Here is a 55,883-nt window from a genome sequence, read left to right as displayed (position 1 = left end):
AATTGCCTGATGGACACAACAAGCTTTCATTCCCCCTGTCCATAAGGAGATTGATGGCTGATTTAAGAAGAAATCACCAACCCTGCACTTAATCGCCACTTACTACAGCCATTGTTTTATTTAACCTCTTGAGATGGGAACATGTTTTTTATGAAGTTGAACATGTGCTCTTTATGACATAATGTTAAAATTAGGGGAAATCAATTTTATTTTTTTACCAATTTTGCACTTCGCAAAAGGGACCAAATTGGTGGAACGACCCATTATATCCCTGCCTCTTGGCAGTGTTCTGCCACATCAACTTCAAACCCAGGTGTGAAAGTCGATTTTATTACTTGGCAGTACAGACCTCCTATGTACATTTTTTTTGTTGTTGATGGGCCTAATTAGTAAAATACGTCTTTACACTTTTAACGCTCTACTGCACGCATTAAAATAGGACCATGCAACAAAATCTGTTGGATTTGTTTTTCTCACTTAAAATGGCCCCAAATAGACAAAAGTAAAAAATATATTTTTAAATGTGTATATGTTGCCATATGGCAACACTGTGCAGCAACCGTAACAATATGGAACTACTAAAAACATTGAACAATGTGATTTTCTAAAATCAATCCTTTTATTTCTAACTGTTGATTGTGCTATTTGAAACAAATAAATGTATTTGTAAAAATATGTAGTTTTCTAATAGAAATGAGGAGAATTGCCTACAGAGTGGCGCTGTGGTCTTAAGGCATGACATCGTAGTGCTTGAGGTGTCACTACAGACCCGGGTTCAATCCCAGGCTGCGTCACAACTGGCCGTGACCAGGAGTCCATAGGGCGGCACACAATTGTCCCAGCATCATAATTTCTGTCTGTAATATACTCTTTTGTGGGGAAAAACAAATTATTATTGGCTGGGCCTGGCCCACCCACTGGGGAGCTTATGCCCATCCATGACTGCCCTGCCCAGTCGTGTGAAATCCATAGATTAGGGCCTAATGAATTTATTTCAATTGACTGATTTCCTTATATGAACTGTAACTCAGTAAAATTGTTTCCTGTTGCGTTTATATTTTTGTTCAGTGTATATATGTCAGCGACAGAACAATTTAAAACATACTATTAAAAATGTGATCTTCTCCCTCCCCCGCTGACAGTTTCTAAAATAAGAAAGCTCAATGGTTAATTTGAGCACATTTCTGTAGCGTTGTGGGCAGAATGTTTCAATCTTTTGCAGTGACTTTTTCAAACTGAAAATTCTGCAAGATTGGTTGTCTATTGAACAATTGAAAAGTAGCCTAAATGCTGCCTGCAGCCAACACTTGTCTGCAAAAGACAAATTGCTGTTCAATATTTAGTTTATCGATACATGATTGTGTTTCCATCGCCTGCCTTGGTATAGGCTCTGAGATTAAATAGACTAGGATGTCGCGCTCCTATCGCTCAGCAATACTGTAGCCTACCCATATAGGTCTACTGTCAAATAGTCTACCGACCCATTTACTTTGGAGCATGGCTAATGAATGCTCAATGGATAAATGGTAGCATGGTTGGCTAATGAATGCTCAATGGATAAATGGTAGCATGGTTGGCTAATGAATGCTCAATGGATAAATGTTAGCATGGTTGGCTAATGAATGATCACTGGATAAATGGTAGCATGGTTGGCTATTGTCACGTAGGGTAGGCCAGAAGGCTAAACTGAAAAACCTAACCTCTATCAAATAAAAAAAATGGCAGAGCCGCAAAAGTACTTCTGTGCAAGGGTGTTTATTTACATAGTGAATCCAGAAGAAAAACAACAGTACTGCCATCAAAAGTATATGTAACAGTGTAGGTTCCGTCCCTCTTCGCCCCAACCCGGGCTCGAGTGACGTCACTTATTGAAATGCTATTAGCGCGCACCACTGCTAACTAACTAGCCATTTCACATCGGTTACATATACATTATGGGGACAGCTTAAAACCAATGCTGCCCCATCAACAGCTCAATCCAAAATGGTCCCTCCTTTGAACTTTTTACATTTTTTAAAGTTTGCACAAATCTTTATTTAACTTGTTGTAAATAACAGTAACATGCAAAACGTAAACATAACATAACAGCCAGAGGGAATCCAAAGAAATTAGAGAAAAAAAGAAAAAAAAAGCTATATCAAATCAAATACAGACATATCGAATAAATTTTTTTGACATTGTTTTGTATACGTTTTAAAGATTCTACGTACTGTTCCAAATCAGATAAAACAATTAAGAAAAGGGGCTTTTTCTTCATAAATTTTGATTTGTGGATGAAAGATTTTCCTAATAAAATAGATTTATGACATACTCACGTTCAATTGTGGAATCAGTGTAGTAAAATATGTCAAACTTAGTAATATCAATGGTTGTATGCAATTTGCGGCTAAGATATAGTTTTACATCAGTCCAAAACACTTCACTATATAAACAATTACAGAATAAGTGTTCAATAGATTCAGTTTCTAGTTCATAAAAACTGCATTCACTGGTAACGTCAAATATATATTTAGAAATTAAGCTATTACACGGATAGCATCTATGGATTATCTTAAAGGAGATCTCCTTTACTTTATTGGTCACCATAAATCTGTGTGGAGTGAGCCATGCACGGCGCCAGTTTACATCAAACGATGAAGCCCAACAAAATATCGCAGAGGGAATAGACTTCCTGTAGAAAATATCCCTTATTAAACGATTGTTGAATTTCGTATCTAGTAGACCAATGCCATTCAACTGAATATCGCTTACAATCGGAGAAATTCCAAAATAGGCATTATTGAAGTAAAGTTTTTATCCCACTAGGTATAGCTTTAATAACAGTGACATATTCCTTGCTTGAAACCTCAGTTGTATATTTCCATAAATTCTCTCCGTGTAAATAGATTCCCACTGTTATTAACCAATTGGCTGACAAGAACAATGTTTTTCGAGAACCATTTATAGTTAAATAACATCTTATTTCTATGTAATATTGACACATTGTTCCAAATAAAACATTTGAGGTGAAAAGTTGTGTTTATACAACAAAGCCCAGCACATTAAAGCCTGCTTGTGAAAAACCGCCAGTTTCACAGGAATTTTACCCACAATATATGGACATTGTAGTAAAAAATTAAGCCCGCCGAACTTCTGAAAAACAAAATGAGGTATAATATTCCAGAAGCTATGAGGATTTTTTATGTACCTTTTAATCCAGTTGACCTTTGATATCTGATTGAAGAGAGTGAAATCTAAGACATTTAGACCGCCATCACAAACCCTGTTGGTGATAACAGCTCTTTATATCTTATGTGGCTTGTTTTTCCATATGAAGTTGTACAAAAGCCTAAGGTACAGCAAGTGGATTTGGGAATGTCAATAGATGAAAAAAGATAGGATGCACGAGATAGCCCCTCAGCTTTGGATAAAAGCACCCTTCCTTGAAGACTTAAATCCCTCCCTAACCATGAGAATTTTTTTTTGACAGATTCATTTACAGGGTTCAAATTAAGATCATTCATAGCCTTAAGATTTTTGGTGATCTTTACACCGAGTTAGGTTACAGTATCTTTTTCAGAGATGTTACAATCTGCTGGGTTGACAGCTCCTTTCACAACAAACAACTCACATTTGGAAAGATTTAAAGTCAAGCCTGAGATTTTGGAGAACTGCTTCACGATATCCAATGCTAATCTAGCTTGAGATACATTTTTCAAAAAAAGTGAGGTGTCATCCGCCAGTTGGGATATCTTGATCTCTCTGGACTGGAATGTAATGCCTTCAAATGGACTTTTATGAACTAATGAGCATGACATTTGAGAAACTAACAAAAATAAAAAAGGTGAAATTGGACAAATTTGTCATTCCTTTGTAAATGTTAAATCTTGAGGATGTTCCATGACAGAGTTTGATACAGCTATTGCCACCATTATACAGAGTTCTAATAGCATCAACAAAGAAACGACCAAATTTCAAATGCTTAAGACAATCAAAGATAAAATTGTGACTTACTGTATCAAATGCTTTCTGAAAATCCAGAAATAGGATAACAGGGAAGTCATCTAATAGATCACGATACTCAACCAAGTCTAATATCAGCCTCAGATTATTAGATATGGCGCCCTTTCATAAACCCTGATTGACATTCATCAATCAGATCATTTAAGCAAGACTTTAACCTTTTTGCAAAGATTAAGGCTATAATTTTGTAGTCGCTATTTAGGAGTGTGATTGGACGCCGATTATCAATACTTAGGAGATCCTTGTGTGGTTTAGGTATAAGAGTAATAACCCCTTGCTTCAGAGAGGCAGGTAGTTCTCCCTTCTTTATAGCCTCCTTAAAGGTTTCAAGTAAAAAAGGTGCTATTTCTTCAAAGAAGGTTTTGTAAAATTCAGAGGTTAATCCATCACAACCTGGAGATTTGTTCTTTTTTTAACGTAGCAACCCCGTACTGGATGTCCATAATGGATAAATCTTGGCAACAAGACTGATTGAGTTCTTCACTAATCGAATTAACATTCTCTATAGAATCAAGGAGATCCTTAGAGTCACTCAAATTGTTATCTAAGGAGTAAAGATTCTCATAAAATTTAGTGGTAAATTCTGATAACAACTCTCTATCCTCAGTGGTAACCCCATTAATTTTAAGTTTCCGAAGTGTGTTGAGTTCCCCTCTCCTCTTCTCCAAATTAAAAAAGTATCTACTGTTCTTTTCACCTTTTTCAAGCCATTGTTTTCTAGATCTTATGAAAGCTCCTCTAGCCTTTTCCTCATACAATGTATCTAGTTGATTCTGTAAATCATTCAATTTAGCTTTCTCATTAAGATCAAGATGCTCAATCTCTGTGATATCAGCAATTGTCTTAGAGAGTTCAGCTACCTCACATCTCCTTCTTAAAGCAAGCCGTTTTCCATAAGTAATACAGGCTGAGCGGATTTTAAATTTCAGCAGTTCCCAATATTTCCCATATTCTGCATTAGATGTAGCTAAACTCCAGTAAACAGAAATTAGATTCTTAATCACATTTTTTAAATCATGCAATAACAATGAGTTATTTAGTTTCCAGTAACCACCAGAGTATTTCTTACCATCATTACTGCATATTCTTAGTCAACCATATGACTTTATGATCCGTCAGGACTGCAGGCAGTATTTTTACCTCTACAGTGTTGGGCACAAGACTAGAGGTTATCACCCACAAATCAATTCTTGATTGTAAGGAACGATCTCTATTACTCCATGTGTATTGTATCTCTCCAGGGTTTTTTACTCTCCATATGTCAATTAAGTCCAGGCTTTGGCAGAAATTCACCAACTTGTTCACACCAATGTTAGGCCTATGAGGCAATCTATCAGTCTCATTAGAATAAACCATATTAAAATCTCCACCAACTATTATCTGACTGGATGGATATTTTCTCAGAAGATTTAAGAATTTCTTCAATTTCCTCTAGAAGTAAGTTATTTGGAGGACTAGAACAGTATCCATATACATTACACAACACAAATAATCTGTCCATGTGGTTGATGACCGCTACTAGCCAATGTCCATTGGAGTCCATTTGAGTAAACAAAAATGTCCCTTTGAAATTGTGTGCTAAAATTGCAACCCCAGCTGAATAATTTGTCCCGTGGGCCAAAAAAATGTCACTGCCCCACTGATTTTTCCAATAATTATAGTCCTCTTTGCATGAATGTGTTTCTTGAATGAATACAAGATCTGCGTTGCAGTCCTTACAAAACAAAAAAAATGCTTTTCTCTTCAACAGGTTACGTATCCCCCTGGCATTGATTGACATAAACTTCAAGTCCATATCTATAGAATAGAAAGAAAAATCCTATGCAATCTCAACTTTACCCTCTCTATAAAAAGTTGCTTCATATATGTATTAACAGAATTCTTAACTTGTAAAATAGTAACACCATGTTTCAAAAGTAGAACGTTCAGTTTGCAGTGGGGAAGGAACTACCTTGTAAACCTACCGACAGAACAAATCAAATCACCCCGGTCGTATTTCTTTACCGTTGGCGAAAAAAGCTCTGATTCCCCTGTAGTATCCACCGTTTCCTTGATTTCGGGCCTGTTGTACGAGAGGCCATAATTTTGCCTTGACTGCAGCAGACAAGGCAGCAAAGTCCTCACCGAATCTAAGTTCTCTTTCTTTCAGAAAGGCGCTTTCCTTTGCTTTCTTCCAAACTGCATCTCTCGCTGTGCGAAAAGCAAACTGGATGATGATCGAGCGGCTGACGATGGCATCTTGTTTCTTCCCAATACGATGAGCGACATCCACAGCCATATCCATATAGCCATCGGGAAAGTCCGGTGCCACACGGTTACAGATGTCTCTTACTAAGCGCTTCACATTCTCATCCTGGTCCACGGGGACACCGTAAAGCCGTAGCCCCCACCTTCTCCGGTATCGCTCTGCTTCCGATAAGCGCTCTTGCATGTCTGCGATGGTCTTCTCCTGAGCAGTGCATTTCTCAGACGTAGCAGTGTTTGCAAGTTTAAGCTCTTCGATACTCTTGTATGCATGATTCAGAGAGGTCTCGAGGTCAACTATTTTTTATGTGTTTTCGCGTATCATTTTCTCCAGACCGTCGGCTCTTTCGTTTACAGCATCGATTATGTTGATCTGTAGTTCGCGCAAAGACAATTCTTTATGTGTCTTTCTGGGTGCAGGACTATTGACTGCATTTTCAGAATCAACCGAATGTCCAGAATCCTCCATTTCTTCTCCTGAGGAGTCAGGTGGCGGTTTTTCTCCAACGTATGAGTGCTCAGCTAGCCTTCTCCTCCCTTTGCTCTTTCGCACATTTTTTCCTTCCATTTCTCAAAGTTATGAATCAAATTATCGGTCAACTAAGTGTTGTTCTCTATTGTGTTTACTATAAGCCAAGTTCCGTTACATTTAAGTAAGTTTGAGAGGGATAAAAGTTAAGGTTACTCGGAGCAAGCTGAAATCACGTCTACACTCGCCGCCATCTTCCAGCGCCTTCCCCCTCCTTTGAACTGAGGCTCTTTTTGTAGGGGAAGCCCCTCCCATCAGAACATACCAAACACGAATTAATTAAGCAATTACCATCATCAAAGCCTACGTTTTCCACTCAACTAAACATAATAAATGATATACACTGCAACACATTTCTCATGATACAATATACCAATATAACACATTTATAAAATCCCATCCCTACTGACATGGAGTCTTCCAATATGCCCATTCACGTGAACCAGCCATTCGGGACAGGCACTACAAAACCAGCCCGATTACCGTAGTTCTGGTCCTTATCCCAGCATACCCGGAAGCTACAGAGGCGGAGAGAGAAACAGAACCAAACAACATGCCCATCCATAACATTGATAAGTATAATAAACGTTGCTTAAATTAAACATGAACGCTTGTCTGTATATTCTTTATACCATAAACGTACTGACGGGAGGTAAGAATAAAGTGTTTACTGTATGTATTAAGATAGGGAAGTTCACTTGTGTGTTAACGGAGCAGGGAGGAGCGATGAGTGCCTGTGTTAGTGTACCAAACGCTGCCCACGGCCAGTGACAGACTTCTTCGTCACAGCAATTGAATGAGCGATGGATAAATGATAGTATGGTTGGCTATTGATTGAGGGATGGATAAATGGTGGTAACATGGTTGGCTATTGAATGAGCGATGGATAAATGGTAGCCTAATATTAGTTAGTGTAGCGGGAATAAACCAGTCATGTCAGAAAAGGAGAGAGAGTCATGGCCTGCAATATGATTATGATAGTCCTATATAATACAAATCTAATGAATAGGAGACATGCTGCTATCTGTATTTATTAAGGATCCCCATTAGCCATGCTATCGGTATTTATTAAGGATCCCCATTAGCCATGCTATCGGTATTTATTAAGGATCCCCATTAGCCATGCTATCGGTATTTATTAAGGATCCCCATTAGCCATGCTATCGGTATTTATTAAGGATCCCCATTAGCCATGCTATCGGTATTTATTAAGGATCCCCATTAACCATGCTATCGGTATTTATTAAAGATCCCCCATTAGCCATACTATTTGTATTTATTAAGGGTACCCATTAGCCAAGGCAGCAGGTACTCTTCCTGGGGGTCCAAAGAAATGAAGGCAAATATAAAATACAACAGTACATTAAACATGATTTAACTAGGCAAGTCAGAACAAATTCTTATTTTCAATGACGGCCTAGGAACAGTGGGTTAACTGCCTTGTTCAGGGGCAGAACGACAGATTTGTACCTTGTCAGCTCGGGGATTCAATCTTGCAACCTTTTGGATACTAGTCCAGCACTCTAACCACTAGGCTACCTGCCACCCCATAATATAGATACCACACCCTCCTTCTACCACACCCTCTCCCTTGGGGGAGGGTGTGGTAGAAGTTTGAGATTTATTTGGTTTAGATTTAATTTTTTCATGGTAGTACAAAATTGGGCAGTCATGAGTGATGTACATTCCAGCACAGTAGGTGGCAGCATGCACTTCAACGATTGTTTGCGGACCGCCATGATACCATAGAAGAAGTTGCTTTCTTAAAATGGATGGGCCAGGAGGTTGAGGAAGATGGCGGAAGCAGAAGTGTCGTTTGAAGTTGAAAGCACATTGAGTACAGTTAGTGAGTGGACAACAGTGGAGTCAAAGAATGGAGGAAAAAAAGCTGAAATTGTTGTGGAAAATGAGTCTGATGAATCGTTTCTTGTTGGAGTACGTTTTTTGGATAATGATGATAATATTTGGGAAACTCTTGAAGTCATGAGGATGGTGAAGAAGGCTTTGGGAAAAGTGGATGCAGTCAAAGTAACCAGGAGTGGTATGGTGTTGATATCATGTAGTCATAGTAACCAGGAGCGGTATGGAGTTGATATCGTGTAGTCATAGTAACCAGGAGTGGTATGGTGTTGATATCATGTAGTCATAGTAACCAGGAGCGGTATGGTGTTGATATCGTGTAGTCATAGTAACCAGGAGTGGTATGGTGTTGACATTGTGTAGTCATAGTAACCAGAAGTGGTATGGTGTTGATATCGTGTAGTCATAGTAACCAGGAGATGTTGCTATCGTGTAGTCATAGTAACCAGGAGTGGTATGGTGTTGATATCGTGTAGTCATAGTAACCAGGAGTGGTATGGTGTTGACATTGTGTAGTCATAGTAACCAGAAGTGGTATGGTGTTGATATCGTGTAGTCATAGTAACCAGGAGACGTTGCTATCGTGTAGTCATAGTAACCAGGAGTGGTATGGTGTTGATATCGTGTGTATCTAAAGAGCTAAAGGAGTGTACGTTGTGGCTCGCGGATTTTATCGACGCATGAAGTGAACAGCTTTGATTTTCAGAGCAGGTCTCTGGTAAAATATGTTATCTCTGGCATCCCGTTGGACATTGATAATCAATATCTTAGCCAACAAATTCCATGAGTAGATCGTATTTGATCTGAAAATCATTATTACTTACAAACCAATGGGTAAAATATAATATCCTATTCATAAAGAGACTTAATTAAGTTGCGCAATGTACGCATCTAGCGCAGCCATGGCGGTCTTGAGAACTCCCAATACCTATTCTCGCGGCGACAGCGCATATCGCGTTCTCATATAGGGTGTTCTCTAGCTAGCTAGCTACATCAAAAACAAGAGCTGTCAACTTTCAAAATCAAGTGTCAAGGTAAGATCAAGCTTTCTAACATATTCTATAATGTTTCCAAATACACAAGTTAATTTAGTTGTCGGATTATTTGTCCACGTCCACCGGATCAACGTTGTCTCAACAATTAGCTTATTGATCTAGCTAGCTACGCCGTTAGCTTCTAATGGCTAGTTAGCAAGCTAACTAGCTATCATAGCAAATTGGTTGATTTTCAAGACGCTGTGTTGTGAATCACCATATTATTTGTTATCATACATTCTCAAATATATGAAGTGTGAATCGTTCATCTTTAAGATGACAAATCCATTGGCAACCCTGATCAGCTAGTAAGTTAGCATGGCTAGCTAGGCAGACGAGGTGGCTAACTTCATTTCAGAAACCATTGTTAATTTTTTGGCGATTACAAACTAAATGTCGGTTTTAGTTCTCCTTTGCTTTAAAGGGGGCTATCAGCAGTTGCTACATCCATTCTTGGACTTATAAATTAATGATATATATATATATACACACACACACACACACACATTGGTTCTTGAAGAATATAACTTGAAATGTCTGTTGCATCCCATCAGAACCCAAAATACAAGCTTGTTATACGCCAACGTTTGAAAAAAATGCTGTATAGCCTCAACATGGTTAAAACTATAATTTTGATATAATGGATGGTCAGTCCTTCCATCCATAGTTCGGGCTATGAATTTGAAAGTGGTTACATTTCTCCAGCCCCACCCCTCAGCTTTTCACTGTACCAGGGGCGTGGTACAGTGAAAATTGTTTTTACTGATTGCCACTTTAAACTATATTGCTCGTAATGTAGCTAGGAGTGGAGCGCAAGTGCTCTGTCTTCATAGAAAGCCTAATACTAGCCATACCTCACCAGACCTTCACAAACGTTTCTGAACTTTTATTAGGGTAATATCTCAAGTCAAGTCATTGGGCTCCCGAGTGGCGCAGTGGCCTAAGGCACTGCATCTCAGTGTTAGAGGCGTCACTACAGACCCTGGTTTTACATGGCAATATGAATGTCCAATACGCACAATAGACTGATTGGGGAGGTGAATTCCCACAATTAGTCCCTCAATTAGAGCTACGATATTAATATTTGTGTAATTTCTTCAGAACTGTAATCTGTGGGTGTCACCCCATTTCATGGACCCAAGATCCATAGGTAAGGCTGTACATTGCAACAAAAGTAGGCTATGCCCCCAATGCAATGTTGAAGTTCATATGTTCACAGTGTGATTTCAACTGATTTTCTGGGGGTCAAATGAACAAATTATTGTCTTGTTGAATTTATGTAACGATATTCCAAACTTGTTTAGCATTATTTTGTCCAATGGCATGATTCCACTATTTGCATGTTTGCATCAGTTCCTTTGGGGGAGTTTTAATTTGAAAGTGAAACACTGATTCCACTATTGTTGCTCACTCTGTTGTTCATGACACACAAGTAGCTATAAAGCTATCATTGCCTTCGCCATGGCAACGTTAGATTGCTAGATACATTTTAAAGCAGAGATTCCTAGTACATGGAATATTTTGCATGGTTTATCCCTTTATTATGGATTTTGTGAAACTCACCTTTCACGTGTTGTGCTTCCTCTTTTGGATCCATCTCTAGCCTTCCATGTCCGAACCCAAGTCCACAGAGTTCCCGGGTTCAGGCTGTGGTGTTCCAGCCCAGAGAAGCTCACAGCGGGGTCCAGAGATGGTGTCATTGAAGCTGGAAGACTGCAGTCAAACACTGGAACTCAATGTGATTGTCAAAGAGGAGGAGGAGAGAGAAGTGAAAGAGGTTGATCAGAGAGCTGTCAAAGAGGAAGTGGAGATGGCAGTCAAAGAAGAGCATGAGGAGAGAACAGTCAAAGAAGAAGAAAAAGAAGAGGAGAATATAAGCATCAAAGAAGAGGTGGAGGAAAGAGCAGTGAAAGAAGAAGAGAACAAGGAAGGAGCTGCTCAACGTCTAGGAACTAAAGAAGTAGATAGTATCACTGACCCAGGCAAGTTCAGGTGTGGAGTACGGAGAGAGGGTGGTGCCTTGGTGGCCCCAGGGATTCCAAAACTATTATTGTGCTTTTGCTTGCATCAAGTCTTTTAAAGCCCCCTGTTAGCAGTTGATGTTACTCTTCAATAACACAAACCCCAAAGCAAATCAGGGGGAGGGCAATAGGTTTATTCTTATTCGAAGAGGATGAACCGTGCGGGAAGGTAGATGTTCATTCTCCCCTGTCCTCAGTGATTCTCTCCACAGAACAAAGGGACAGGATGTACTTTATAACCCAGCCCTAGCCTGTGGTTGACCAATTTAGCCAATGGGCAAATAACAAGTATCCTATTTCAGGTTGGACCAATGAGAATGTGTCACCTATGAGTTCAGGAATGACATTCCTAACAGATGTTGAACTGAAAACCAACTATTTCCATTGATAAGTCCCTATTGATCGTTAATGCTCTATTGACTTTGTCCTCTTAACCTTTAGTACTGTATTGACCTCTCATCCTCTGTCTCTGCGTTGTGTATTTATCTTCAAAATATTGTTATACCTTTTTAATGCTCTGTTCCTGATTCTAACCCCATATCTGTTCATATTCCCACAGGAGAGAGCTCCAACCCAGGTTCAGACAGTGAGCCCAGTTCCACAGCATCAGGAAACCATAAACAACACAGACAGAGGAACTCAAGACAGAAACATCACCACTGCATGGACTGCTTCACTAGTTTCTATGAGCCAGAGGAGTTGAGAAGACACACTTGTAGGCCCCACCCCTGTTCAGATTGCAGAGACAGTTTTATTTGTCCAATTCACCTCAAATCACACCAACAAAGTCTCAAAATAAAGAAGATGTTCCCGTGTGGTCAATGTGGGAAGAGATTTCAGACACCAAGCAACTTGAAGATGCACCAGCTTACTCACACAGGAAAGAAGTCGTACCACTGCTTTCAGTGTAGGAAGACTTTCGGTTGGTCATTCAATTTGAAGAGACACCAGAAAATACACACAGGGGAGAAATCTTTCCACTGCTCCCAGTGTGGAAAGAGCTTCAGTCAGACAGGAGACCTAAAGAAACATCAGAGAATACACACAGGAGAGAAGCCGTACCACTGCTCTGAGTGTGGGAAGAGCTTCAGTATAGAAGCAAATCTAAAGGAGCACCAGAAAATACATACAGGAGAGAAGCCTTTCCACTGCTCCCAATGTGGAAAAAGCTTCAGTCGGTTAAGAGAACAAAAGAAACATCAGAGAATACACACAGGGGAAAAGCCATACAGCTGTGATCAGTGTGGGAAGAGTTTCAGTCAAACAGGAGTCCTAAAGAGACACCAGCTAACTCACACAGGAGAAAAGCCTTTCAACTGCTCCCAGTGTGGGAAGGATTTCAGTCAGTCATCACTTTTGAAGAGACACCAGTTAACTCACACAGGAAAGAAGCCTCACCACTGCTCTCATTGTGGAAAAAGTTTTAAATTGGAAGGAAGCCTTCAGAGTCATCAGAGAATACACAATGGAGAGAAGCCCCACCACTGCTCCCAATGTGGGAAGGCTTTCAGTCAGGCAGTAGACCTAAAGAAACATCAGAGAATACACACAGGGGAGAAGTCTTTTCACTGCTCTCAGTGTGGGAAGACTTTTGGTCGGTCATTATTTTTAAAGCGACACCAGAGAAGACACACAGGGGAGAAACCTTTCCACTGCTCACAATGTGGGAAGACCTTCAGTGAGAAAGGAAATCTAAAGCAACACCAGAGAAGACACTCAGGAGAGAAACCATACAGCTGTGATCAGTGTGGGATTTGTTTTAAATGGAAACAAAGCCTGAAGGAACATCAGGAGGCAAAGCACAGTGCAGTGCCCAGCACTGACCTTATAATGGAGTTGCCAAGCTGGGCATCGACATATCTAACTAATATTGATTGACTATTTTTGTAATTATTCTGTTAAACCTTTTTTACATGTATGTTTTACCTTTTAACACTTTTATTTAGACAGCCAAAAACACAGGTGGCGACAGGAAATTGGTAGGGTGGACACAGGAATTGAAAACCGGTCTCCAGTGGGGAGGAGAGTACATGCAACTGGCTGGGAGTGTTAACACTATACAACAGGTTATTATTCTGTGACACTTGAAGTTCATTTTTAATATTCTCATATGGAAATGTACTAAAGAGTTATGGCATGTGGATCATATCCTCCAGAAATCCATTTCGTTTCTATCTGCATAAGTCAATTCTTTCTGATCTAAACTTCCATTATCTCAATTCCACCAGCAAGACACACACCTCTCGGAAACATTGTATGTGCACATTGATGTCATTTCACCAGACTGCACATGTATCTGCTTAATGTAACAGTTTCTCTGGGTGATTTGTGATGTTTTACTTGTGCTTCCCGTGACTGTGTTTTTATATTTGAATGTGTATATTTATATTGTATTATACAGGGCACATTTGGAAAAGAGACCTAGGTCTCCCCAGGTAAAATAAAGGTAAATACATCACTAATAATAATGACCTGATTAAAAAGTAGAGGACAGACATAAGTGAAGGCTGTTGTCTGTATTAACCAGTGATCTACTATAATGCAGGGTATAATGTAAAGTAAAAATAATGACAAGATAAGCACGTTTATTTTGGTTTTATTCACCATGCAGACAATGGGTTCCATCAGCTTGTTGCTATGCACATCCATCCATGTCAATTATATGGCATGCACAGATTCATAAGGTCATCCACCATCAATTGACTGTTGGCACGGGATGACCCCCACCCCCACCCACCCCCCACCTACGCTGTAGAGTACCATTACAAACAAACCATTTTAGATCTCCTTAACCCATCAGAGTCTAAGGCCTGTGTAAGGGAGGGGAGGGGGTGTTCTACTCAGGATTATTTAGCTATTTGACTTAGAATTCTAAGAACCCTTGATGTATCAAACAATAGACCGCAGTGAGATGCAGTACCTTAGACCGCAGTGAGATGCAGTACCTTAGACAGCAGTGAGATGCAGTACCTTAGACCGCAGTGAGATGCAGTACCTTAGACCGCAGTGAGATGCAGTACCTTAGACCGCAGTGAGATGCAGTACCTTAGACCGCAGTGAGATGCAGTACCTTAGACCGCAGTGAGATGCAGTACCTTAGACCGCAGTGAGATGCAGTACCTTAGACCGCAGTGAGATGCAGTACCTTAGACCGCAGTGAGATGCAGTACCTTAGACAGCAGTGAGATGCAGTACCTTAGACCGCAGTGAGATGCAGTACCTTAGACCGCAGTGCCACTGGTCCTCCCGGATCTGACCTTAGTATTTTTCAAGGGGGTTTGGGGAAAATATGGCCCTGTAAAAAGTGAAAATGTTCTCTTCAAAACATATTTAAATCCTGTTCTGTAAAGAGTTGAAAGTAGTTTAAAACCATTCATACTTCTGGCAACAGTGCTGGTATTGTGGGAAAAAAATCGACAGTAAATCAATATTTGAATTGATTTGAATTATATATTGTGAGTTTTCAATGTATGTTTAAGTCACTTTAAACTATAATCCTTGTGATTTTAAAAATCAGAGAAAAGTCCTGTAATAGTAATGTAAGATTTTTTTAGGAGGACTTTTATTTTTAAATGTAGCCCGTATGATCGCGTGATGTTAATGTCGCTAGGTTCACATTGCCGTAAAAGGGTGTTCTCTAGCTAGCTAAGCGACACCAACAAGAGCTGTCAACTTTCAAAATCAAGTGTCAAGGTAAAATCTAACATATTATAGAATGTTTCCAAATACAGAAAGCCTCACTTAGTCGGATTATTTGTCCACCCAATTAACATTGTCAACAATTAGCTTGCTAACTAGCCATTAGACGCCAACTAGCTAACATAGCAAGCACGTTTGCTTATCTTCAAGACGCTGTGTGTGTTGTGAATTACCCTATTAGTTATCAAGACAATAATGTCAAATTAATTGTTCATCTTTAAGATGACAAATCCATTGGCAACCCGGATCACTGGCTAGTAATTTAGCATGGCTAGCTAGGTCGCTAGCGAGTTAGGTAGCTAAGGAGGCTAGCTAGCTAACTTCATTTCAGTAATAATCAATTCATTAGTAATTTACTGATTACAAAGAAAATGTCCGTTTTAGATCTCGTTTACTGTAAACTATATTCCTCGTAATTTAGCTATCTAGCTAGATATCGTCCCATGCTTGTGGGAAAGGTGACAGTAAAATGCGTCAGTAAGCTAAAGCTATAACTCTTCTGTGTAATGGACTGGAACTGAGAGTCATGACCAAGGGCTGGTCAGTAAGCTAAAGCTAACCCAATAATAGCTCCACATGACTATAGTTGTATGGCGTCAAATCCGTTTCAAAAGTCGATCAGGCGTTGAAAGATTAAACACAATTTCATGAGTCAACAGAGAATAACGGTGTAAGCGGATGGGGTCTTGCAAGCACAAATTCAATTTGAGATCTTGCCAGTGTGACTTCGAGCGAGCAGCACTTTGTTTCTGCAGGCAGTAAATTCATTCCAGAGCAGAGATGTGTTCATCTGAAGAAATACGTACCAAATGAAGACTCAGAAATTACTGCACTCTCACAAATAACCCACCTCCCCACATGGACGTCCTTTCTCCCTCACACCAAACGTTTTATTTAAATTTCACTGTTGTCCAGTTTGTTCTTCCAATAGCAGTTTACTGGAACACAATTGGTCATGGTTTTTGGACGAATGACGGCTTGACTGCTCTCCAACCAGATGTTTTACAATAGAGATGAAATGGGAAGGTGAAAGTGACGATAATGAGGTAAGTACGATTGTTTTTCAGTAGAGAAACCAGCTAGCTAATCAACAATGATTTCAATGTTGAAATTGAAGTAATTATTTATTTGGTCTTCTCTTACTAAACAGGCTAATGATGAGGCAAGCTAGTTTGTCAGCATGCTAGGAAGCTAATTAACAATGTAGTTTAACAAAAGCCAAAGTGATTTCATTTTCTGTACAGTCTCTGGTTTAACTAAGAGCATTGTACCTAAGTTAAGGAGGGGGTTTAGTAGAGGAGGAGGAGGACTTGGAAGACCAGCATGACTGGGTGGCAGAAGAGGGGGCGAAGCAAGGGGAGAACAGACAGGCAGACCCTCACTGGGGAAGAGGTCAGTGATTGAGGAGGGGGAGCCAAGAGATGTCAGGCTCTGAATCAAATAATAGACAATATTGTAAAGTGCTAAATAATACTTTGAGATACAATCTGATTGAAACTTTTACTCTGTCAGTTTTTGTGCAGTTACAATAAATGAGGATGACATTAAACCATTTCTCTCTCCATCCCTCTTTCCATGCAGGTCCACTGTCACTAATATGTGATGGTGAAGTTGTTCTCTGCTCAGCTGACAGAGACAGGAGATACAGAAGTCCATTCTGTTCCAAGTAGGTTACCTTGGCTCCCCTGTATGCCCATCACTCTGGAGCCTTCCTGCCGGTAACCATGACATTCACCAATCACCCCCTTAACTTAATCATTGGTGGTACTGAGAGTTCCTCTAATTTCTTTGATGCTGTACGGAGGCATTGTGCATAGGACATTTGTCACGTCGAGAGGATGATGACCAGCTGCTGTCTATTTGTTAGAAAGATGGTTCTATACTGAATGTATGTGATAGTCATTGGTAAACAATATGAGTAGTGTTGGTAAGGGATGAAGTGAAAGCCAATAGGAGGATGGCTCTCCACGAGGTGGGTTGGACATGAAAGGACAGCAGGCTGCAGAGGACACCAAGTTTGGACCAGTGAGTCAACAACTCCTCTTATGCCTTACACAACTCAGCACATGTGTATCGCTCCACTTTCCTCAAACTCCAGTGCCATACTTTTGACCTTTTTACTAATGTCTATGGATTGTACAATGATTTTAAGTTGGGACTTGGACTTCATACTAAATCTAATTCCATCTCCTGTATTCTAACCTCTAGAGATGATGCTGATGCCCCACTGTAAGAACCTGGAAATCATCACTGGATCTGAGGGAGGTGACGTGGACACAAGCAGTGCCTGGGACACCTTGTAATCACTCAAATTCATAGACAGAGCTATGGATGCAAGGACTGACCATCGCGCCTCCTTCTAAAACCCCATTGGAGGAGACGACCCAAGGTTCCTCGCCACAGACCTCCTCCAATGGGTTTAGAGAAGGATGTGAGGAGTTGAGCAGAGATTAATTGGGACAGAGCTCATGTCATTGTTTTAGGTGGAAACTGATGTTGAATGATACATTTATTCTGTTTGCACTGATATCTTTGTTCTACTTGTGCTCTTTCCACAGATGGCTCTGGCTTGATAACATCTGATCTGATGAGACTCCTCCCAATGCGATTTGACTCCTGTATTACTAACTGTATTCAATAAAGCTTCCAATGTCAAATTGAAATAATGTGAGCTTCTGTCATTGATAAATATGTCCTTCGCACTCTCTGCACATCTCTTACATGCATCATTTTTTATGTATCTTAGTGTGCATAGTAGAAATTCTGCATCTATATATATATTTTTTTGCCTGTATAATCTGTTTATCGTCTGTCTGTATATTCTGTTTTGGCAGCACCATTTCACTGTCAAATTCATGTACATGCAAATGTATTTAAAAAAAAAATGCTGATTCTGACATGTTTTAACCTGAGTAGCTGGTTTATCATATGTCCATCTGCATGATATTATTTGGGACTGGTTATGTACTGGATGAACTGAAGCAGATTCTGTCCTTTGTGTCTTCATATAATGTGCTGTGTGAGTTCCTGGGCTTAATACCCTAAATATTGGCTCCTGCCTGCAATTAGTGCACTCGTTTTATGGTGTTTGCTAGAGCTGTCTGCTTTTCATTTTTACAGTCAAACGTTGCTGGCTAACAAGTAATTACCTAGCTAGTTTTAGCAAGTAGATTCCACTCAACTCAAGGTGTAGTATAGCTATTAGAATGTATTTCCAAATTCAGTTGGTTATCAAGCTGCTGGGTTTCCCCAAGTCGTTCGGGGTTTGGTGTTTAAGACGGACAGCTAGCTAAACAGACGGCTCTGCAGTGCATCGCAAACAGAAGGCTCGTAATAGCCAATCACAACACTGGACTGGCCAATGGCAGGAATTTGTTATTTTGTCCATCACTCCAATGAAAGTGGCCATTCTAAGACACGCAACCGCCTTTATGCCCACCCCACATCAACCGGAAATCCAAACCCAAAGGTGCCAAGACTTGAGAGCAGGGGTGTAACTTTCAATGGAGATGGGTGGGACATTGTGAAATTGTATTTTTGTCCCCCCCCCCAGTTTTATCATTGGAATGTGATACAAGGCAAACCCACCGTCGCTGGACCAGACAGGACTGGCAAAAACTGGCTACTCTTCATTGACTGATTGTGTGCTTTAGGACCATGTGGACGCTTCCGATCGGTCGGGTAGGCTGTTTGGAGTGTTTATCCGACTGGATTTATGACCACGCGTACAGGCTGTGTGAAGGCAAAGCTTCTGGAAGGCTGGCTGGACCAGCACGGGAGAGTTGAGCATAGTTCAGTGTACGCGTTGTACTCTTTGACCAAGTTGTAAAAAGGAACAGAAACTGGCTACTCTTCATTGACTGATATAACTGCTGTTTAACTTAACAGAAAAATAACTAAACTAGTGCTTATTCACAGTGCTTAGCTAGTATTATAACTGACGTGATGTTAGTGAATGTTTCATCCCCTCTCGACTGAGGTGAATGAATAAGCTACGCTAGTGAGTAGCTACCATAGCCAGGTCAGCTCTAGCCTCTAGTCATCTGTCAGATAGCGATATGAGGTGGCTATTATTACTATCTAACAGCAGTTGTTTGTGTGGACATGTTTTGTAGCCTTTGTTTTGTCACGTTTCAGAAGTGAATGAACTTGGCAAACTTTTACCAGTTGATGTACCCTTAAAGAGAGAGAGAGCGCTGGCCAAACGTTGGCTAACATTAGCCTCAATCAAACTAGACCTGAATCAAATGATGAAACCATCAATCGTTTGGCAAAATATTGATATTCTGATGTTTTTTTCAGTGCAATGTGAGTGTATTAGTCAGTATGTCAATGTAACATTATTGATCTGTCAGTTTCCCAAGCTAATTCCCTACTTTTCACACTGACACAGTAATAAACAGCTCTAATGTTACAGGCATCAATGTCATGGTGCACAGTAGAGGTCTGCGCGGGACCGATTTCTTCATCCCACTCCCGCCTGCACCTGCGGGCTTTGTCAGTCCCGCAATGTTATTTTAGGCATATGTGACGCAGCTCACTTGCCAGCCATGGTCCCAGCAATTTGGCGCCCTATAGGCAATATACATTTACATTTAAGTCATTTAGCAGACGCTCTTATCCAGAGCGACTTACAAATATCAAATGTCAAAAATAACTTAAGAAATTAACTCAGCAAAAAAAGAAACGTCCTCTCACTGTCAACTGCGTTTATTTTCAGAAGACTTACATTTACATTACATTTAAGTCATTTAGCAGACGCTCTTATCCAGAGCGACTTACAAATTGGTGCATTCACCTATAATATCCAGTAGAACAAACACTTTACAATAGTGCATCTAAATCTTTTAAAGGGGGGGGGGGTTAGAAGGATTACTTTATCCTATCCCAGGTATTCCTTAAAGAGGTGGGGTTTCAGGTGTCTCCGGAAGGTGGTGATTGACTCCGCTGTCCTGGCATCGTGAGGGAGATTGTTCCACCATTGGGGTGCCAGAGCGGCGAACAGTTTTGACTGGGCTGAGCGGGAACTGTGCTTCCTCAGAGGTAGGGAGGCGAGCAGGCCAGAGGTGGATGAACGCAGTGCCCTTGTTTGGGTGTAGGGCCTGATCAGAGCCTGAAGGTACGGAGGTGCCGTTCCCCTCACAGCTCCGTAGGCAAGCACCATGGTCTTGTAGCGGATGCGAGCTTCAACTGGAAGCCAGTGGAGAGAGCGGAGGAGCGGGGTGACGTGAGAGAACTTGGGAAGGTTGAACACCAGACGGGCTGCGGCGTTCTGGATGAGTTGTAGGGTTTTGATGGCACAGGCAGGGAGCCCAGCCAACACACTTAACATGTGTAAATGTTTGTATGAACATAAGATTCAACAACTGAGACGACAACCTGAACAAGTTCCACAGACATGTGACTAACAGAAATTTAATAATGTGTCCCTGAACAAAGGGGGGGGGGGGTCAAAATCAAACGTAACAGTCAGTATCTGGTGTGGCCACCAGCTGCATTAAGTACTGCTCTGCATCTCCTCCTCATGGACTGCACCAGATTTGCCAGTTCTTGCTGTGAGATGTTACCCCACTCTTCCACTAAGGCACCTGCAAGTTCCCTGACATTTCTGGGGGGAATGGCCCTAGCCCCCATCCTCCGATCCAACAGGTCCCAGACATGCTCAATGGGATTGAGATCCGGGCTCTTCGCTGGCCATGGCAGAACACTGACATTCCTGTCTTGCAGGAAATCACGCTCAGAATGAGCAGTATGGCTAGTGGCATTGTCATGCTGGAGGGTCATGTCAGGATGAGCCTGCAGGAAGGGTACCACATGAGGGAGGAGGATGTCTTCCCTGTAACGCACAGTGTTGAGATTGCCTGCAATGACAACAAACTCAGTCCGATGATGCTGTGACACACCGCCCCAGACCATGATGGACCACCTCCAAATCGATCACGCTCCAGAGTACAGGCCTCGGTGTAACGCTCATTCCTTCGACGATAAACGTGTATCCGACCATCACCCCTGGTGAGACAAAACTGCGACTCGTCGGTGAAGAGCACTTTTTGCCAGTCCTGTCTGGTCCAGCGACGGTGGGTTTGTGCCCATAGGCAACGTTGTTGCCAGTGATGTCTGGTGAGGACCTGCCTTACAACAGGCCTACAAGCCCTCAGTCCAGCCATCTCAGCCTATTGCGGACAGTCTGAGCACTGATGGAGGGATTGTGCGTTCCTGGTGTAACTCGGCAATTGTTGTTGCCATTCTGTACCTGTCCCGTAGGTGTGATGTTCAGATGTACCAATCCTGTGCAGGTGTTGTTACACATGGTCTGCCACTGCGAGGACGATCAGCTGTCCGTCCTGTCTCTCTGTAGCGCTGTCTTAGGCGTCTCACAGTACGGACATTGCAATTTATTGCCCTGGCCACATCTGCAATCCTCATGCCTCTTTGCAGCATGCCTAAGGCACGTTAACGCAGATGAGCAGGGACCCTGGGCATCTTTCTTTTGGTGTTTTTCAGAGTCAGTAGAAAGGCCTCTTTAGTGTCCTAAATTTTCGTAACTGTGACCTTAATTGCCTACCGTCTGTAAGCTGTTAGTGTCTTAACGACATTCATTGTTTATGGTTCATTGAACAAGCATGGGAAACAGTGTTTAAACCCTTTACATTGAAGATCTGTGAAGTTATTTGGATTTTTACGAATTATCTTTGAAAGACAGGGTCCTGAAAAAGGGACGTTTCATTTTTTGCTGAGTTTAGTTTAAAATGACCGAAGATTCTCACATGGCCCTTACATTGTATTACTGGGCTATATCAGCCAATATGCTAGATGTAGTTTAAAGAGAGCAGTGTTGGAGAGACTTGCACTTTCTCTTGAGCTATTTTTATAGCCTACCTTTTAGGAGTGGGAAGATTTTCATACAGAGAAATATGGGTGATCAATATTTAGGCGGTATTTGTAGGCAATGTAGTAAACTATAGCCTAATCATACGTCTATTTAGGAAGTAAATTTCCTTGGGACCACACGCACATCTGATCTCACAAGAATGATGACAGCAACACTTGCTATGTTTTGCATAGTCCTATTGGATATAGCCTACCTTTTAGAAGGACGATTTGCAGACAGAGACAAATAAATGGGTAATACATACTTATTGAAAAGGAAAAGGCTCAACACTCGCTCACTATAGGTTAGGTTACTAACAGGTTGTGCCTTTTCCTTTTCACTCATGATTCCATTTTGTGATTGCACTTCGACTCATGTTAGTTGAGCGCCCTCCTTTTCATTATCAATATTTATTTACAGACACTGTGGTAAACTACAGTCTAATCATATTTAAGTTCATTTCATATTATAGTTAACTGCCACGTTTATGTAGGCAGCCTACTCTATTTCAATTCTGCGTGTGCGAATAATGTGTTTTTAATACAATAGGTAGGCTAACGCATTGAAAGCAGCAAGAGGAAAGTTTCCAAATAATCTGTGGGACAACAAAAATATTTTCATCCCAAAGTCGTCTGTCTGTTTTGCAGCATCAAAAATGCAGACCACGCCCCAATGATCTCTGTTGGAACCCGTAGGTCCCGCAGGCATCCAGCAGGGAATGCAGCCCTCTAGTGCAGTCAGTACAGAACACTATGCTCATCATGTCTTAGTAGGATGAGATGGTGACAGGGGTTCTAGCAGGGTCAGACAGCCAGAGAAGACCAGTCTACAGAGCTCAGGTGAATGTTGCAGTATATTCAGTGAATGATACAAAGTTCCATCTTGAATTGATGGGTAGACCTACAGTAGCTACAGTACAGCAGGTTAAACTCAATCTGGGATCTGGGAATCATGGTCATCTCAACTATTGAACCATTGATTCTATTCTTGGATAATATAATATATACATGCACACAAAGTTAATTATTTGTCGTGCCTCATTTTAGGAGGATCAGATGGTGACAGGGGTCTCAGCAGGGTCAGGCAGCCGGGGAAGACCAGTCTGTGACAGAGGTGAAGTGAATTTTTGCAGATACAACACTTTATTCTCTCTGTCCAGCAAAACACTGGACAAGCCATATGCTATTTTAAGGCAGTCTGACAAACCCCCAAAAGTTGATTTCCAAACTGTATCAAGGCTTGATAGAGGATTTTCCTGATGGCACAAAACATGTAAAACAAAAATGTGAGGAAGACCTGGGAGACGCTATTGATGATGATGAAGGGATAACGATATGTTAGAATGCCCAGTCATGTTCATATCATCTCAGACATAAATCACTGCTGTTGAAGACCATCCATAGAACATATATATGCCAGTGAAACTGAATATGATGCACTCAGATTTTTATTTTGCTGGGGTGTAAAGCACAAAAGGGGACATATTTGCATATGGTGTGGTCTTGTGAAGGCTGTTTGAATTCTGGCAAAAGAGTATGTTCTTTTATCTCAGCATGTCTACAGATTCTCCCTTCTCCCTGTTTTTGTTTGCTTGGAAATGTTGATACTGGAGACTTATCCGAAGAAACTGTGTAACCTAGCATTTATAGTGGCTAATAAATGCATTGCCATTAATTGGAAGGATGGTTATCCTCCCACAATGTATGGAAGAAAACAGTGGCGATATTAGCATGTAAATCTTGGTGGGGCAAACCCCCCAAAAAACAGAAAAATACGGGTATACTGTGCAACTTTCATAAAGTCTGAATGCCTTTTATGGAATAGTGTATGACAAAAGGAGTCTGTATTGAAAACACACGCACACCAGGGGAGATTTGGGCAATCCCTAGCTACTGGGCTGCTTAGACCTGGCTTTGGAGGTCTGCTGTACTGTTTTCACACTGACCTTGGCCTAACACACCTGAAACCAATATTGAATGTTTCACTAAGATCCTAAAGCTGAGGGGGGTGTGTTTGGTTGGTGGGCTGCATGGCCGTGGCCCCTAGGTGCAGGACGGGGTGACCCTGCTATATTGTGTGCAAGTAAAAAAATCTCTACAGTACTATTAGGCTTATGATATGAATTATATGGAGGTTGTACTGTTTTTGTGTGTTAATATGTAGGTGTATGTGTGTTTTCATTCAACTTTTGTTTTCCAAACCTTTCCCTTGATACATAAAACAAAAACATGGAGTTGTGTTGGGGAGAGAGTTTAGTTATTGACTAGACTGGTGGGGGTCGGGCGTGTAGGCGGCTCGGGTTGGTATAGAGCAGGTATTCCCAAACTGGGGTACACCTAGGGCGGCAGGTAGCCTAGTGGTTAGAGACAGGTAGCCTAGTGGTTAGAGACAGGTAGCCTAGTGGTTAGAGACAGGTAGCCTAGTGGTTAGAGACAGGTAGCCTAGTGGTTAGAGGCAGGTAGCCTAGTGGTTAGAGACAGGTAGCCTAGTGATTAGAGACAGGTAGCCTAGTGGTTAGAGCGATGGGTTAGTAACCGAAAGGTTGCTAGATCGAATCCCCAAGCTGACAAGGTAAAAATCTGTCGTTCTGCCCCTGAACAAGGCAGTTAACCCACTGTTCCTAGGCCATCATTGTGAATAAGAATTTGTTCTTAACTGACTTGCCTCGTTAAATAAAGGTTAAAAAAAATAACTAAATGTAATATTAATATTATATTATATATTTTCCAACAGGGCTATACATTTGGGTGAGGTTTTTTTCTCGCCTGAGTAGCCTTGTTACACTGCCAAAAATGAAATTAAACCATCTAGTGTTCTGCGAAGTAACAACACAATGTCAAATACATGTAGCCTAGTCAAATAATGAATTAAGTTCCAATCACATTAACCGTTACTCTCTAGCGGGAATTCCACTAACGGTCCGTATGTAGCCTAAAGTAGCTGCTGCTCATGTTGGTATCTGTACTGATGGTGCAAAAGCCATGACAGGGAGACATAGTGGAGTGGTAACGCGTGTGCAAGCAGTTGTTCCCGATGCCACTTGGGTACACTGCAGCATCCACCGAGAGGCTCTTGCTGCCAAGGGAATACTTGACTGCTTCAAAGACATTTTGGACACTACAGTGAAAATGGTTAACTTTGTTAAAGCAATGCCCCTGAATTCTCGTGTATTTTCTGTACTATGCAATGATATGGGCAGCAACCATGTAAAGCTTTTACAACATACAGAAGTGCGCTGGTTATCAAGGGGCAAAGTATTGACACGTTTTTTTTAATTGAGAGACGAGCTTAAAGTTTTATTTAATGACCATAATTTTCACTTGTCTGACCGCTTGCATGATGACGAGTTTCTCACACGACTGTCCTATCTAGGTTATGTCTGTCTAAAGTAAACTTTCCAATACAACCCAACATTGCAGAGTTACATTACCGTTCAAAGGTTTGGGGTCAAGTTTACCTTGTTTTTGAAAGAAAAGCTTTTTTTTTTGTCCATTAAAATAACATCACATTGATCAGAAATACAGTGTAGACATTGTTAATGTTGTAAATTACTATTGTAGCTGGAAGCGGCAGATTCTTTATGGAATATCTACATAGGCATACAGAGGCCCATTATCAGCAACCATCACTCCTGTGTTCCAATGGCACGTTGTGTTAGCTAATCCAAGTTTATCATTTTAAAAGGCTAATTGATCATTAGAAAACCCTTTTGCAATTATGTTAGCACAGCTGAAAACTGTTGTTCTGATTAAGGAAGCAATAAAACTGGCCTTCTTTAGACTAGTTGAGTATCTGGAGCATGAGCATTTGTGGGTTCGATTACAGGCTCAAAGAACTTTCTTCTGAAACTCGTCAGTCTATTCTTGTTCTGAGAAATGGAGGCTATTCCATGCGAGAAATTGCCAAGAAACTGAAGATCTCGTACAACGCTGTGTACTACTCCATTTACAGAACAGCACAAACTGGCTCTAACCAGAATAGAAAGAGGAGTGGGAGGCCCCGGTGCACAACTGAGCAAGAGGACAAGTACATTAGAGTGTCTAGTTTGAGAAACAGATGCCTCACAAGTCCTCAACTGGAAGCTTCATTAAATAGTACCCGCAAAACACCAGTCTCAACGTCAACAGAGGAGAGGCGACTCCGGGATGCTGGCCTTCTAGGCAGAGTTGCAAAGAAAAAGCCATATCTCAGACTGACAAATAAAAAGAAAAGATTAAGATGGGCAAAAGAACACAGAGGAACTCATCCCGTAGTCGCTTCTTCACTGTTGACGTTGAGACTGGTGTTTTGCGGGTACTATTTAATGAAGCTCCCAGTTGAGGATTTGTGAGGCTTTTCTTTAAAAAACAAGGACATTTCTAAGTGACCACAAACTTTTGAACGGTAGTGTATGTGCATCCTTTCAAGCACACCCTTCTCATTAACCTGTGGTTAGTTTTATATGTAAGATGGTTAAATAAAGAGCAAAATGATTGATTATTATTACATTATTATTTGTGCCCTGGTCCTATAAGAGCTCTTTGTCACTTCCCACGAGCCGGGTTGTAACAAAAACTCACTCTCATTCTTATGTTTAATAAATGTATCGTATAGTGTGTGTGGCAGGCTTACAATGATGGCAAAAAACAACATTTGAGAGTGCACTGACCCTGGTGCTAGGGGGGGTACGCAGCTGGATGTTGAATGTTTGAAGGGGCACGGGACTATAAAAGGTTTGGAGGGGGTACAGCTGGAGGTTTGAATGTTTGAAGGGGTATGGGACTATATACAGTTTTAGAGGGGGTACAGCTGGATGTTGAATGTTTGAAGGGGCACGGGACTATAAAAGGTTTGGGAACCACTGATATAGAGGATGTCTTAAAGACAGTCAAAAGTTGTCTTTGTACTTTATTTGTAAGAGTTGTTCATTTGTTAGGTTATTGGTTAAAGGTGCAACACAATATTGATTCATTAATTATCATGGATCTAGTTCAGTCTTATCAATCACTTAAACATATTTTAATAATCTCTTAGCTAGCTTGATGACTGTGGGCATTTTTGCTTACTTTTTGTTGTTCTAAATAGAAACGGCTAGAAAGGCCATGGGTCATATTAGATTGTGTAGAAATGGAGGAAATGTGCTTTAGATGCCCCTCAAAATGGGGGGACCCCCAGACAAGTTGTCACCCTCTGCAAATAGCACTGCTGGGTGATTTTAAAAAGTCATAGTCAATTGAACAATAATACTCACAGCACAGTTGGCAAATAGAAATCAAAGCTGGATGGTGATAGATGGGAGGGGTTGAGTGGAGCTGAAGGATGGGATATTATGGTCTTCAGAGATAGATGGGAGGGGTTGAGTGGAGCTGAAGGATGGGATATTATGGTCTTCAGAGATAGATGGGAGGGGTTGAGTGGAGCTGAAGGATGGGACATTATGGTCTTCAGAGATAGATGGGAGGGGTTGAGTGGAGCTGAAGGATGGGATATTATGGTCTTCAGAGATAGATGGGAGGGGTTGAGTGGAGCTGAAGGATGGGACTAAAAATAACAAGGTAACTTTTGTGAGATATACTGTCCATAAAATGTATATAGTATGTATAAGCTGGAAGTAGAAGCCTAAGTGTTGTTGTCCATTAGTTTACTATAATTAGGGGAGGGGTGGTAGGGTTAGGGGAAATAATAAAGGAAAATATATTTAAAAATATATGCAGTACCAGTCAAAAGTTTGGACACCTCCTCATTCAAGGGTTTTTCTTTATTTGTACTATTTTCTACATTGTAGAATAATAGGGAATATATCAAAACTGAAATAACACATATGGAATCAACCAAACAAATGTTAAACAAATCAAAATATATTTTAGATTTGAGATTCTTCAAAGTAGCCTCCCTTTGCCTTGATGACAGCTTTGCACACTTGGCATTCTCTCAACCAGCTTCATGAGGTAGTCACCTGATGGTGTGCCTAAAAGTTCATTTGTGGATTTATTTTTCCTTCTTAATGCGTTTCAGCCAATCAGTTCTGTTGTGACAAGGTAGGGGTAGTGGTATACAGAAGATAGCCCTATTTGGTAAAATACCAAGTCCATATTATGGCAAGAACAGCTCAAATTAGCAAAGAGAAACGACAGTCTATCATTACTCTAAGACATGAAGGTCAGTCAATCTGGAAAATGTCAAGAACATTGAAAGTTTCTTCAAGTGCAGTTGCAAAAACCATCAAGCACAATAATGAAACTGGCTCTCATGAGGACCGCCACAGGAAAGGAAGACCCAGAGTTACCTCTGCTGCAGAGGATAAGTTCATTAGAGTTACCAGCCTCAGAAATTGCAGCCCAAATAAATGCTTCAGAGTTCAAGTAACAGACACATCTGGAGACTGCGTGAATCAGGTCTTCATGGTCGAATTGCTGCAAAGAAACCACTACTAAAGGACACCAATAAGAAGAAAAGACTTGCTTGGGTCAAGAAACACGAGCAATGGACATTAGACCGGTGGAAATCTGTTCTTTGGTCTGATGAGTCCAAATTTGAGATTTTTGTTTCCAACCGCTGTGTCTTTGTGAGACACAGAGTAGGTTAACGGATGATCTCTGCATGTGTGGTTCCCACTGTGAAGCATGGAGGACGAGGTGTGATGGTGCGGGGGTGATTTTCTGGTGACACTGTCCATGATTTATTTAGAAGCCACATTTAACCAGCACGGCTACCAGAGCAGTCTGCGGCGATACGCCATCCCATCTGGTTTGCCATCCCATCTTAGTGGGACTATAACTTGTTTTTCAACAGGATAATGACCAAACACACCTCCAGGCTATGTAAGGGCTATTTGACCAAGAAGGAAAGTGTTGAGTGCTGAATCAGATGACCTGGCCTCCACAATCCCCCGACTTCAACCCAACTGAGATGGTTTGGGATGAGTTGGACCGTAGAGTGAAGGAAAAACAGCCAACAAGTGCTCAGCATATGTGGGAATTCCTTCAAGACTGTTTCAGGTGAAGCTGGTTGAGAGATTGCCAAGAGTGTGCAAAGCTTTCATCAAGGCAAAGGGTGGCTACTTTGAAGAACCTAAAATATATTTTGAGTTGTTTAACACTTTTTTTTGTTACTCCATGATTCCATATGTGTGATTTCATAGTTTATGTCTTCACTATTATTCTACAATGTAGATAATAGTAAAAATAAAGAAAAATTCTGGAATGAGTTGGTGTGTCCAAACTTTAGACTGGTACTGTATATATATTTAGCTTTATTATTTTCCCCCAACCCTACCACCCCTCCCCTAATTGGAGTAAACTAATGGACAACAACACTTAGGCTTCTACTTCCAGCTTATACATACTATATACATTTTATGGACACAATGTATTTTACAGTAGTTATCTTTTGTTTGTTTTTAATACCATCCTTTAGCTACCATCAACCCCTCCCATCTATCTCTGATCCCATCCATCCACTCAGTGTTTGCTCACGCAAGCCATCTCGTGCGTGTTCGACTTTTCAATCAGACTTGACACCGTATCGTTGCCATTGCCACAACAACGTGAGCGAGCAAGTTGAATTTATTAGCAGAAATTCCTAGTGCATGGAATATTTTGCATGGTCTAACTATGCTCCAGTATTTAGTGAAACTCATGGAATATTTTGCATGGTGTAACTATGCTCCAGTATTTAGTGTAACTCACCTTTCACGTGATGTGCTTCCTCTTTTGGATCCATCTCTAGACTTCCATGTCTGAACAGAAGTCCACAGAGTCCCCAGGTTCTGGCTGTGGTGTTCCAGCCCAGAGAAGCTCACAGTGGGGTCCAGAGATGGTGTCAGTGAAGCTGGAGGGCTGCAGTCAAACACTGGAACTCAATGTGATTGTCAAAGAGGAATGGGAGGAGAGAGGAATCAAGGAGGAGATAGAAGTAAAAGAGGTGGATCAGAGAGCAGTCAACGAGGAAGTAGAGATGGCAGTCAAAGAAGAGCAGGAGGAGAGAACAGATAAAGAGGAAGTAGAGATAGCAGTCAAAGAAGAGCAGGAGGAGAGAACAGTCAAAGGGGAAGTGGAGAAGAGAGAAGTCAAAGAAGAGGCGGGGGAGAGAGCAGTCAAAGAGGAAGTAGAGATGGCAGTCGAAGAAGAAGAGGAGGAGAACAGGGAAGTGTCTGCTCCAGATCTAAGGGAAGAGGAGGCAGCAGTAGATAGTATCAGTGACCCAGGTAAGTTCAGGTGTGGAGTAAGGAGAGAGGTTGGTGCCTTGGTGGCCACAGGGGACTCCCAAACTATTGTAGGGCTTCTGCTTGCATCAAAAGTTTTTTTAAGCCCCTTTCAATGTTCCCTTTCTAAGTCTAACCCCATATATCTGTCCATATTCCCAAAGGAGAGAGCTACAACCCAGGTTCAGACAGTGAGCCCAGTTCCACAACATCAGGAAACCATAAACAACACAGACAGAAGAACTCAAGACAGAACCATCACCACTGCATGGACTGCTTCACTAGTTTCTATGAGCTAGAGGAGTTGAGAAGGCACACTTGTAGACCCCACCCCTGTTCAGATTGCAGAGACAGTTTTATTTGTCCAATTCACCTCATTCCACACCAACAGACTCTCAAAAGAAAGAAAATGAACCCGAGTGGTCAATGTGGGAAGAGATTTCAGACACCTTGCAGCTTGAAGACGTACCAGCTTACTCACACAGGAAAGAAGTCGTACCACTGCTCCCAGTGTGGGAAGACCTTTGGTTCGTCATTTAATTTGAAGCGACATCAGAAAATACACACAGGGGAGAAGCCTTTCCACTGCTCCCATTGTGGGAAGAGCTTCAGTGATGAAGAAAGTCGAAATAAACACCAAAGAATACACACAAGAGATAAGACTTTCCACTGCTCTGAGTGTGGAAAGAGCTTCAGTAAGGGAGGAAATCTAAAGGAACATCAGAAAATACACACAGGGGAGAAGCCATACAGCTGTGATCAGTGTGGGAAGAGTTTCAGTCAAACAGCAGTCCTAAAGAGACACCACCTAACTCACACAGGTGAAAAACCTTTCAACTGCTCCCAGTGTGGGGAGGGTTTCAGTCAGTCATCACTTCTGAAGGGACACCAGCTAACGCACACAGGAAAGAAGCCTCACCACTGCTCTCATTGTGGAAAGAGTTTTAAATTGGAAGGAAGACTTCAGAGTCATCAGAGAATACACAGTGGAGAGAAGCCCCACCACTGCTCCCAATGTGGGAAGAGCTTCAGTTGGGTAAGAGACCTAAAGAAACATCAGAGAGTACACAAAGAGGAGAAGCCTTTCCACTGCTCCCAATGTGGGAAGCGCTTCAATGAGAAAGGAAATCTAAAGCAACATCAGAGAAAACACTCAGGAGAGAAACCGTACAGCTGTGATCAGTGTGGGAATTGTTTTAAATGGAAACAAAGCCTGAAGGAACATCAGAAGGCAAAGCACAGTGCAGTGCCTGACAATGGCCTTATAATTGTGTTGCCAAGCTGGGCATCTACATATCTAATTAATATTGACACTAACCAGATTTCCATCGAACCTTTTTAGGCGAGTAAAGTAAGTAAAACATTTTTTAGATTTTTATCAAAACTTAAATGGAAAAGTAGCTTTTATGTACTCTGTCATCATGCACTGTTTTTAATCTGTCTGTTTGGTGGAAACACCACTGGTGGGAAACATTTTATTGGTGTGGATTTTAGAATATTCACATGAAAATCTGTCTTCAATTGGATGGAAACCTAGCTCGTGTTGCACATTTGTTAGGCTAAATAGATGTAACAATATGTTCAATTATGCAAAAGAGAGAGACTTCTGACAACTAAGCCACAACAGGTGGAGTCCATGTCCGAGTCGAGTCACGAGTCATGAAAATCGTGAGTCCTGGTCTCGAGTACTACAACACTGACAGCTACTCTCCTTTTGGGAATGTTTTATTTGTGCAAATTGATTCCATTACCTTACTTTTCTTGCTTGTTAGTGCTAAGTTTGGGCATCATTCAGGATACTTGGTTGTATTGCCACCACCTAACTAACCTGATTGAAGAGAGGTCAGTGAAGTTGATGAATGCAGTGGGTGAAGTAGCTCCATTCAACCACAAGATGAAACTATCAACCCTTAATAAAAACAGCTTGAGTAAAAAGTTGCTTTCTTCCGTCCAGTGGAACCGTGATGAACTGCTATAACGGTCAAACCACTTCACATATTATTTGAGCAACACATCACCATTGCTTCCAAACAAAATGGTATGAAGATATAAGATAAATACGATTCATAAAGAAGGATTATGTGAATTTGCTCAATGCGTGCATGTAGTCCCGCACTAAGAGCCATGTACAGTCTACAGAGTTGTTCTGTGGGTGTCACTGAGTAGGCTGATACCCCATTTCATGTGTGCACACTCCATAGGTAAGGCTGTACAGTGCAATACAAATGTTCAATACACATTATAGGCTGAATAGTGAGGTGAATTCCCACAGTCAAAGTACCGCAATAAGAGCTATGACGCTAATATTTGTGTACACTCTTTAGAATTGTAATCTGTGGGTGTCACTGAGTAGGCTGATAACCCGTTTCATTGATCCACAATCCATAGGTAAGGCTGTACAGTGCAGTATGCCCCCTTGAAATGTAATACATCCACAGATTTAAAAAAAAAGTTTAATTAAATTAACTAATAGCGGTTCCAAGCATAGAGATCCTATTAAATTAATTGAGGGGCTAAGTCATAAACCCTACAAAATTCCAGAATGGTCCGAAAATGGCAGCCTTTTTGGTCAGGGAGAATCCAACCCAGTCTAATTAGGGCTCCCGAGTGGCACAGCGGTCTAAGGCACTGCATCTCAATGCTAGAGGCATCACTACAGACCTTGGTTCGATTCCAGGCTGTATCACAACCGGCCGTGATTGGGAGTCCCATAGGGCGGCGCACAATTGGCCCAGCGTCGTCCAGGTTAAGGTTTGGCCATCATTGTAAATAATAAATTGTTCTTAACTGACTTGCATAGTCAAATAAAGGTTAAATAAAAATGTAATTATTGGTATGAATGGCAGTAGAGGCATAAGTGATGCATTTCCTGCTTTTACTTATACAGGAAAATACAATTAAGGCATGTGATATCAGAAATTGTGTAATAGAATTGTCAACCTAAAATATTTTCATATAATTATATAAACAGTTCATATGGGTTTTATAAAAAAAATTAAAGCCTCTAAAATAAATGTAAACAGACCATAAATGTCTCAATTTGTGTTTTCTTGGAAAGCTGTGAGTGCAATTATATGATACAATATCAGTACTTGTTTCATTTCCAACTTGTCTAAGTCCTATCATCAACAGATTTCAGTCAGTGTATGGCTGTGGGTTGACTGTATTGTTTGAATGGAATGTTGGCATATTGGTAGTTATTTAGAAACATTTATGGAATCCTTCCTCTAAAACTGTCTGGCTAGCTAGCTAACAAACAGTGCAGATCGTCAAATTCATTGTTTTACACTACAGTCGTATGAAAAAGTTTGGGCACCCCTCTGAGGCTGCATAATAATTTACTCTGTCGTCACAGAAAATGATCACAGTGGCATGCCATTCATTTTCTAATTAAAGCAGAGTACTGGGGTTTTGTCCAGACAAAGATTTTTAGTGTAGCAATATTAAGTTGTTTGAAATTAAATCAGATGTGAAAATAGGCTATGCAAAAATTTGGGCACCCTTGTCATTCTGTTGATTTGAATACCTGTAACTACTTAGCACTGATTAATTGGAACACACAATTGGTTTGGTGAGCTCATTAAGCCTTGAACTTCATAGACAAGTGCATCCAAGCATGAGAAAAGGTATTTAAGGTGGCCAATTGCAAATTGTTGTTCTCTTTGACTCTCCTCTGAAGAGTGGCAACATGGGGGCCTCAAAACAACTCTCAAATGACCTGATAACAAAGACTGTTCAATATTATGGTTTAGAGGAAGGCTACAAAAAGCTATCGCAGAGATGTAAGCTGTCAGTGTCCACTGTGAGGAACATAGTGAGGAAATGGAAGACCACAGGCACAGTTCTTGTTAAGGCCAGAAGTGGCAGGCCAAGTAAAATATCGGAGAGGCAAAGGCGAAGGATGGTGAGAACGGTCAAAAACAGCCCACAGACCACCTCCAAAGACCTACAACATCATCTTGCTGCAGATGGTGTCACTGTGCATCGTTCAACAATTCAGCGCACTTTGCACAAGGAGAAGCTGTATGGGAGAGTGATGCGGAAGAAGCCTTTTCTGCATACATGCCACAAACAGAGTCGCTTGAGGTATGCAAACGCACATTTGGACAAGCCAGCTTCATTTTGGAATAAGGTGCTTTGGACTGATGAAACATAGATTGAGTTATTTGGTCATAACAAGGGACGTTATGCATGGTGGCAAAAGAACACAGCGTTCCAAGAAAAACACTTGCTACCCACAGTGAAATTCGGTGTGGGTTCCATCATGCTGTGGGGCTGTGTGGCCAGTGCCGGTACTGGGAATCTTGTTAAAGTTGAGGGTCGCATGGATTCCACTCAATATCAGCAGATTCTTGGGAATAATGTTGAAGAATCAGTCACAAAGTTGAAGTTACGCCGGGGCTGGATATTTCAACAAGACAACGACCCAAAACACTGCTCAAAATCTACCCAGGCATTTATGCAGAGGAACAAGTACAATGTTCTGGAATGGCCATCCCAGTCCCCAGACCTGAATATCATTGAGAATCTGTGGGATGATTTGAAGCGGGCTGTCCATGCTCGGCAACCATCAAACCTAACTGAACTGGAGATGTTTTGTAAGGAGGAATGGTCCAAAATACCTTCATCCAGAATCCACACACTCATTAGAGGCTATAGGAAGCATCTAGAGTCTGTTATTTTAGCAAAAGGAGGCTCTACTAAATATTGATGTGATTTTTCTATTGGGGTGCCCAAATTTATGCACCCGTCTAATTTTGTTTTGATGCATATTGCACATTTTCTGTTAATCCAATAAACCTCATTTCACTACTGAAATATTACTGTGTCCATCAGTTATTTGATAGATCAAAATGAAATTGCTGATCCAAACACCCAATTATTTATAAATGGAAATCATGGAAATTGTCATGGGTGCCCAAACTTTTTCATACGACTGTATATCTTATCACAGCACTGGTAAACCATGGTTGACCAAAATGGGCTGACCATTTATACCATCATAAAAAGGTTAATTAACTTCTAGTATTCCAATTCCGAATTCTATGGTTCCAAGCCCTTTCTATGGATTCTATTTCTATGGTATTATTCCTCAGGTTCTCTACCTTCCAGGTGGTGTGATAGGTTGGTTTATCATTGTGTGGGGCTGCTTTGGCATGAGTCTGAATGGGAACTGTGTCTGACATTGACCTTATCATATCACTGTACAGTGCATTCGGGAAGTATTCAGACCGCTTTACTTTTTCCACATTTTGTTACGTTACAGCCTTATTCTAAAATGGATAAAATAAAATACTCAAATCTACATACAATACTCCATAATGACAAAGCGAAAAACATTTTTTTTTTTTTTTTGCAAATGTATTCAAAATAGTAAACAGATACCTTATTTACATAAGTATTCAAACCCTTTGCTATGAGACTCAATTGAGCTCAGGTGCATCCTGTTTTCATTGATCATTCTTGAGATGTTTCTACAACTGGATTGGAGGAGTCCACTTCAATAGTTTCAATAGTTTGGACATGATTTGGAAAGGCACACACCTGTCAATATAAGGTCCCACAGTTGACAGTGCATGTCAGAGCAAAAACCAAGCCATGAGGTCGAAGGAATTGTCCGTAGAGCTCCGAGACAGGATTGTGTCGAGGCACCGATCTGGAGAAGAGCACCAAAACATTTCTGCAGCATTGAAGGTCCCCAAGAACGCAGTGGCCTCCATCATTCTTAAATGGAAGAAGTTTGGAACCACCAAGACACTTCCTAGAGCTGGTCGCCTGGACCAAATTGTGCAATCTGGGGAGAAGGGCCTTGGTCAGGGAGGTGACCAAGAACCCGATGGTCACGCTGACAAAGCTCCAGAGTTCCTCTGTGGAGATTGGAGAACCTTCCAGAAGGACAACGATCTCTGCAGCACTCCACCAATCAGGCCTTTATGGTAGAGTGACCAGATGGAAGCCACTCCTCAGTAAAAGTCACATGACAGCCCACTTGGAGTTTGCCAAAAAGCACCTAAAGACTCTCAGATCATCAGAAACAAGATTCTCTGGTCTGATGAAACCTAGAATCAACTCTTTAGCCAGAATGCCAAGCGTCACTTCTGGAGGAAACCTGGTACCATCCCTATGGTGATGCATGGTGGTGGCAGCATCATGCTGTGGGGATGTTTTTCAGCGGCAGGGTCTGGGAGACTAGTCGGGATCGAGGGGAAAGATGAGCGGTGCAATGTACAGAGAGATCCTTGGTGAAAACCTGCTCCAGAGCACTTAGGACCTCAGACTGGGGTAAAGGTTCACTTTCCAACAGGACAAATCAGGAGTGGCTTCGGGACAAGTCTCTGAATGTCCTTGAGTGGCCCAGCCAGAGCCCGTACTTGAACCCTATCAAACATCTCTGGAGAGACCTGAAAATAGATGTGCAGCAACGTTCCCCATCAAACCTGACAAAGCTTGAGAGGATCTACAGAGAATAATGGGAGAAACTCCCCAAATACAGGTGTACCAAGCTTGTAGCGTCATACCCAAGAAGACTAGAGGCTGTAATCGCTGCCAAAGGTGCTTCAACAAAGTACTGAGTAAAGGGTCTGAATACTTACGTAAATTCATTAATAATTAGAATACGGCTGTATTGTGTAACAAAATGTGTAAAAAGTGAAGGGGTCTGAATACTTTCCGAATGCACTGTATATTTGACTTTATTTATTTATTTCACCTTTATTTAACCAGGTAGGCTAGTTGGGAACAAGTTCTCATTTGCAACTGCGACCTGGCCAAGATAAAGCATAGCAATTCGACACATACAACAACACAGAGTTACACATGGAATAAACAAAACATACAGTCAATAATACAGTAGAACAAAAGAAAACAAAAAGTCTATATACAGTGAGTGCAAATGAGGTAAGTTAAGGCAATAAATAGGCCATGGTGGCGAAGTAATTACAATATAGCAATTAAACACTGGAATGGTAGATGTGCAGAAGATGAATGTGCAAGTAGAGATACCGGGGTGCAAAGGAGTATATGACGAGGGCGATAACCCCTGATTTATAACATGTGGGCCAGGCAAGACCAGGTGTGAAAAAATGTATCTTTAGAAATAATTAACAGGACACCTGGAGATTATTATTACCAACTACAGAAGACGACTCCTTTTTTCCCTCAAAGTCAGAAAAGCTTTTCAAGAATTGGCTACATTTTTATTTCCCAAAATGCACTCAACAATAAACTGGATTCAAAAAAGTATGATATGTGTTCTTTGAAAATGTACTCTCTGAAATGTTCAATCTCTCCCTAGCTCAGGCCTCTATACCCACCTGCTTCCAGATGTCCACAAGAAAGGGAAAGTAACTGAACTGAATGACTACCGACAAGTAGCACTCCCTTCGTCATCATGAAGTGCTTTAAGAGGCCTAGTCAAAGACCATATCACCTCCTCCCTCCCCGACACACTCCACCCTCTCCAATTTGCCTGCCGCCCTGACAGATCCACGGACGACGCAATCGTCATTGCACTGTACACTGCCCTCACCCACCTGGACAGAAGGAATGCATATGTGAGGATGCTGTTCATCTCGACTACAGCTCAGCCTTCAATACCATAGTGCCCTATAAACTCTCACAGCCCTGGGACTGAACTCCTCCCTATGCAACTGGGTCCTGAACTTCCTGACAGTCCACCCCCAGGTGGTGAAGATAGACAACATTACCTCCTCGACACTGATCCTCAACACAGGGACCCCACAAGGGTGCATCCTCATTCCCCTCCTGTATTCCCTGTATACCCATGACTGCGTGGCCTCAGTTCCAACTCCATCATCAAGTTCTGACAACATGACAGTAGTAAGCCTGATCACCAACAACGACAATACCGCCTACAGAGAGGAGGTAGGCACTCTGACAGCGTGGTGCCAGGTAAATAACCTCTCCCTCAACGTAAGCAAAACAAAGGAGCTGATTGTGGACTTCGGGAGGAACCAGGCTGGTTCTCATCAATGGGGCTGCCATGGAGACGTCATTAACTTCAAATTCTTCGGCGTACACATCTCAGATAAGCTGAAACCACACATACATCGTGATGAAGAAGGCACGACAGGGATGCTGAAGAAATATGGAGCCTACTGTCAGGTTGCATCACGGCCTGGTAAGGCCACTCCACTGCCGCGGACCGCAAGGCTATTCAGAGGGTGATACATGGAGCCAAACGCACCATTGGGTGCCCACTGCCTGCCCTACAGGACACCTACAACACCAGGCCAAGAAGATCATCAGGGACCCCAGCCACACAAGCCATGTCCTGTTCTCCCCGCTTCAATCACTCACAGACGCGGGCAGTACAGGAGCATCAAAGACGGGCCAATAGTTTCTACCCTCAGACCATCAAGCTGCTGAATAGCCACCACTAGTCAACTACCTGCTCCCCCCCCCCCATTTATATTGTTGTTTTTTAATGGGCATTTTCATTATTTTATTTCACTTAGTCCTGTATGTTGGAGCTCGAAGCCTAAGATGTTCACTGTACCCTGCAATCACACTTGCAACCCTGTACATGTGACAATTAAACACTGAATCTGATAGTGATATCGGATCATTCTATGGTAACATGCTTAATTACATCAATAGAAAATACATTTATTCATTTGGAGAATGAACAGAGCGCATCTTCTGGACCCGAATTTTACAAATGTAGTCAAGAGGACGGAGAACAGCTGAGCGCCGATATAATTTGGGATGCCTTTTAAGTGTACATTAGGCAAATGATAATCTCATCCTCGGAAAAAGTTTCATCTGATTTAGTGATTTATTTTTGTTTAATATCTATCTTAGAAAAAGCCCATGCAAAATCTTTACAAGGTAAAGATTCTAAATGTAAGCAGGAATACGATATTTTGCTTCTGAAAAGAGACAACTACAGGTTAATTAAGTGACAATGCCAGAGAAGCCAGTGTTTGGAGGATATAGTGGCACGGTTGTTAATACATTTAGCCACGTCAAAAAGTGCAGCCAGAATAACAGCAAAGTAGCCGCATTTGTTAAAGCTGTTTTCCAGTGACATTTATTTGGATACATCCACTACAATGAGCTAATGAGGCGCGATTTTCCTGGCATGGAAACTGTGTTCACGCGTGAGAAACGCTGCCTGCCTGTCCGCCTCATCCCGACACATTCATTACTATGGGACAGCTGGAGATCAAATTTGAATATTGAAACAATGTTGCAAATGTCGGAGAGACAGACAGCAAGGTTTATACAAATCTCAGCTGTTGAAAACTAAAGGTTAGTCTGAACGACATGTGAGATAATATCTAGATGCTTTTTATAGTGGAGATTAATTATATAACGTGTCTGGCTGGGCTGATGAGACAGTGGATTGCGCAGTCAGATGGAACAGAGTAAATAGGCATTTTAGCGTCATAAATTGAGCCAGTAGTAATTTGTAGAATAGACACCGGCTGGAATACGGTTTTAACATCAGAACTCAGGATTAGACCCACCCATTGTGTAAACTCAATTATGAACTGTGTGGTTCCAGCCCTGAAATGTAACTTCTCTAATATCTAACTTAGACTATGAATGTATAGATACGCTTTCTTGTGTATAATGTATGTACAGTGGCAAGAAAAAGTATGTGAACCCTTTGGAATAACCTGGATTTCTGCATAAATTGGTCATAAAATGTGATCTTCATCTAAGTCACAACAATAGACAAAACAGTATATATTTATTGGCGTTGGCAATGTGAGTATCTAGCGCAGCCATGACTGTCTTGAGAATGCAGATCTGTATTCTCGCGGTAGAACACATCTCGTTCTGGTAAAAGAGGGCTACAACAACAATACCTGTTAACTTTCAAAACCAAGTGTCAAGGTAAAAATCAAGCTTTCTAACATATTCTAGAACGTTTCCAAATACAGAAAGCAGTCGGATTCTTTGTCCACGTGCCTCCGATCAACGTGTCAACAATTAGCCTATTCAATGATCTAGCTAGCTAGCTTGCTAACGAGCTATTTATCTAACTAGCTGCCATATCAAGCAAGTTTGCTTATCATCAATACGCTGTTGTGAATCACCATATTATTTGTTAAGACAATGTAAAAAAAAATATGAAGTGTGAATCGTTCATTTTTAAGATGACATTGGCTACTCGGATCACTGGCCAGTAAGTTAGCATGGCTAACTAGGCCGCTAGATAGGTAGCTTTCAATAATAATTTGTCATTTAGTGATTACAAATCAAATGTCCATTTTAGAACTCGTTTACTTTAAACTATATTGCGCGTAATTTATCTAGCAGTCAAGTGAGCCGACACTCGCAAAACGCAGTCAAAGCATCCGCGCTTCATTATCCTCCTGAATTCGGTGCGTGAATACACAACACTTTACGGTATGTTTTCTAGTAGGGAAACTGAATCGGATGCACTGAGACTATAACTACAATTCATTCCAAGCAGACAGTTTGAAACACACGTATTCAATATTACACAATACAAATTATACAACTCACGGCCACCGGATGCCATTGTTTTCAATGAGAGCACGACGGTAAATGCCTGCACCGTAGACGCAATTTACCGCCAGAGTTAAAGTATTTAAACTTTTGCCTTCTGCAGTAGCGTTTTCTTCAACCGGATGTTGATTTGCACAGTTTGTTTACTGAAATCCCCATAACAACGCATACCTCGTGCTGATTTGCTTTGCTATCCTCCTCTTTCTTGCTTTCTTCTCCCCCTGTAGAGTACCACAGTATGAGGGGAATGGTCTCTGTCGTTTGTCCATCATACATTTTTTTTCCCATAGGGGATTTTTTTGAAACTAAGGGCTAATTCGTGTAGGCTTACACAGGCGTGACGTTTTGATAACCGTGTAAATCTCTCTAGGACAATGTATTTGAAAACTTCCCTGATTCAGAGGGGTTGTGTTAAATGCGGAAGACACCTTTCGGTTGAATGCTTTGTTGTGCAGCTGCTCTAGGTATCCTCTTTCCCTACCAGAAAACACGCGATACCGTAAAGTGTAGAGTATTCACGCACAAAAAAATCAGGAGGACACTGAAGTGCGATGGCTTTACTATGTCAGCTCACTTGACCACAGTACTCCTTAAAGTCCAATGACCTTATACAGGCATAGCCGTGGGAAGTAGGGGTGCTGAGAGTGTTGCATCACTCCCTGAAAAATCGAAATAAATACAAATCAAAATTGTAATTATTATTAATTCTCCCCAATATGAAAGATAAGGTCTGTATACTTCCAAAACCATACCACAAGCGATGTGTGTTAATGTTCAGACCGAGCGTTGGAGCTCTTAATCTCTCTCTTACAGAAGATACCTTCGTCCATTGACTCTTCTGTGTAATGTACTGGAACCGAATCATGACCAAAAGGGCTGGTCAGTAAGCTAAAGCTAAACCAATAGTAACTCCACATTGCTGACGTTAGCTGTCGTTGCCATCGCCATAGCAATGTGAGCTAGCTAGTTACATTTTATTAGCAGGCATTCCTAGTGCATGGAATATTTAGCATGGTCTATCCCTTTAGCTAAGCTGTTCCAGTATTTTGTGAAACTCACCTTTCACATGTGCTTCCTCTTTTGGATCCATCTCTAGCCTTCCATGTCTGTACCCAAGTCCACAGAGTCCCCAGGTTCTGGCTGTGGTGTTCCAGCCCAGAGAAGCGCACAGCAGTGTCCAGAGATGGTCTCAGTGAAGCTGGAAGACTGCAGTCAAACACTGGAACTTAATGTGATTGTCAAAGAGGAATGGGAGGAAAGAGGAATCAAGGAGGAGATACAAGTACAAGAGGTGGATCAGAGAACAGTCAAAGAGGAAGTAGAGATGGCAGTCAAAGAAGAGCATGAGAGAACAGTCGAAGAAGAGGAGGAGGAGGAGGAGGAGCAAGCAGTCAAAGAAGAAGTGGAGGAAGAGCGAGCAGTCACTGAAGAGGAGCAGGGGGAGAGAGCAGTCAAAGAAGAGCAGGAGGAGAGAACAGTCAAAGAAGAGCAGGGGGAGAGAGCAGTCAAAGAAGAGCAGGAGGAGAGAACAGTCAAAGAAGAGCAGGGGGAGAGAGCAGTTAAAAAAGAAGAGCACGAGGAGAGCGAAGTCAAAGAAGAAGATGAGAACAGAGATGTGTCTGCTCCAGATCTAGAGGAAGAGGAGGAAGAAGTAGATAGTATCACTGACCCAGGTAAGTTCAGGTGTGGAGTACGGAGAGAGGTTGGTGCCTTGGTGGCCACAGGGGATTCCCAAACTATTGTAGTGCTTCTGCTTGTATCAAAAGTATTTTAAAGCCCCTTTCAATGTTTCCTTACTGATTCTAACATATTCTCACAGGAGAGAGCTCCCATCCAGGCTCAGACAGCGATCCCAGTTCCACAGCATCAGGAAACCATAAACAACACAGACAGAGGAACTCAAGACAGAAACATCACCACTGCATGGACTGCTTGACCAGTTTCTATGAGCCAGAGGAGTTGAGAAGACACACTTGTAGACCCCACCCCTGTTCAGATTGCAGAGGCAGTTTTATTTGTCCAATTCACATCAAATCACACCAACAAACTCTCAAAATAAAGAAAACCTACCCGTGTGCTCATTGTGAGAAGAGTTTTCAGACGCCAAGCAGCTTGAAGACACACCAGCTTAATCACACGGGAAAGAAGTCGTACCACTGCTTTCAGTGTGGGAAGAGGTTCTGTCGTGTAGACGCCTTAAAGGCTCACCAGAGAATACACACAGGAGAGAAGCCTTTTCACTGTTCTCAGTGTTGGAAGAGCTTCAGTGATATAGGAAATCGAAATAAACACCAGAGAATACACACAGGAGAGAAGACTTACCATTGCTCTGAGTGCGGGAAAAGTTTCAATCAGTTATCACATTTAAAACCACACCAGCTAACTCACACTAGTGAGAAGCCTTTTAACTGCTCTCAGTGTGGCAAGGGTTTCAGTCTGTCATCATATCTGAAGAAGCACCAGGTAATGCACACAGAAGAGAAACCATATAGCTGTGATCATTGTGGGAAGAGTTTTAAATTGGAAGGAATCCTTAAGCGTCATCAGAGAATACACAGTGGAGAGAAGACTTACCACTGCTCAGAGTGTGGGAAGTGTTTCAGTTTGTCATCATATCTGAAGAGACATCAGCTAACTCACACAGGATTAAAGTCACACCACACAGGAATAAAGTCACACCACTGCACCCACTGTGGGAAGAGCTTCAGTAAGAAAGCTGACCTAAAGAAACATCAGAGAATACACACAGGGGAGAAGCCTTTCAACTGCTCCCAATGTGGGAAGAGCTTTAATGAGAAAGGAAATCTAAAGCAACACCAGAGAAAACACTCAGGAGAGAAGCCTTTCCACTGCTCCCAATGTGGAAAAAGCTTCAGTTGGGTAATAGACCTAAAGAAACATCAGAAAGTACACAAAGAGGAGAAGCCTTTCCACTGCTCCCAATGTGGGAAGAGCTTCAATGAGAAAGGAAATCTAAAGCAACACCAGAGAAAACACTCTGGGGAGAAACCGTACAGCTGTGATCAGTGTGGGAATTGTTTTAAATGGAAACAAAGCCTGAAGGAACATCAGAAGGCAAAGCACAGTGCAGTGCCAGACCATGGGCTTATAATTGTGTTGCCAAGCTGGGCATCTACATCTAATTAATATTGACACTAACCAGGTTTCCATCTAACCTTTTTAGGCGAGTAAACTTGGCTGTAAGCTTTTCAAATGTCTAAAAAACAAAATATGCTTCACAAGGTGGGATCTTTTTGTGTCGGTAAAATGTATTATGTGAGAAATGTTGGTGGAAATGCTTTTATGTGCTAATATTGACACAGTAATCATCATATCATCATATCAGCAATCATCATATGGGGCGGCAGGTAGCCTAGTGGTTAGAGCGTTGGACTAGTAACCGAAAGGTTGCTAGATCGAATCCCCGAGCTGACAAGGTAAAAATCTGTTGTTCTGCCCCTGAACAAGACAGTTAACCCACTGTTCCTAGGCCGTCATTGTAAATAAGAATTTGTTCTTAACTGACTTGCCTAGTTAAATAAAGGTTAAATAAAAAAATATATATATTGAAGTAAAAGTGGAGTCATGCGAAGACATGTTGTGTGGTCCTCCCACTAAAAATAATCTGTCTCTTTTGTCCATAATAATGTCATCATGTAGGCTATACCCACACTATCTGTGAGCTGTTGGTTAGAGCGCACGTGCCAAGATCAGAGTGACACATTTTCTATTTAACACAACAATTTTTATAACAAAACCATCAGTTGAGTTGAAAGTATGATGGCAACATTGAACTTTAGGTTTTTATTCGGTACATGAAAACATAAGCAAAAAATGACATTTTGTGTGCACTACGTCATCATGCACTGAATTTATATCTGCAACAAGTCAGTTTGGTGGAAACACAACTGGTGGGAAAATGTGCATGTGCGGATTTTATTTGCATGAAAATCTGTCGCCAATTGGATGGAAACCTAGCTAGTGTTGCACATTGGTTAGGCTAAATAGATGTAACATTTGTTGTTGTATTCTAGTATGTTGAATTATGCAAAAGAGCAAGATTTCTGACAACTTAAGACACCACTGATCGAGTCCGAGTCGAGTCACAAGTCATGAAAATGGTGAATTGATAACGAGTCAAGTCTGAGTACTGGACTCAAGTACGACAACACTGACAGCCACTCCTCTATTGGGAATGTTTGATTACAACACTGACAGTACTCCTCTATTGGGAATGTTTGATTACAACACTGACAGCCACTCCTCTATTGGGAATGTTTGATTTGTGAAAATGTATGTCATTTCTCTAGTGTTGGTCTGGTCCAGAAACTAACTTCAACTAGACCCCATTGTAGACCTGAAGAAACTGATAAACATCTGGTATTTTTTTTTATTAAAAACAAACCCATTTTAATTATTTTAGCTAAACTTCCAAACCCTTCAAATGAGTCAGGTTTGTCTTTAAATAGGTTTACATATCACATGCAGCTTTGTGTAATCTTTTTCTCTGTCATTATGCTTGTGTTTATTTGTGATTCAATGTCACAACCAACAAACCACCATGATGTAAAACTGAATATTACCGTACTGTTTTCATGCTGCTTAGTGCTAAATGTGGGCATCGTTCAGGATACCTGATTGTATTATCTCTACCTAACCCAACTGAAGAGATTGCAGTAGGTGTAGTAGCTCCATTCAACCACAAGATGGAACTATCGACCCTTAATAAAAAACAGCTTGAGTAAAAAGTAGCTTTCCGTCAGTGGTGTAGCGGGTATACTCTAATTTTGCCCAAATTTTTCCAAACGGCCCGTTCTAAAATGATAAATCCCATATTGGTCTTTCACAGTCAGGCCAACCCAAGCTGTACTGTGCAGTAGGCCTACTATTGAAACCGATAGACTGAGTTAGAAATTCACAGGTTTCAAATGTTCACCCAATTTCTTTTCAGGTTTTCGTTCTCCAAGTCACATTTTTTTTTCTCAGAAAGATGACATAGTTGTAGATTCTAAGTCCATAGCAATGCTTAACCCACATCAGCGGACCACTTTTGAGGTCTGGGTATAATCTAACATTTCGATTTTTGAGAGTAGTTACCCATTATTTCAAGTGTGCAGGCAGCTAGCACTATTGTCTGATTATAAGTGTTTCTGTAGCACATGAGAGGGAGTTTGCAAAATAAATGGCTACTGGAATGACGCAAATAATCATGATATCATTCTGACAGGTAGGCATAGGCTATTTTGTAGCTAGTTAACATTTAATAGAGAATGTTTTTGGACGGGCCTTTCCATCTACCAGAAGACGGTTAGGCCAATCATAAGCGTCGCTATATTTATCCTGTTCCTTAATTGTTTGACATCTGTGTTTTACTTCATATTATGAGGAATATCTTACATTGCTTCAAACTAGCCTATAGCTAAAATCCCACCATAGAAACGTTGAGGCAATTAATTTTATAAAGACTTGCTCATATGCGTTCTCCTGTTCTGTTGGTTTTCTTTCAACTTTCTTTCATTGTCTAGCACCTAAAGGCTTTATCCTAATCATATTATCAACCATGATAGCTGTTGCATCTTTAAATCCCCTTTCTAATGGGGATTTCCATCTCTGTCCATGAAACCACTTGCATGTTTTTTTAGAACTGTACATGTTTTCCCGCAAATTGAATTTCGTAGGTCGACTGCCGCGTGCACATTGCTGCGCCTAAAATGCGAAGAAATAACAGTTCAGCAACATTTGAAGCTAAACATTCCGATCTGTTGCATCATCCCTATTAATTGATACAGCGTATACCTCCACTACACTACTTTGATACGTATCAGTGGGGATTTAAGAATGAAGTATATGCAATGCCCACTAAGTGTGTGTACAGCGTATACCTCCACTACACCACTGGGAACCGTGAAGAACTGCTAAAACGGTCAAACCACTTCACGTCATTTAGCTTGGAAGTAAAGGTGATGGGTTTGTCAAATAATATTAATATTTGAGCAACACAACACCATTGCTTCCAAGCAAAATGGTATTAAGATATAAGATAACATATTAAAGAAGGATTTTGTGATTTTTTTTCAATATGCACATGTAGAGTAGTGCCACAATAAAAGCTATGACGCTAATAGTCAGAGAGTTGTGTTCTGTGGGTGTCACTGAGTTGGCTGATAGCCCATTTCCTGGGTGCGCACTCCATAGGTAAGGCTACAGTGCAATATGAATGTTAAATGCGCTAAAAGGGCTGATTTGGGAGGAGATTTGACACAGTCAAAGTCCAGCAAAAATAGCTACCTGAAGTAGGCTGATATCGGGTTTCATGGATCCACAATCCATAGTTACACATGTACAGTGCAGTATGCCCCTAACGCAATTCTGAAGTCTAATACATCTACTTTTTTTGTAAAATTGGCTAATAATTTTATTCTGTTCAATTTAAATAAAATGCCAACCTTGTTTAGCACTATCTGGTCCAATTGTAGCATGATTTCACTATTTCCATCTGTTTGCATCAGTTTCAATGGGGGTATTTTATTTGGAAGGCGAAACGCCAATTCAACTATTGTTGTTCATGCTAATGTTCAGATTACACTGGCAGGGCTGGCTCCCAGGCCGCTCTGGATAAGAGCGTCTGCTAAATGACTAAAATGTAAATAAGCGCCATAAGCGGAACTCAATTTACTGTTGCGAGTTCGAATAGTAGAATCCACAAAGTGGAAGTTCGGAATGTGGTTGTGCATCAGCGGGTTTTCTCTTGTTCTGACAGTCAGTAGCTAGGTTTCCATCCAACTGGCGACAGATCTTCATGTGAATATACAAAACATCTGCATAAATAAAATATGGCCATTTTCCCACCAGTGGTGTTTCCACCAAATATAAAAGTCACTGCGTGATGACGTAGTGCACACAAAATGTACTTATATGCTTACATTTTCATGTAGTTAAAGTTAAATGTGTTTCCATCTCATTTTCAACTCTAACGATAGTTTTGTCACAAAAACTGTTGCTTTAAATAGCAAATTCATGTCGTTCCCGGTTGTTGTTGACCCCTTGATTACCTCCTCTATCACACTGAAACCTATGATAGGTTCCTCTGCTACATTAGGACCACTGAACACAAGCGCTGTTATTTGGAGACTGTTACTGGAAACACCTGAACTGTTCAGCTTGAACTCTACAGCTATTCAACTAATGAATGGTATTGTCTGATTGGCTGCCATACGTGTGAGCTGTCCTGGTCCTAGTACCTCACCTATCTCTGATGATGGTGTGAGGAAGGTACTGGCATCGCCATTCATCATTGATGAGGCTTGCCTGTGCCGCTGTATCCCAGACTGCTGTGACAGGTATGTTGTTGAAACTATGTTTCACAATACACCTTTTACCTACTAGGTTTAACAGTCTGGTGTTTTGTTTTGTGGAGAGGGAGTGGACATTACATACCTCTAGGGGCTGGTGTTTTGTGGATAGGGAGTGGACATTACATACATCTAGGGGCTGGTGTTTTGTGGATAGGTAGTGGACATTACATACCTCTAGGGGCTGGTGTTTTGTGGAGAGGGAGTGGACATTACATATCTCTAGGGGCTGGTGTTTTGTGGATAGGTAGTGGACATTACATACCTCTAGGGGCTGGTGTTTTGTGGATAGGTAGTGGACATTACATACCTCTAGGGGCTGGTGTTTTGTGGATAGGTAGTGGACATTACATACCTCTAGGGGCTGGTGTTTTGTGGAGAGGTAGTGGACATTACATACCTCTAGGGGCTGGTGTTTTGTGGATAGGTAGTGGACATTACATACCTCTAGGGGCTGGTGTTTTGTGGATAGGTAGTGGACATTACATACCTCTAGGGGCTGGTGTTTTGTGGAGAGGTAGTGGACATTACATACCTCTAGGGGCTGGTGTTTTGTGGATAGGTAGTGGACATTACATACCTCTAGGGGCTGGTGTTTTGTGGAGAGGTAGTGGACATTACATACCTCTAGGGGCTGGTGTTTTGTGGATAGGTAGTGGACATTACATACCTCTAGGGGCTGGTGTTTTGTGGAGAGGGAGTTGACTTTACATACCTCTAGGGGCTGGTGTTTTGTGGATAGGTAGTGGACATTACATACCTCTAGGGGCTGGTGTTTTGTGGATAGGTAGTGGACATTACATACCTCTAGGGGCTGGTGTTTTGTGGAAAGGTACTGGACTACATATCTCTAGGGGCTGGTGTTTTGTGGAGAGGTACTGGACTACATATCTCTAGTGGCTGGTGTTTTGTGGAGAGGTACTGGACTACATATCTCTAGGGGCTGGTGTTTTGTGGAGAGGTAGTTAACTTTACATAACTCTAGGGGCTGGTGTTTTAGTGCTTTCTCTGCTGCTCTTAGTTCTAGCTGACTGGTTGCACTACACAGTGGCTGATGTTCCTCTGAAATGTTTTTGAACTATACATGGTACCCCTTACATTTCATCAGCCTGTTCTTGTGGTCTTCTCCTTGTAGGCAGCAGTGACAGCACACGTATCAAGAGAACATCCCTGGTCATCACTACTGCCTCTGCTCTGGCAGTATCACTAAACACAATGATATGTAAATTATTTCTGAGTGTTGGAGTGTGTTCCTGGCTATCCGTAAATAAATAAAAAAAAATACTAAACCTGTGCCGCCTGGTTTGCTTAATATAAGGAAAAATATGTTTTAATGATTTATACTTTTACTTTTGAAACCAAATACTTTTAGACTTTTACCTAAGTAGTATTTTACTGGGTGACTTTCACTTTTACCGGAGTCATTTTCTATTAATGTAGCTTTATTTTTACTCAAGTATGACGATTGGGTACTTTTTCAACCATTGCATTCAGGATACCATCTTAATGCTGGGTTAGGGAATCATTCAGGATAACTTCTTAATGCTGGTTCAGGGAATCATTCAGCATACCTTCTTAATGCTGGGTTTGAGAATCATTCAGGATACTTGTTGTCATGCTTCTTAATGCTGGTTCAGGGAATCATTCAGCATACCTTCTTAATGCTGGTTCAGGGAATCATTCAGCATACCTTCTTAATGCTGGTTCAGGGAATCATTCAGCATACCTTCTTAATGCTGGTTCAGGGAATCATTCAGCATACCTTCTTAATGCTGGTTCAGGGAATCATTCAGCATACCTTCTTAATGCTGGTTCAGGGAATCATTCAGCATACCTTCTTAATGCTGGGTTAGGGAATTATTCAGGATGCCTGTTTGGTCAATAAGGTATTGTTATGATTATGCAACCTGAAAAAAAAGATGAGTGAAGTTGTGATTTAACAATATGTGTAGTCGCTCCAAGAAGAAGATGGCCCTATCGCAACCATAATAAAATAAAAACAGCTTGCTTGTGTACAAACAAGTGTATTTATTTCACCAGTGTGGGTCTTCAAGCCGCTTCACATATGATCTGGCCTGAAGATCTCCAAACAACTGGGTAGAATATCCTATCCTGTTCATAATGAAAGATTTAATGGAGATGCGCAATGTGAGCATCTAGCGCAGCCATAACAGTCTTGAGAATGCAGATCTGTATTCTCGCGTTGTCAGCACATATCTCGTTCTGGTAAAAGAGGGCTACAACAACAAGACCTTACAAAATCAAGTGTCAAGGTGAAAATCAAGCTTTGTAACATATTCGAAAACATTTGCAAATACAGAAAGCATCATTTAGTAGTCAGATTATTTGTCCACGTGCACCAGATCCACAATTAGCCGCCTTTTGCTCTAGCTAGCTAGCCATTGGAAGCTAACAGTATATAGCAAGCAAGTTTGTCTTCAGTTTGTCTTCAGTATATAGCAAGCAAGTTTGTCTTCAGTACGCTGTATTGTGAATCACCATATTATTTGTTATTAAGTGTCAATGCCAAAATATATGAAGTGTGAATTGTTCATTTTTAACATGACATCCATTGGCTCCTCGGATCACTGGCTAGTAAGTTAGCCTGGCTAAATAGGCCGATAGTTAGGTAGCTAAGAAGGCTAGCTAGCCAACTTAATTTCAGTATTCATTAGTCATTTAGTGATTACAAATCAAATGTCAGTTTCAGATCTCGTTTGCTTTAAACTATATTGCTCGAAATGTATCTAGCAGTCAAGTGAGCCGACACTCGCAAAACGCTGTCAACTCATCGTCGCTTCAGTCTTTGGTGCACGAGACGATAGCTACAACTAATCCCAAGCATGTTCAGCAAACTGGGTTACGCGCAATGCCGTCGGGGGTACGCCAAATAAAAATATGATTAATATTAATATGATTAATATGTATATATATTGTAATGACCCGGCTGGGTCATAAAAGGAAAAGAGACGGACTCCAGGTGTGCAGGTTAGAACACAGGTTTATTCCTAAACTGGGCTATTGTTGTGGCCACAGCCCACGCCGCTAAATACCGAACGTACACAATTACACCATGTCGGGTTAAGGGTCACCCCCATAAGGACAGATCAAAGCCCGAACAGAAAGAGAGCGAGAGATGAGACAGTAATCCCTATTTATGCATTTCCAAATCCCGTGGGATTACCCATCATACCCCCCACCCTTTCCCTCTGTCCTGACACATTCAACCCCTGCTAGTAGCCATGAGAACCATAACACACCCACGAACACAGAACACAATACCGGGTCGTTACATAGCCCCCCCCTTTCTAAACCCTAGCCCCTAGGGTTACACAACAAAATCCTTAAAACGACCCGGAGGTCGCATCAGTCTCTTGGGCCTCCCCGTGGCTCTCACCGGTGAACCCCCAGAACACTCATCTGCCCCAATGTCATTTCCAGCGCCCTCCGAAGAAGCAGCCCCCATCCCAGGCTCAGGTTGCGCTAGAGTCTCCTCGTTAGACTGTTCCCGTGGGCTCACATCAGAGACCTCACTCCCATTTCCTACCGTTTTCCTCCCTCTGTAGGGTGCCAATCGGTCCCGGTGGACCACCACCTTCCTGCTCCGTGGGGGGACCTCCACCCGGTACGTCACCTCCCCCACTCTCTCTATCACCAGACACGGCCCCACCCATGCACTGTCCAGCTTTGGGCACCGCCCCTTCTTGCGCGTGGGGTTGTGAAGCCACACACATTCTCCCGCTCCAAAGTGCCTCCCCCTAGCGCGCGAGTCGTAGTGGCGCTTGTGGCGGACCCCTGCGTTCTCGAGTTGCTCTCTTGCGAAGGTGTGAGCCGCTTCTAACCGGTTCTGCAGACGACACACATAGTTCGGGCCAGGCAAAACCCCGTCGTCATTATCAGGAGGGTGACCAAACGTCAGTTCGGCTGGGGTGCGCAACTCACGACCTAACATTAGTAGCGCTGGGGAGCACGCAGTCGATTCTTGAACAGCCGACCTACATGCCATAAGAATAAACGGTAAGTGGGTGTCCCAATGTCTCTGGTGTTTTGAGGTAACGATGGCCAGCTGCTGTGCTAACGTTCTGTTAAATCTTTCCACCAGCCCATCACTCTGGGGGTGAAGTGGCGTAGTGCGCGTCTTCTCCGCGCCTAACCGTCTACACAACTCTGAGAACACCCGTGACTCGAAGTTTCTCCCCTGGTCGCTGTGAATAGACTGTGGCACCCCAAACCGACTGATTATTCCCCCCACCAACGCATCAGCTACTGTCGCTGCCTCCTGGTCTGGGAGAGCGTAAGCCTCCGGCCACTTGGTGAAGTAGTCCATAGCGGTTAGAATCCACCTGTTACCGCTGTCTGTGGTTGGAAACGGCCCCACTATGTCTACCCCCAGTCTCTCCATGGGCTCCCCTACTGGGAATTGTTGTAGGAGGGCGTGTGACTGACCTGGAGGTCCTTTTTTAGCAGCACACTCATCGCACTGCCTACAAAAGTCCTCAACATCCCTCCTGTGCCTGGCTCAATAGAAGCCTTTACGCACGCGCTTTAACGTTTTGGAGACCCCAAAATGCCCTGCGCCAACTCCCCCATGAAGCTGCTGTAACACGCTCCCCTACAGCCTTTTGGGCACCACTACCTGCCACGTAATTTCTCCAGTCGCTGGCTTTTTCCACCCCCTCTGGAGCACTCCCTCAGCCACTCTAAGGACTGTGAATTTAGCCCACAGCCCCTTGGTGACTGGTGATAGAGGGGCTACTTCCCCCCACGGCGGTCGTCTTCTCTCTTCCACCCACCGCAGCACAGGACGCAGCTCTGCGTCCTCCTCCTGGCGACGCCTCCACTCCCCAACGTCCACAGCCTCAAGCTCCCGGCACTCTGTCACCCTCAGCTGACTCACCGTGGCGGTGACTCCCTCCTCCCTGCACAGTTCTCTCTCTCGCTCCACCCGTTTGGCGCAGTACCCACAGCCATCCTCAGCACACGGGCGGCGGGACAAGGCGTCTGCATTGCTGTGGCGAAGGCCGGCTCTGTGCTCCACCTGGAAGTCGTAGGGTTGCAGCTCCTCCAGCCAGCGGGCAATCTGACCCTCTGGCTCCTTGAAGGAGAGAAGCCACTGCAGGGCGGAGTGATCCGTCCGGACCACAAACGGCAAGCCCCCCAGGTAGTACTTGAAATGGCGTACTGCTGCCACGACAGCCAAAAGCTCTCTCCTTGTCACGTAGTAGCGTTTCTCAGCCTTATCAAAAGTTCTGCTGTAATAAGCTACTACGTGTTCCCCATCAGGACCACGCTGAGCCAGCACAGCCCCCAAACCCTCATTGCTTGCGTCGGTGTCCAGGATGAACGGACGGTTTGGGTCTGGTGAGGCCAGGACAGGAGCCTCCATCAGGGCACGTTTGAGGGCCTCAAACGCCCGCTGGTGCTCTTCGGTCCACTGAAAAACAGTGTCCTCCTTGAGAAGGTGGTTCAAAGGAGCCGCTACCCCCGCAAACCCCTTCACAAACCTACGATAGTAGGATGCCAGCCCCAGGAAGCTCTTAACCTCTTTTTTCCCCCCTGGAACTGGCCACCCCCTCACAGCCTCTACTTTGTCTGGCATCGTGCTGATGCCCTCACCACCCAGCTGATGCCCCAGGAACGCCACCTCCCTTTGCATGAAATGGCACTTTCCCGGATGTAATTTTAGCCCCGCCCCCGAGATCCTCTCCAACACTCGCCTAATTGCCCCCAGTGCCCCCTCAAACGATGTGCCGTGCACCAATATGTCGTCTAGGTACACAACACACTCGTCTCTCGGAACCCCCGCCAGCACTCTGTCCATGAGCCTCTCAAAGGTGGCAGGAGCATTACAGAGCCCGAAGCACAGCACCTTGAACTGCCAATGGCCCCTATCTGTGGAGAAGGCCGTTTTTTCACGTGCCCCTGGCGAGAGGGGCACCTGCCAGTAGCCACTGCGCAGATCAAGGGAGGAGAACCACGAGGACCCTCTCACGTGGTCTAGCGACTCATCAATCCTCGGTAGGGGATAAGAGTCTTTAGTGGTGACAGAATTTAGGCCCCTGTAGTCAACACAAAACCTAAGTTTACCCCCTTTCTTAGGCACCATGACGACCGGCGCGGACCATGGGCTATCTGATGGCTCAATGAAATCAGCCCGCAACATGTCAACAATAGCTGTGTCTGCTGCTTCCCTCCTGGCAAGGGGAATACGACGGGGCCGAATTTTAATGGGTCGGGCGTCCCCATTGTCTATTTCGTGCTTGAACTAGGTGCGTTTGTCCTACCTCATCTTCCCCCCAAGCGAAGCTATCTTTAAAGTCCAACAGCAGCTGCTTTAACTGTCTCTGTTGTCCCTCATCCAGACCCTGACAGTTCTTCAGCCACACAGCCTCAACGGCGTCTATAGCTTCCTCCTTCCCCCCGTCGGGCTGATGGGGTGAAGGAGCCAGTGTGTTTTGGGCTACTGAGCTGCCTGTGCTTGCACCATGATGGGGAGTGAAGGCCGTCGCCGCCGGAGACAGCTGCTGGAATGGCACAACGACCAAGGGAGCAGCCGGGATGACCGGTGGAGTTTCTGCAAGCTTGGAGGAAGACGGAGGGACAGCCCTGCCCCCTGCTGGCCCTCCCGAAGTCGACATTCCCACTGTGGGCCCCCCCGACAGCCTCAAAGTGCCCGACGCTAAGTCCAACTGAGCCCCACAGTTTTTCAAAAAGTCCATTCCCAGTATACAGGGGTCCTGCACCGCTGCTACCCATGCCGGACACCCCACAGTTCTCCCCCCCCACAGTCACAGATAGCTGACACTTCCCTAACATGGGGGCTAGCTCCTCCGTGACAGTCCGTAGCTGGACAAGGGTCGGCTCCACCCGCACCCCAACAGGTAGTATGTCTGGTCTCACCAGGGTTACTGTAGAGCCCGTGTCGACCAGGGCCAAACATTCCACCCCCTCTACCTTGACGATGACATTACAGAAGTCCCCAACGGTGGTACGTCCCACCACAACTACCGGACTAGGAAACACGGCGGCAGCTACACCCTGGGGGAGCAGGTCCCCACCCTCTTGTCTGCGCTGCTGGGTACCTCTTTTGCTTACAGTGGGTTTGGGGGCGGGGGGTTGGGTCCGCGCTGCCCCCTGCGCGAGAACCCGCCGTCGTTTCCCTGGTGACGGGGTAATCTGCCACACTCCCGCTGAATGTGGCCAGGCTGGCCACAACCCCAGCAGACAATAGGAGTTGAGCTGACACTGCGACGCTGCCTGGAGCCCCTCTCCATGACAAGCGAAGCAGTCTTGACTAGCCCGCACAACTCGTCGGCCCACTCTGGTTTCTTGACCCCTGGCACCCCAGCCACCGCTGCTCTCACCTCTGGTTGACTGGCGACTTCCACTCTCACTCCCTCACCCCAGATCAGCTCCCTCTTCCTGGCTATCTCCACTGCAGCCCGCAGAGATGGTGGGTCCGCCATCTGAACATGCTTACCCAGTTCGGTGGAAGAGAGCGCTCTGATAAAACTGTCCCGTGCCAGCTCGTCTTGCACCCCAATCGGCATAGTTGCATAAGCCCGCCTGGTCAGGCTCAGAATACC

General features: G+C 42.6%; 4 protein-coding genes across 5 annotated transcripts in view; 3 read left to right on the top strand and 1 right to left on the bottom strand.

Annotated features, from left to right (window-relative positions):
* The first annotated feature begins 9,233 nt into the window (after positions 1–9,233).
* LOC115178795 (zinc finger protein OZF-like) lies at positions 9,234–14,269 on the top strand. 2 transcript variants are annotated; one of them, XM_029740114.1, is made up of 4 exons: positions 9,234–9,669; positions 10,771–10,819; positions 11,273–11,651; positions 12,250–14,269. In XM_029740114.1, the coding sequence occupies exons 3-4, from the start codon at positions 11,279–11,281 to the stop codon at positions 13,566–13,568; spliced, it is 1,692 nt and encodes a 563-aa protein (XP_029595974.1). In that variant the 5' UTR covers positions 9,234–9,669; positions 10,771–10,819; positions 11,273–11,278; the 3' UTR covers positions 13,569–14,269. The 2 variants fall into 2 exon arrangements, with proteins under 2 accessions (XP_029595974.1, XP_029595973.1); XM_029740113.1 differs by lacking the exon at positions 10,771–10,819.
* Positions 14,270–15,094: 825 nt separating this feature from the next.
* LOC115178797 (zinc finger protein 660-like) lies at positions 15,095–32,377 on the top strand. The gene is made up of 3 exons (XM_029740115.1): positions 15,095–15,383; positions 29,968–30,445; positions 30,607–32,377. The coding sequence occupies exons 2-3, from the start codon at positions 29,974–29,976 to the stop codon at positions 31,782–31,784; spliced, it is 1,650 nt and encodes a 549-aa protein (XP_029595975.1). The 5' UTR covers positions 15,095–15,383; positions 29,968–29,973; the 3' UTR covers positions 31,785–32,377.
* A 7,793-nt stretch (positions 32,378–40,170) lies between these two features.
* Positions 40,171–44,369, top strand: LOC115178794 (oocyte zinc finger protein XlCOF6-like). Its single transcript, XM_029740112.1, has 3 exons — positions 40,171–40,306; positions 42,042–42,618; positions 42,765–44,369. Exons 2-3 carry the CDS (start codon positions 42,048–42,050, stop codon positions 44,090–44,092), a joined length of 1,899 nt encoding a protein of 632 aa, XP_029595972.1. The 5' UTR covers positions 40,171–40,306; positions 42,042–42,047; the 3' UTR covers positions 44,093–44,369.
* Positions 44,370–51,532: 7,163 nt separating this feature from the next.
* LOC115178562 (uncharacterized) overlaps positions 51,533–55,883 on the bottom strand; it is a 4,948-nt gene continuing 597 nt past the window's right edge. The window contains 4 exon segments of the mRNA XM_029739818.1: positions 51,533–54,546; positions 54,662–54,986; positions 55,084–55,309; positions 55,393–55,883. The exon segment at positions 55,393–55,883 is cut by the window's right edge and continues 597 nt beyond it. Coding sequence (XP_029595678.1) covers positions 51,626–54,546; positions 54,662–54,986; positions 55,084–55,309; positions 55,393–55,883 — 3,963 coding nt within the window. The 3' untranslated portion in view covers positions 51,533–51,625.

This window comes from Salmo trutta, chromosome 38 (genome assembly GCF_901001165.1).
Source record: "Salmo trutta chromosome 38, fSalTru1.1, whole genome shotgun sequence".
Lineage (NCBI taxonomy): Eukaryota > Metazoa > Chordata > Actinopteri > Salmoniformes > Salmonidae > Salmo > Salmo trutta.
This window is presented reverse-complemented; position numbering and strand designations above follow the sequence as displayed.

Bases quoted from the DNA above. Each gene is read 5' to 3' on its own strand.
- LOC115178795 (XM_029740113.1), top strand. From the start codon at position 11,279: ATGTCCGAACCCAAGTCCACAGAGTTCCCGGGTTCAGGCTGTGGTGTT. The intron at 11,652-12,249 runs GCAAGTTCAGGT...ATATTCCCACAG, and splicing joins AGATAGTATCACTGACCCAG to GAGAGAGCTCCAACCCAGGT.
- LOC115178794 (XM_029740112.1), top strand. From the start codon at position 42,048: ATGTCTGTACCCAAGTCCACAGAGTCCCCAGGTTCTGGCTGTGGTGTT. The intron at 42,619-42,764 runs GTAAGTTCAGGT...ATATTCTCACAG, and splicing joins AGATAGTATCACTGACCCAG to GAGAGAGCTCCCATCCAGGC.
- LOC115178797 (XM_029740115.1), top strand. From the start codon at position 29,974: ATGTCTGAACAGAAGTCCACAGAGTCCCCAGGTTCTGGCTGTGGTGTT. The intron at 30,446-30,606 runs GTAAGTTCAGGT...ATATTCCCAAAG, and splicing joins AGATAGTATCAGTGACCCAG to GAGAGAGCTACAACCCAGGT.